This window comes from Hordeum vulgare, chromosome 1H (genome assembly GCF_904849725.1).
Source record: "Hordeum vulgare subsp. vulgare chromosome 1H, MorexV3_pseudomolecules_assembly, whole genome shotgun sequence".
NCBI lineage: Eukaryota > Viridiplantae > Streptophyta > Magnoliopsida > Poales > Poaceae > Hordeum > Hordeum vulgare.
The window spans coordinates 8,872,318-8,943,231 of record NC_058518.1 but is presented as its reverse complement, the minus strand read 5'-3'; the positions used below and the strand labels follow the sequence as shown (position 1 = coordinate 8,943,231).

At 43.4% G+C, this 70,914-nt stretch overlaps 5 protein-coding genes and 3 pseudogenes across 7 annotated transcripts; 4 read left to right on the top strand and 4 right to left on the bottom strand.

The window, feature by feature from the left end:
* Positions 1-4,385: 4,385 nt before the first annotated feature.
* Positions 4,386-5,770, bottom strand: LOC123439653 (cysteine protease XCP1-like). Its single transcript, XM_045116376.1, has 2 exons — positions 4,886-5,770; positions 4,386-4,779 (listed from the first exon to the last, which is right to left on the bottom strand). The coding sequence occupies exons 1-2, from the start codon at positions 5,717-5,719 to the stop codon at positions 4,558-4,560; spliced, it is 1,056 nt and encodes a 351-aa protein (XP_044972311.1). The 5' UTR covers positions 5,720-5,770; the 3' UTR covers positions 4,386-4,557.
* Positions 5,771-6,647: 877 nt separating this feature from the next.
* LOC123439544 (general transcription and DNA repair factor IIH subunit TFB5-like) lies at positions 6,648-8,638 on the bottom strand. The gene is made up of 3 exons (XM_045116275.1): positions 8,489-8,638; positions 7,185-7,251; positions 6,648-7,086 (listed from the first exon to the last, which is right to left on the bottom strand). The coding sequence occupies exons 2-3, from the start codon at positions 7,217-7,219 to the stop codon at positions 6,909-6,911; spliced, it is 213 nt and encodes a 70-aa protein (XP_044972210.1). The 5' UTR covers positions 7,220-7,251; positions 8,489-8,638; the 3' UTR covers positions 6,648-6,908.
* Positions 8,639-13,364: 4,726 nt separating this feature from the next.
* LOC123395170 lies at positions 13,365-18,255 on the top strand (annotated as a pseudogene).
* Positions 18,256-18,386: 131 nt separating this feature from the next.
* On the top strand, positions 18,387-18,630 carry LOC123404269 (annotated as a pseudogene).
* Positions 18,631-20,082: 1,452 nt separating this feature from the next.
* On the bottom strand, positions 20,083-21,609 carry LOC123395161 (E3 ubiquitin-protein ligase SRFP1-like). Its single transcript, XM_045090102.1, has 5 exons — positions 21,537-21,609; positions 20,953-21,127; positions 20,774-20,843; positions 20,619-20,648; positions 20,083-20,345 (listed from the first exon to the last, which is right to left on the bottom strand). Exons 1-5 carry the CDS (start codon positions 21,607-21,609, stop codon positions 20,217-20,219), a joined length of 477 nt encoding a protein of 158 aa, XP_044946037.1. The 3' UTR covers positions 20,083-20,216.
* A 969-nt stretch (positions 21,610-22,578) lies between these two features.
* On the top strand, positions 22,579-26,536 carry LOC123395152 (annotated as a pseudogene).
* A 23,035-nt stretch (positions 26,537-49,571) lies between these two features.
* On the bottom strand, positions 49,572-54,834 carry LOC123439439. Its single transcript, XM_045116185.1, has 8 exons — positions 54,520-54,834; positions 54,301-54,434; positions 53,716-53,920; positions 52,769-53,035; positions 51,949-52,083; positions 50,875-51,519; positions 50,284-50,463; positions 49,572-50,181 (listed from the first exon to the last, which is right to left on the bottom strand). The coding sequence occupies exons 1-8, from the start codon at positions 54,655-54,657 to the stop codon at positions 50,008-50,010; spliced, it is 1,878 nt and encodes a 625-aa protein (XP_044972120.1). The 5' UTR covers positions 54,658-54,834; the 3' UTR covers positions 49,572-50,007.
* An 8,327-nt stretch (positions 54,835-63,161) lies between these two features.
* LOC123439193 (probable serine/threonine-protein kinase WNK2) lies at positions 63,162-68,851 on the top strand. Of its 3 annotated transcripts, none has more exons than XM_045115969.1 (9): positions 63,162-63,471; positions 63,599-63,636; positions 65,169-65,396; positions 65,694-65,929; positions 66,003-66,160; positions 67,017-67,197; positions 67,293-67,364; positions 67,456-67,602; positions 67,694-68,851. In XM_045115969.1, exons 1-9 carry the CDS (start codon positions 63,394-63,396, stop codon positions 68,407-68,409), a joined length of 1,854 nt encoding a protein of 617 aa, XP_044971904.1. In that variant the 5' UTR covers positions 63,162-63,393; the 3' UTR covers positions 68,410-68,851. The 3 variants fall into 3 exon arrangements, with proteins under 3 accessions (XP_044971904.1, XP_044971971.1, XP_044972028.1); XM_045116036.1 differs by having other exon boundaries at positions 63,163-63,471; positions 65,694-65,917; XM_045116093.1 differs by lacking the exon at positions 67,293-67,364 and having other exon boundaries at positions 63,164-63,471; positions 65,694-65,917.
* Positions 68,852-70,914: the final 2,063 nt, after the last annotated feature.

The following is a 70,914-nucleotide window of genomic DNA, read 5'->3' as shown; positions in this document are numbered from 1 at the left end:
GTCAAATGGGAATCGAGGATGACGACATGCGTATAAGGCTCAGAGGAGTCTGGAGCGTGTCGTGTCGAGATCATGCATACATAGGGCATTAAGCAATGCACGGAGATGTGCGGGGTGGACATGACATAAGGTGGAGCATGGTTGTAGTCGGATAATTTCGGCAGGATCGGACTGGATAGTCTGATGGATCGATGGGGATGTCGGTCAAAGCACAAGAGGATGGTGATTTCAGCGACGACGACATATGAGCGTGATGCTGATGGTGGCCAACTTCTGGGGCGTGGAAACACGTGGTGCATGTCTGAGGGCTTGTGCGGCTTCGACATACTATGACACAGGGTTGATTCAAGGCAATGCACACATGAGAGCTTGAAGTCGACAGGGCGTGGGGTAGCACGGCCAGCTACATGGAGTCGTGTTGAAGGTGGAGCTGGAGTCTGGTGGAAGACTTCACTCTATGCTGATGGAGGGGCTACAACGTAAGAATTCGGAGAATCGTAGCCTATTTCAGCGGGATAGCGAGAAACCCGTGGATCGGACTAGGTATCGGTGGTCTGATAGAGACGTGATACTCAGCATTGGTCGGTAATGATTGATGGTTCTCTGCAGTAGGGGTTTGAGTGGTGTGGGTCTGCAGCCCTAGAGAGTCGACCAGGACAGCAGAGGCTCGACGCGGTGATAGTTGAGAATATTCTTTAGCTTCCCCTTGTGAGCGAATCAATAAATTTGGGTTGAATACTCTACCCTCGAAAACTATTGCGATCCCATACGCTTGTGGGACATCAGCCTACCTTGGTGAAGCGCCGCACAAGTTAAAGCGGAGGCGACTTTCAGGATTTCACCCGACAGACTGAAGGGTTTTCATACGTGGATATCGTTGTGTGTGTAAGTATCTCGCGCGCGGCCAACTTAGGATGTGTGTGTGTGTGTGCGCTGGCCCCGTCCTATACAATGTATCATGGGATGATGATGATCTGTCTGTCAACAACTGGATACCGTGTTGCTGTGAAGAATTAGGTGCTCTAAGATGGACAATGCATGAGCTTGCGATGGTAGGCTTCAGGCTTTTCCTCACAAGTAAGAATAAGTTGGATCTCTACTTTCTTAAAAAAAACTCAATGTTGACTAGATGCCAGTTCACCTCAAACAACAAAGTTATGCTGTATGCAGTAGTTTTTCAGGATGTGTTGTATGCAGTATTCTAGAAAGTAGGAAATGTTGACTAGAGGTTTTAATTGTCCTTGTACAGATAAATTCTGAGCCAGGCGACTCGCTGCCTGCTGACATGGGTGTGGAAATTTTGTACGGTTCTCTTCTTGGTCTGATTCCTAATAGAGAACTCGAGTAAAAAAGTCAATCTTGATTTCTTAGTTATGATCTGCACTAATAATACATATACATATTCTCTCAAATTTTGTACGGTTCTCTCCCTGGTCTGATTAGTAATATAAGACTTGTGCTTGATCTTGATTTCTTGGTTATGGCATGCACTATTTTTTGATACATATTCTTCCAGCAACTTCTAATTAAGATGGAAGGGATAATAGTTCCAGGATGAAGAAGAGGTACGAGCATGGACTTCTAATGGAGATGGAAGGGATAATAGTTCCAGGATGAAGAAGAGGTACGAGCATGGACTTCTAATGGAGATGGGAATGGGATGATAGTTCCAGGATGAACACGTAGTCTAGGAAAAATTATATTTTTCTTTTCCGTAAATATGGTCAGAGTTTTGCTTTATTTATAACTGAAATTTGATAGTCTTGTTGTGTTTGTTACGCCATTCTGTACATGGAATAGTCTACTTATTGTGATGGATAGGGGTGGGGTCAGCCATCGGAGTAGAGCGTGCTGCGTGGCCAATGGGGTGGAGAACGACAAGGTTACACGAACGGCTGTAGCAGCACATCAGAGTTAATTTCATATTTCTCGCTGAAAATTGTTTTGCTTTTGCTTAGTATCCCACATCTTGTTAGTGCTGCATCTATCTTATTTCTTTCCTGAAAATAGGAGTAGTAGCACATCACGGTTCTTGCTGAAAATACTCCTACGACAGGTGATATTCCCTGGTTTTGGCATAGAATGCAGCTTGCTTTCTGTTTTTCTTTGATAGCCATATTTGTGTCATGTAACAACAATTCTTTCAGGACTCTTGCAAGTAAATAGATGTAGGTTGTAGCAATGTAGGATAAACTAAGGTGGAATACTTTGTAAGCTCCACATCGCTGAACCTTTTGTACTATGATGTACTAAAATGTTGTAGTCAAGAGCTTTCTATACACACCTACCTAATAGTTAAGACTAGCTAAATATCTATATGTTACTCCATCTGTAAACTAATATAATATCTTTTAGATCACTAAAATTAAGATGATGCTGGATTTAGTACACGCCTTCTTGTTAATCCCATCATTAAGATGTTGCTCTCAAATTTATATAATACGTTAGTTCTGGAAAATTCTTAAGTGTATTTTAGAATGATCTTCATAAATGTAGTTGATCATAATAATTGTCTACGGAGTATTTTAAGGGTTTAAAAAAATATGTTGAATGCAATAAAACTAAGCATTTTTAGATTATCTTTGGTAAACCAATGCAGATTAGCCTATGCCTATTTGTAGCATTTTACGGTGAGATAGTACCACTTGCAAGTATCAGATGTGCCTTGTGATCAGCTAAGCTTTTCCCAATATGTAAAATACGTCACATGCCTTTCAAGCTTGGCTTATTTCCCATCAGATGAGTGCTTTCGATTGTTCCAGTGTAACTACATTGGAGATGAACACAATCCAGTAATGTATCTTGTTCCATTAGATCTCAGATGTTGAACGAACATCAAAATAGGTAAGATAAATTCAAGGAAATATGAAAGACCTGAACATGTACTAATCAGGTTGAATTTGTGTTTGAATTTTTTTTGGAAAGTGGAAACCATGATGTTCATATACCTGTGATTTACAGTTCATGCGGTGTTGCACATATATTCAGACATATGTATGCGCTTGTCATTCGCTACTACTTTCGGTTACTCTTCACTAAATGTTTTCCGGTTCTATTTTTCAGATCATAAACCACTTCTTTCGTTGGAAGGAATAAACTCCATTGCTGATTAGGACTTGGTGGTGACTTATTTATAAGGGCATGCATCCACTTTCATGTAACTGGTAGTCAATGCTCTAAGCAATTTTTTATTAGAATGGATATTCCTACAAAAATTCCATGTAAATATACAACAGTGGACATGGTATTTTTTATTGAATATCATATGTTTCTACTATCATTTTTCTTATTCATTATAACAAAAGGAAATTAATTAGCTTATGGTATATGCTATTGTTGATGTGATTAAACATGTTACGTGTTACATGTCATCTAATGAGACTTAATACCCAGGGATGGCAATGGATACCCATTACCCATGAATCATACCACATTATTTGCTTCTTATTTTTTTTAAAGGAGGATGGCCCTGTGTAAGCAAAGACATCTGTAAACTAATAGAAGATGTTTTAATCACTAGAGGGAGGACATATGTAGTATGCCATTCGACTAATGTCTTCATGAAATAGGATGACTATTATTCCATTTCCAAATCATGTGCTTGTGTCAAAACAAGTGGAAGGAGGTTAAGCCGACCATTGTCATTAATGTCACTAGGGTGAGGACGAGGGTGGATATCGGCATTGGTGGAGCTACATGCATTCCTGCACGTGCCATGACCCCCAACCTTGACAAAATGTCTGAAGATTTTTTTTTTTGGAAGTGCTTAATTAGAAAAAAAATATAGTCTTTGCCCCCCTCAAGATTTTTTTATTAGCCTTTCGCTCCTTCAGTATTTCTTCTCTAGCTCCGCCACTGGATATATGTCTACAAAAATAAGAGTGAAACATGTTTACCTCTTGCAAAATGGTGGTGAAACGACCTCTTAGTACATTTCTTTGTATAGTTATTCGATAGTTGCTGTATTAAAAAATGTATATTATTATTGTATAATTTATTTCGTGGCAACGCACGGGCAAGCAACTAGTATTCCATTAATCCATTTTTGGACTCCGAAGTACGAGAATTTTTTTGGTTGGTCTAGTAAACAAAAGTATTGGATTGAAGTGTCATGGATCTGGTGCAGGCTGCTAGCTAGGTTTTGCTGTTCAACTGCAACTATTTCTGTCTTTGCACTATTGCCCTTGGATGATGAATCGTTGGGCTAGATGTGGTGTTGGTTGGGAATGCATTTTTCTAGTTGAGGCGTTTCCAGTTGTTTCTTGGCACTGGGGTTATGTCTTGCTATGATTCCTTGGTGTAAAGATTATGGGGTTATGTCTTGTTATGAACTTTCAAGACATGTCACTCAACACAGTAACCAGACAAGCTCAGCAATCTCAAAGGAAACTTGAAAACATTCCTTTTTTTTCTTATTCCATCCATCGTCGTCGTGTTAATTAACCGAAAGAAACAACACAAGAGAAAAAAACATGACAAATGCAAAGACGAAGAGCAACGACTCTCAAGGATGGTTAAATGTATCCCCTGGATGCAGCATCTCAGCCTGGAACATCATCAGTTGTCCTTGGTAGGGTAGGAGGCCATCTTGTTGATGCCGCAGAGGCCCTCGCTCTTGCCGGTGCCCCTCTTCATCCTGATGTACCCCTTCTCGCCCCATTTGCCGCCCCACGAATTCTTCACGATGATGTAGTCGTGCCCCTTGCCCTTGTCCGACCCGTACCCGACCGCCGCCACGCCGTGATCCAGCTGCGCGCCGCACGGACCGTCGAAAACCCCCTATAGATAGAGGAACAAAAATTGTGTTTCGGAATATTGAAGCTGTTTCAAACATGGAGTACTTCAGAGCCAAATGTTGAGACAAGAAGAGTTAGTGCTTAGTTACCCCGCTGTAGAACTGGAAATGCCTGCCGGAGGCCTCGATGGCGACGGAGACGGGCTGGTGGGCGAGCGCCTTGATCAGCGCCTGCTCGTCCTTCGTCGGCACGTCCTCGTAGCCGCTGATCGACACCGCCTCGGACTCGCTCTTCTTGCCGTCGCCGCAGCTGCCTTCCTCCATGAGGTACGGGTAGGCCTCCTCGGTGTGGAGCCCGCCGCTGGAGGCGATGTAGGAGAAGGCGTAGTCCATCATGCCGCCGTTGCAGCCGCTGTTGCCATCCACGCTGCAGTCGATGAGCTCCTGCTCCGACAGCGCCGTCAGGTTGCCCGTCACGATGGCGTTGATCCCCTCCACCGCCGCCACCGTCGAGAAGGCCCAGCAGCTGCCGCACTGCCCCTGGTTCTTCACGTCCGTCACCGCGCCCTTCTTCCTCCAGTCCACCGCCTTGGGCAAGTCATGGGCGGCCACGTTCTCATACCTGAAGCTCCGGCTGCTGCTCCGGCGAGCCGGAGGAGGGCTGAGGCCGAGGTAGGTGGTCTTGAACTCGTCGTGGGTGAGGTCGGCGAACTCGTTGAGGCCGAGCCAGTAGCTGGTCACCTCCCGGTTGATCTCGTCGATGAGCTTCAGGTTGTCCTTGAACACCTCGAACCGGTGCAGCTTCTCCTCGAAGCTCGCGTACGCCTTCTGGTGCTTGGCCAGCCACTTCTCAAACAGCTCGACGAGCCTGTCGTGCGACGACAGGTCCTCCTCCGAGTACCCGACGATGGAGAAGTCGCTGTTGCGAGCCACACATGCTCCGACACAGAGGAGAAGAACAGCAACCGAGAGCTTGGAGGCCATGACTTATACCTGGAATGGAAGTGTTGGTTGCAGGATGGAACAACACAAGAGAGCATGCAATGTATTTGTAGCCTCAGTTTGGGCATGCGATGAATTGCTTCAAAGCAAAGGCAATGGAGAAAAAGAGAGATGCAGCGCCTGCCATTGCCATTGCCATTGCCATCGAGTGTTTAAATTAAATCATGCCAAGGCTTTAAGCGTTGATCTCTGACGGCGAGACTTGGCTTCCAAGCATGTAATGCTGGGTGCAGAGAGAGCATCCCTTTCTGTCTGTCTGCGGTGCCTGCAAAAAGTTCAGAGGAAACCTTAGTAGTGCCTGTGAACCTCACTCAAAGCAAAAATCTTAGTGCATATGTCTGAAGTCTAAACTGAAGAAGAAACTGTACATAATGAACCTGAAGGAAATTGTTTCTGTATCTGTTCACCACATCTGATTCAGAACAGTAATTTGATGTCTTCACTTTGAGAAAGCAAAAAGAAGCATACCTTTTCGAAAAAGATGTAAGGGAATGTTACCTCATGGTGACCACAGTTGCTACTTGGAGTGAAAGAGGGGCATCAAGCTCATCATACTGTGTCATGTGTTCAATTCTCTTTTGCAGACAATACAAAAGTCAAAACAAGTCAGATCCAAGCTAAATAGTAAAGGTAATTTCTTGTTGGCAGCTTTTAGCTCTATCTACAAGTCTACAGGAAAATATTTCTTGGTGCAAAATGGAGCACATATATTCAGAGAAATGCATGGCTGAATCAACTGGAGACTTGATTTTACGAATCGTAACACAAATATATCTTTCTTAGTTCATTTACTTGGTTTTTCATTACAGGGCTGGTAATTTCTGTAAGCGAATTTTTCAGCAAAGCTTCCACCTGGCTCTATCCAGAGCTCCAGTAATTATTAGCTTACCGAACATCTTGACAAGAGTAATACATAAGAAGTGGTACTTTATTCAGCGCACGGTATCACGATCAACATCACCAGAAATATATTATCAGCTAAAGGCTCACTCCCAAGATACATAAGACGCAAAACTCTGCGATGGTACAGAACAGTCATTCCAGAACATCACGAGCGAAACATAATGTTCAGTCTCAGCATATATATAACCAGTCTACATAGCCATGATCAACATAGGTTCCCTGGATGGAGTTTGTTGAGGCTAGCACCGCGGTAATGGATGGTGGCCCTTCACGTTGGCTTCTCGTAGCTGTTCTGGTCTCTGAACTCCGCCATCTTGCTTTTGATGTAATCTCCCATATTAGGCTGGATAAACATGTGCGTGGGGTCAAGGATGTGCACGATGAACTTGTCCGATGCGGGCATTGAGGCGTTCATATTAACAATGAACTGAGCCATTGGTATATCACTGGGAAAGAAAAAAGATAAGCAAGTGGATCAAGTAAAACTGCATAGTGATGGTCAAGTGAACAAAACGGTTGATCCTGTTGGGATTTACGAGCTTACCAGGAGATGAACAGCCCCTTGATTGCGTTAACCATCTTTCAATGTGCTCGGTACAGTAGAATGTTACCTGTTTGGCAAACAGCACAATTAAGTCATTTGGAGTAGCAATTAGCGTTACTGAAACATTTACCCAACAATCTGACACATATCATGCAAACAATGGTGTTCTACAGTGGCAATGGGCGATACCATTCATTCAGCAGAACAGAGAAAACATGGAAACAAGGGGGATTATGAGGCTTCAAGGTGCAAAGCAGGGTAAAAAAAAATGGAGTAAGAAGAGCAAAATGCCCAAATCACAATGGTCACTGTTCTGTCTTCTTCTCTTTATTTCTCTGAACACAAGTACCAACCATCTACACCTTCAGTTTGGATTGGGACCATCAAAATGGAAAAGAGAATCCAGCATGTGCGGGAGTTTAGGGGAACATACACCCAACGGATGGATAATGCAAATGTGTTACATCACATGGCAGATCTGAGCTAACAATCTTTCAGAATAAACATGCTGTTAATATTTCAGTGGTACTATTTGGATAAGGCATGAAAAGTTTGGGATAAAAATGTAAAGGAACCGCAGAGGCATCAAAAGTTAAATTGCCGCAAGCAATATCTGGTAGATCAGAGGGTACACACGTAAGCTACAAAATCAGGGCATCCAGAGTAGATTTGTTGAAACAGGATAAAAAATACCGTTGAAGGCAGCTTATAAGTATCAACCAAATTTACACCAGAAAAGACCAGTTAAAGAGTGAAGCGAACAAGATTCAGTCGAAGAGTGAAGTGAACAAGGTCGGTTGAAAGGTCACACAGCAGGGGCAGAGTTAACAATCTGTGCGAATGAACATGCTGTTAATATATCAGTAGTACTATTTGGGCAGGGCAGCAGATTAGAAACGTACACACAACTGATGTGGGCCGGATTAGATGACTGAAGGAATACTGTGGGCAACATGTAAATGAATTGCACAGACATCATGTTTGGTAATGTCAAGGACGTCTAAGTGAACATGAAAAAACAGAAGATTACATTGGCAATGCCAAGGACGTCTAAGTGAGTACATGAAAACGTAGTGCTGTCGGGCTACTGGGCAAGCCCTTCTCTTGGGGGCTTAGGGCAATTCGATGTGGCCGCTTGATTGCTTGCCGTGGGATGAATCCATGGCGTAAGCCGTCCCGAACCCGCGTGCCGCGAACGATTAGCTACCGAAATACTGAAGAGGAACAAGCCTAGGTGACAGGCTAGCATGGCGCCGGATCGAGGCATCGTTATTGAAAATTAAAAGCGTCGGTCAGGGTGGCACCTGGGGTGGGGAGGGGTCGGCGGCGGCTTCGTCGTCGGGATGGATGGATGGATGGATGGATGCAGGGGCCACCGTGAGGGGGAACCGGGATGCGCGCAGGGCCCAAGGCTCGGCGGCGGCGGCGACGGCGGCGGAGTTGGAATCCGGCGGCGCGATGGGTTGGGGATCCGGCGGCGGGCCGGTGAAAGGAGGTAGAAGAAGAGGAAGTGGCCGCTGCTGTGGATCGATGGTGATGGCCCAAACGTAGATGAAAGGTCTCGTTTGGGCCCTGAACGAAGCCCAGTGCTCAAATGAAACTTTACCGGAAAGCCCACCCATGAAAATGAACTTTGGGTGAATAAATAAAGTTAATTCATCGGTTCTTTTCTTGTGGTGAAGATTACATTGGCAATGCCTAAGAATGGTGGAACCCCTCTTGCGACATGGATCGGCGAATTCCGTATGGTTTTTATTTTACATTTTCCCCTCATTTGTGTTTCATTTTATCTTTGTTTATTTGAATGTTTCTTAAAAGATCGTGGGTTTGTTTTAGACCATTAATATTTTGATATTTTTTGAATGGTTTTGAAATTCGTGATTGTTTTTTGAACATCTATGTGCATTCCTTAAATTTTCAGAACATTTTCTAAGTCTGTCAAGATTTCTGTAAGTGCATGGACGTTTTTATATGAATTATGAATCTGTTTGAATTCATGACCATTTTATCTGTAAAAAAACATATTAGATGTTCTTTTTTAACCATACATTTGCTAAGCATCGCGCGGATGTCGTGTGCGAATCGACGGTGTGGTTATAGTAGATGGTTCTGGTAAATATGAATAAGATGAGTTTTCATAAGTTGCACGCGGTTGCTGCAAGAATAGTGATCGAACTTCAACTTCTTCTTTTCACTTTTGCATCCTCACTGTGCATCAACAATGACCCGACGAAGATCATCAGTGAGCACATCTGGTGCCTCTTGATCTTCAGCTTCCCCCGTTGCAGTATCACCGCATTCATGGAACATAGGATAGTTGTCATCATCCTCTTCTTCTTCATCTTCCATCATAACCCCTCTTTCTCCGTGTTTGGTCCAAACATTATAGCTGGGCATGAAACCAGGCGATAGAAGGTGGTGTGAAGGATTTCCCATCAAGAGTAATCCCTCGTATTCTCATAGACAACACCTGGACAACATATAAAACCATTTAGATGGTTTGCCTTAGCCACACCAATAAAATTATGCAGGCATGTAATATACTCGGAAGTGCGTCGGTCACCGTACATACATTGCCGGTTCATCTACATTATATAATTAAGTATATCAAAAACCATTACACAACATCATGAAAAGAGAAATGATCACATTAATACAAGTTCATCATATTAAAACCAAAGTACAATAGTGATCAAATGTTATTACTGCAAAAATAAATACATAAAGTTCATACATAGTCCTCATAAAACAGCATACAACTATCTAGAGCATCTAAAACATACATTAAAACTAACATACAACTATGTAAAACATTTAAATGCAACAACAAATGCGAGTAAAATCACAACTAAGGTAACAATTGATTGAACAGCATAATGATATCAAGCCTCTTTATCAATAACATATTTTCTAATCTTTCTAATCTTCAAGCGCATTCATCTATCTAGATCTTGTGTAGATCGACGACATCGGCAACATGCAACTCCAATTTTATCTTTTCTTCTTCAATTATTTTCAATTTTCTTTTTCAACTACATTTGTCAAGTTGGTCAGCATAATTTTCATAAACACTAAATGAAACAAATAGTTATAAAATATAATATACCACATTCAAATAATAGACCGGACGAGAGCCAACGGGGACGGATATAAAAAACATAACACTACATAATACCAAACAATAATACAAGTAAGAAAATTATACAAGTAACTATATCTAAATCATACAAGTAAGATTTTTTTAAGAGATAAGAACAAGAGGCTCACCACGGTGGTGCCGGCGACGAGATCGACGACGGAGATGAGAGCTTGGAGGAAGAACAGAGGAGAAGAAAGAGGAGAAAGCTTAAGTGTGGCTCAAGCACCTCGTATCAATGACATCATATGCTCTCGAACATTTCATCGAACACATCTTATGCATTGGAAAGGAAAACAAACTAGCACACACCTCTCACCTTCTATAAGGAAAAAATAAAAGGAGAGGGAGGCTGGGGCGAGGGGATATATATAGGAAGATTTTTAGTACTGGTTGGTGTCCAAAATCAGGACTGAAGAAAGGCCTTTAGTCCTAGTTGGAGACACAAACCGGAACTAAAGGGCGTGGGACCTGCCGCAACCCCTTTAGTCCCGGTTGGTGTCTCCAACCAGGACTAAATGTCTCATTCAAACCGGGACTGATGCATGTCGAGTCTCGTCCAGCGTCCCCACCGCTCGAACCGGGACTAATGCTCTCATTAGTCCCGGTTCGTAACGCTACCGGGACAATTGCTTCGATACGGCTAGAACCAAAGCCTTGTTTTCTTTTAGTATAGTTACCGAGAATCTTGAACTACTTACCATTACTTATGTTAACTTTTAAGTGCACCTAGCTTCATATTTTAATTTTAATAGGTTTGAATGAACGGACTTGCAACCATACGTTAAATATTTTTGAACTCGAATGTTTCACCCCGGGTAAGTTCAATACCCAGACCCGCCATTGTTCCTATCAGTTGTAGCATCCGTCTTGTTGGTTGTAACATGTTGTCCCTCATCGATTGTAGCACATCGTCTCACTAGTTGTAACATCCGTCATTAATGGTTGTAGCATTTTAGTCATATCGGTTGCAGCATCAATTGCCATTGCTTGCAAACCCGTTGCAACATTTTTCATCATCGGTTGTAGCATCTAGACGTCCTGCTTGCAGCAAAACAACTACGCTGACGCCACTCGAGCGATTGAGTTCTATAGACAGGGCCATTTTTTTTTTATGGCGCTCGTGGTTCCAGGAAAATGGAGAGAAGCAACGAAATGACCCCAGCCCTCAAGTCATTGCTTGACCGTACAAAGGAAAGATGAGCACTCGCTGGATCGTTGACGATTTGGAGCGTAGCATCACTCATGTGCTCTTCCACATCTCCATGTCACTCGGAGGATAGATTATATATACGTGCTCCATGGATCATCGCGTAATAAAAACAACAAGAGATCAGTAGCCAATTGGTAGCCACGTGTGCTCCGATTTAAGAGCCACCAGATCAGATCACCACCAAGAAACAAAGATAAGCGGAGGAGGCTTGTGATAACATTAACAACTAGACTTGGTCTTCTAACTAGGCTTGGCTCCATTTCTCATACAAGCGTAGAGTGCACAACTAGCCCCAAACATACCTTGAGCATCCAGCTACGTACTAGTTTGTAGAAGAGAGTGCAATGGAGGGGAGGGGGTTGACCCGATGTTGGTAATGGCGTCGAGCGCCGGCGTTGTAGCTGATAGCCTTTGGGATGCCCAGCAGCTGCAGGTGATGTCGCTCACAAATCCCATAAACCCGCTGCTGCTCGCATTGGCGTGTGCTGGCTCCTCGGCTGCGCTGGATTTCCTTTTCAGAAGGGAAGACAACCATGAGGCACCAATGGTGATGCCTACTAAAGAATTCCTTCACTTGCTAGCGAGATGCACCCCCGGCAGCACCAGCAGCGGAACAAGACAACAAGCTTCTGGCAGTGTGGAAGATGGCGTTGATCAGCCATCGTTCCCCAGGGCATCCCGGCTTCTCACGGGCGTTGCCGCCGATGGGGCCACAGCACTACATGTGGTTGCTGTTGGTATTCTCCACTAATAAAAGCAAGAGAAGGCAGATCCAACTCTGCATCTGAACTGTTTTCGGATCTGGATCGGGCAGGGGCGCAAGGAACGCAACCGCCGCCGTATGCAAGCGACCCCGCCGAGAACGCAAGAGGGCTGGCCGCCGGTAGTCCGATTGGATATCTTCCATGGAGGAGGGCGATGTCGCTTCCTGTGACATGTTGAAGCTCTACCTCTTGGCGCACCTTATGCCCTCGAAGCCAACGCGACGGGTCACTTAAATGATGAATCGCCTCCTCCTGGTCAGCTCACCCTTGATAATGATTCAGCCTTGTTGATGGCGTACATGTATCACTGATTAACTCTTGTTTATGTCTATAATTCATTTGTATTTTCTGTCAGAAGTTCATTCTTCTTGCTATGCATATTTCAGTATATGTCAATATGACTTGTCCCAGTTTCAGTATTTTGTTGTACAAAAATTCATCGTTGATGTTGTCCAATTTTCAGCACATAGTTTGTCTATGTCTTAGTTATTTGTGCAAATTTCAGTATACTTGCGCTGCTATTTTACTGCCAATTATCAAGTGTTTTGCTACATTTTATCAAGTTTACCCTAGTTGCCTTTAACCCTCTCTTCACTTCTGTTTTCCTGGCAAGTATGAGCTGGCCTTGTTGCTTCAAGGACGAATCTGCCAATGGGAATATAAGATATCTAGAATTTATTATTTCTACTGAAACACTACATACTATATACGGTTTGGAATTTAAAATTTTCTTGTGCTTTTCTTTAGATTATTCCACTCATTTTTTCTTTAAGCTCCGCCATTGAAAGATAGGCCTCATTTTAGATTTTGGCACAGGGCCCCAGATTTGATCGGCCCGGCCCTGCTCAACAGCACCTTGGGCCTTCACCCCATCCAGGTGGCGCTGCAGCTCGCGCTCCCGGGGCTCGACGGTGGCATGGAGCCCATCGTGTTCGCCTGCCGGGACCCGATATCAGGCAAGCCAGTCCTCCACCCCCTTGGCCTCTTGGTCTGATAAGTCTCTTGCACCAATGTACTTTGAGCTGAACTGGGAATGCTGTTTATTCTGTTTGATGTAGGGAGGTCGCATGCACTGCACAAGAGGGTGGAGCAGCTCTGCACCACAACAATCAGATGGGAAGAACTCAAGAGGAAAACTAAGGTATGCATCTCACTTCCACATGGTTGCTATATATTGGTAGTATCATCTCTTCTTGAGGTATAAATAGACAAACTCATCGACATATTAGGCTTTATTAGTTCAACTATTAGTTTCCTGTCATGCTGGAAACTGGGGCTGTTTATTCAATTTGTGCATCAAACCTTCCACAATGTTTACGAAAAAATAGTCCACTTACAAACAGACAAACTAATCAACATCTTAGCTCAACTAACCTCACTGTCATGCTGAAAACTGGAACTACTGGCTCAATCAATCGATTGACTTAACTGTATCTTTGTGCCCTTCACCCACTAAACAGTTTTTTTTAGATACCAACACCCCAAGCCTATTAATGCTGAAAGTCTAATGCACCCTGATAATGCATATCTGTCATCACGTCAAAGTTCAATGAAAAGTAGCAGTAACTCACAAGTTTAAGCTAACAAGTGCTAACTAACTGAACTTCTACTTGCTCCTTCAAATGAAACAGAAGATCATGTGAGGACAAAATTAAATACTTCACTGCAGAATCTCAAACTTCAATTATGCGATCATGTCAAATTAGTGGCTATTACTATTCTGAGGAAGTCAAATTCCTCATGGGTGAAAATACTCTACATGTTTCTCAGTTCTTGTATGCACAGGTTTGCAAAAACAAAGCCATAAAGTAATTACCTTTTTACTTGTTTGTTGCAGATGGACAAAAAACTAGCCATCACCGTGTTCAGCTTCCCACCAGACAAGGACAATGTCGGCACTACAACATACCAGACAGGTGGAGAAGCTGATGGGGGTGAGCCGATACGAGGACGAGGCGGCGTCCAAGATCATGGAGTTGTGCGCGGCCGTGGGCGACGGCAGTTGCAGCGCCAAGGTGACGCCCGAGAGGCCGCCTGGTATCTTGCGCAGCCCGCGGTTCATGGCCACGCCCGAGTGGGGCTCCGGCTGCGGAAGACGCCGCAGAGGTGGCCCATGCATCCCCGCACCAAGGAGGAGGTAACCATCATTACTACCTTCAAGACTTCAATCAAACAGTTAGGCACCCTCGGTAACATGTCATGTTATTACCACAGTACTAATGAATGAAATATTGAGATAGTATTCATTATTATTATTATTTTTTCATAATTAAACTTCAAAGTACTCCCTCCGTAAACTAATATAAGAGCATTTAGAACACTATTTTAGTAATCTAAACGCTCTTATATTAGTTTACAAAGGGAGTAATTTTGAGCCAATACCTTGTTGTTCCTCTTATGATCTCCTTATTTCCAACAGGTATAGTAACTTCAATTTCGTTCTCCCCTCAAAATGGGATGCTCGCAGTTGGCTCTTATAGCCACACAACAGCTGTTTATGCAGAGGGTAGCATGGAGCCATTATATGTTCTAATGGCCAGCTTGGGGGTGTTACACAGGTTTGTGAAGCAACACTACTTCCTTAGCTTTTGTTGTATAGATAGCATATAACAATGATGCAAATCTCAGGTGCTTTTTTTAAAATATGGAAATTATTTATATAATGGAGGGTGGAAGGTAACTAAAAATCTGTATTTTCAATAACTGATCTCAAGGTTCTTCATCACATATATCTTGGGACTATACAAACAACTGACCTCGTCATGATTTTTTGTTAGGATCTATACATATTATGTTGGGATATTCGGAACACCGTGGACATTGTTTACATGTAAGTATTTAAACACATTCTACTAAACTTCCAAAATTCAACATATTACTTCGAATAAGTACAATTAGTTTGTTCGATCTTGAAAGTGGAATTGATAGGTTAATCTGCCTTATTTTAAGTGGAATCATATTCTTCTGACTTTTGTATATATAGTAGCAGATTGCTATCATGACATATCTTTTGTAGAACTGAAGGGGCTCGAAAGACACACCAGAATTCGGATGTAGTTTATGAACTTTCTCTGTCCTTTAGAGGTCAGTGAATGGTTTGAAAATATGATGCTAATAATCATTAAGCAGTATGTAGTACGTGTGTGTCTCTACTAAAGGACTTTGTAATCAGCTACATGAAAGAGAGGAAATACAAGAGAAAATGCACTATATGTGTGTGTGTGCCAAAGTGCGTGTATCTTCTTCTATCTTGAGCATGTACTCTTCTTCTTCCTGGGGCTTCTCCAACAATGTTGTCGTGATGCTCTCGGGAAAATTAGCAAAATCTATTGATGCGGAGAGACTACAACGATGGTCCACAAACAAACCTTTTGTACTATTATTTGTTGGCATCTCATTAAGCGAATTTAAAGATCAAGTCCATAACAAGTTAGTTTCGTTCTCTTATTGCACTACAACCAGCAGTCTTTAGAACCAAAGTTAATATGGGCCAGTTTTTGGTTGGTGACTTCATGAGGTTGATTCAACTGCCATAAGTTTCGGCAAGCAGAACGGAAGTACTATTTTTGTTGTCAGCATGGCACTATAAGGTTCAATTTTACTACACTTTTAGAATCATGACTGTTTTCCTACGGGTTTTAGCATTTGGCATTCCTTCTAGGAAGTGTTTAGACAAATAGTACAACACAAATAGTGTGTACTGTAAACATTGCATAATACTTCACTCTCATCTTTTTCACATTACAACCCGTAGATCAAAATCAACGAGCACTACATCTTGATTTACTTCAGTTAAATGTTGATTTCCCAAGAGGTTGTTTGCATCTAAATGTTGATTTCCCAAGAGATTTTTAATATCTGCTATCTAGAGACACACCCTTACTCTGCTTCTAGGAATATCAAAGTTCTTGAACTCATCTCAACTAAAGCATACTGATTCTGCACTCTCCATGCTTGATGTGTTTTGTAAATTTTCATGTACCAGCATGTTCCAAAAGACCACAAAATGAATGGACAAAACATAGTGTAAATTGGAATCTCAATTTTGAAGACTATAAATACAGAAACTGCACTCGTTTATTATAACCTCCGGAGGGCTTCATTTTTCACAGATTTTTAATATCTGCTATCTAGAGACACACCCTTACTCTGCTTCTAGGAATATCAAAGTTCTTGAACTCATCTCCACTAAAGCATACTGATTCTGCACTCTCCAAGCTTGATGTGTTTTGTAAATTTTCATGTACCAGCATGTTCCAAAAGACCACAAAAAGAATGGACAAAACATAGTGTAAATTGGAATCTCAATTTTGAAGACTATAAATACAGAAACTGCACTCATTTATTATAACCTCCCGAGGGCTTCATTTTTCACAGATTTTTAATATCTGCTATCTAGACTCATGTTTGGTCATAATTTCCTTTTCGTCAGGCAATGTCAAAATTAGTCATACGCTCATTGTATTGTGTATGATTTTGTTCATTATTATCCATAATTTTTGCTCTTTATCTTGATGAAAATGCATGTCAAGCTATTTTATCACAAGATACCTGTACGAGTAACTAAGCTAACATATTGGGAACCTTTTCCTAGACTATCCCCATAATGGCTGTCAAATTCTTGCTTTCAGAGGCAGCTCCCGAACTCAAGAAATCCATTTCCCGTATATTACCAATGTATTTACTTGTATAATACTATCTATACATAATATACCTTTTAAACAGGCTGTTGATACCATATGGGTAGGAAGGAACAAACATTGGTAAGACACAAGATATTTTTGGCCTTCATATAAACTGTACATAGAGTACATATACTCTTCAAATTCTACAACACACCTCTCCAAGGTCGAATAATTCCGAGGATGATTGCAACGACCATACTTTGGCTCCATCCAACATTCTTATCTACATTACTTGTATTATGATGCATTCCTCTTTCGGAAGGGGATGTTTGTTTCGCTGGTGCTAAGTCGCTTTCGAATAGTTGGGTGCCATTGACCTGCAATATTTTCATTTGGTTAGCTTTGCAGCATCTAGTATGGACATTGGATCATCGGGTCATAAGAGGGGTGCAAGTTCATATTTCGATCTATTACCTCTAGGCATGACATAAAATACCGAACATATTTTGAACTTTTTTGAAAATACCGAACATATTCTTTAAATAACGAACATTTGTTTTTAGAAAACAACATTTTTAAAAGATTCTGAACATTTTTTGAAGTTATGAATGTTTCTGAAAAACGGCAACTATTGAAATTTAGAACATATTTATAGAAACCAGAACATTTTTTGAATTTGAAGAACATCTTTTGACAATCCAGTACATTTTTTGAATTTATGAACAATGTTAATTTTGTTTTTGTATTTTCAAAAAATGTTCTTCAAAAATCAAAAAATGTTTTGCTTTAAAAAAATATTCTCGATTTTCAAAAATGTCCTGAAAATTTGAAAAACTGTTCTGGATCTTCAAAAAAATTGAAAGCGCGAACACAATTATTCTAAAAATTATTTGATGATAATCAAAACGTGTGTTGCACGTGCAAGCTTACTATCTGTACTATTAAAAGCACGAGAGAGCAGATCCAACTACAGATCTGGACCGTCTAATTACACCATCAAAGGCCTAAAAACGTCGTTAACGAAACTAGACCGTTTTTGTTAACACTAATTGCCCACCCCACGTCGTCTCCCGGTCAATCGCCCCGCTCGCCCGCCTCGCCCAGGTCGCCCGCCCCCGCCCTCATCGCTCGCTCGCCCGCATCGCTCATCCGCGCTCCATCAAACCCAGTCAGCCAAACGGCGGCGGCCGGGCTCGCGCTCTCCCTGCGCCCGTTTCTCCCCGCCGCCGTGGGCGCGGGCGCAGGCGCGCGTGCCGATGACGACTCTCGCGCACCTGCTCTCCTCCACCCCTTCCATGGCCTCCCTCAGTTCCCGGGCCTCCCCGTTCCATGAGACCACCGCCTAGCACCGCCGTCCTTCCCAGTTCCCGGCCGCCCTCTCCGTCCTCTCCGTCCGTCCGTCCAGGCCATCAATCTTCGTCGAGCAGAGAGAGAGAGGAAGGATGCCAGAATCGAGCGAGATCCATGGGGAAGTACGTGGAGCTGCTGGACATGGGGGTGTGCATTGCGGCGCGGTTCCACTCCCACTGCCCGCAGACGGCCGGCTCTACTATCACCCTCCCGCCTCCTCGGCCGCCCCCGGTGCCGGCGACGGCGGCGGGATGGTGCCCGCGGGAGGCGCGGCCGCCGGCGCCGTGGCCATGATGAAGAGGCAGCAGCGCGCCGCCGTCGACGCCACGGAGATCATCCTCTACACCATCGTCTAGGCCGGCTGGATTGAAGAGTTTGCGAGTTAAATTTGTTTGATTTCTGACGCAGTTTTGTCATTCATGTTGAAATCGTTGCCTTAATCTCTTGCCCCCTTTTCGATTATTTTTTCCAGCGTGGTTGGGAGAGGCTGCTCACAACACAACAGGAGCCGAGCCTCTCTCTTTATTTTTTACTTTCTTGTTAGGAGCACTGCAGATTTTCCTTTAGAATAAGGCAACGATTTCAAGTCATGCCGGTTGCTGTTGCGCTCATCCCGGATGCCTCCTGCCATTGCCATGAAAGAAAGAGAGATGCTATCTTGTTTTATTCTACTTCTACTTTTTATTTATTTCCGACGAGAGGGAGATTGAATGGTTCTCGCAAAAATAAAAAGATTGAATGGATGGATCGAGGAATTTGTTTGATTTGTGGTTGCTTTTTTTTGCCTTTCATGTCGAAATCGTTGATTGAATTTCTTACCCCCGTTTGGATTATTTTGCCAGCGATTTAATTGGGAGAGGCTGCTCACAACAAGAGCCTTGAGCTGAACATGGTACCAATTCTCCTAATTGCATGCCACATCGCCATCCATTAGCTGTGTAATACAAGGGCTGCATGGGGTATACCAATGGATGACAACATCAGCTCTCATAAGGTTAGACATTAGACACTCATTATCTTTAGGGTGTTAAGAAGACTGTTTTTTATTTTGTACTCTGGATTCATGTATTGTTCCTTGCATGTTTTCTTCTTCTTAATCTTAAATATATTGATGTACATTGCGATTTCCTAATGATTTTTTTATGCTCCAACAACTGTATGTTCTAAATTAGGTTGGTTTTCTCCTGTTAGAAGCCTCTGGATGGTGATTGAAGGGAGGAAAATGTTCCAGACGATGGGGTTGTGAGCAGAGTATGCTGTCACTGTTCGAGACAATGAAATGGCATGAAATCAGGTGTGAGCAAGGCAGTCTGATATTCTCGTTGGTGATTCAGTTATGATTACCCGCTCGATCTTTTTGATATGACATCCCATGTTTCCATTTCAATTACTTGAGGTCAGATAATTGAAAAAAAAATGCAAGTTCTGGATTCTCTCAGCAGTGCACTATCTTCATATAAACAAAATCATGTAAAAGCTTACAGAGCATAGCTTAGTTTAGAGTCATCCATTTCTAATGCTAGAATATGTTGCACCGCTTGAAGGCGTGCAATACATACCATCAAGAGGAAAAAGATAGCAGGATAACTTCTTTTTTCAAGCATATGTGGATGTTGAACTTGAAATGGTTAATATGGTATGAACCTTTCAGATTAGCTACACAGCGCAGAAGGGAGCATTCAAATACTTACGAATCATGAGTTCTAGCAACAGCCTATTACTTCAGAGTGGGTATTTTCAACTTCGTGGTTGAGACAAACACTTTGATATATCAATTTCTTTCTGGCAAATTGGCACCGTAGGTACATATATATAAATTGACACCGTATATAATGCTTCTGCAGTCTGCACAGCTCATGTTGAACTGGAAATAATACATCAATGGCAGCTACGTACTAAATAACCATAGTCGTCACCGACGCGGGTATCATACTATCATGTCTACTAGGCCGGCAGCACCGATGGAGCGACCCTGCAGGTGTTGTAGGACTGGCAGTGGCAACACTTCCTCTGCCCCGCCATGCCCGGATACACTCTGGTCGTGTCCCAGCAGTCGTTGCAGACGATCCATCCCTGCACCGACCCACAAACACATGCCAGGAGTAATGGCATCAGAAAACCATCACATTTATATAACTGGCTACTCTACTTCCAAAATATTGGTAGACGAGTCTGGGTCATTTGGAGCCTTTTTCTTAAAAAAATCAAAACTATGTTTTTAAAGTTTCAAAAATCATGTACTCTTTTCCACAAGTGCACATGCACTCTTATTATGTTCCTATAAAATTTCGTACTGAAGTGCTATGTTTGTTTGAGGGCTACAAAGATATGTGAGCTGCCACTGACCTTTCCCATGTGTAAGAAGCTCGCCTCAATCTGAAAAATAAAATATACCAAAAAAAAAAACACTCATGCCAGGGCCAAGAACATGAAGGGAAAATTCACACGAAAAGGGGATCAGACCATGCTGATGCTGTGGATCTTACTGAGAAAATACCTACCTCGGCATCCAAGGCCCTCAAGAATTTCTCCATGTCAAAGATGGACACGGAACACATGGGGCAAGTGAACCTGCAAGTGCGTTCAAAAACAGCGTCGTCATCTATCTTATCCAAGCAAGAAGACCAAGATCACACGAAAGGGATGGGAGGCCGGTGGGTAGGCATGGGCAATTGGTTACTTGTCGTGCTTGAGCATCTCGTGGAAGCAGTGCAGGTGCATGGTGTGGCCGCACCGCAGCACCGACGCCTCCCTCAGGGAGTCGAACAGGTACTCGTAGCAGATCGGGCAGTTGTTCTTCATCGCGTCCTCGATGCATACATGCTTGTCCCTGAGGGTCATCGAGTAGCACGATCCTGCGGCAGGTAACGGATTGATGCTATTTTTTTCAAATTGTTCATATGCTCTTTTTCTCTACCGTATATTTACTTTGGCAAGTTAAACCTTTCAAGTTTAGTGCATCCGAGACAAATTCTGGATGCTAAAATGATTTCAGAATCATTCATGTGCAAAAACTAAATTTAATTTAAAGGTTCCAATTCTGTATGACATTTCTGGAAGAAGGCATGGTATTTAACATAATCTTAGTTGATGTAAACCTTCTTGTTTAATAGTATGACTGGAAATCTCAGTGGTTGTACAACTGGTAACTGAATATAGGTTATTCATTCTCTCTGCTGGTATGTGATAATAATAATGATGACTTAAAATCTTTATAAGGTGTAATGATGTAAGTTCAGCGAGCACAAGTGTCTTTGAACAAACCTTTTGGTATGAACACTTGCACGGCTGTATTTTTTCCTTGAATACGCAGAAGAAGAACGCCAAGAAGGCGCATATGCACAGTTATAGTTGTGTTAATGCCAGCTAATTCTCTAAAGTTCTCCCTTTGTGATTAAAGTTTGGTTCTCATCTACCAATAGCATTTGAATATGTGGCTTATGCTTTTATAATCTGGTTGATGTTGGGTTCTGCTGCTTATCCCTGTTCTCACATAATTCTGATCTATTATGTTATGCAGGTTTAATTATAGACATATGGCCAACACGTCTTTGTACAGGTAGTATAGTTATGCAGTTATGCTGATATATGCAAATGTTAATCTGTGTCCTATGTAAAGGCTGTTCCTTATTAGTAAATATCCCATTCTTTTCCAGGACTGTTAAGAGATTAGGAATACCTGACGAGAGGATAATACTTATGTTGGCGGATGATATGGCTTGTAATCCTCGGAATAATTATCCTGCCCAAGTGTTCAACAATGAGAACCACCAGCTTAATCTTTATGGTGACAATGTTGAGGTAAATCTCTTTACTCTGAAAATATTGCTGCTGAATCATAACATTGTAGTTTGATAACCCCTCGAGTCTGCAATATTTTCCCTAGCCCATGATGTGCATGTATCATTGATATCAAGGAGGTACCAAAAGCTACGAAATAGTTAATGATATTGAAGCATGCATACCCATAATAAATGACACACTATGATTCTTAACCTCTTTGTCAACAAGTAGAGGCCCATAGCCATGTGATTGTTATATTGCTATACCTACAATCCTGATTTTCTCACTGAAAATAATATTACGAAACAACGCGTCCTAAAAGATGGTCAAATTTTGCAAAGTGACGGATACTTAAGGCACTTTACACAGTTCAATATGGTCAGTTAGGTGATTTATGGAAGGTGGCAGCTAGCAATCCTTTAAGTTGTCCACTCATAATGCTATGCAGTCTTTTTTTCTCGAGAAAACGCAAAAGACTCTTTGTGTTTCATTTCATTGAAAAGATGGAAAGTACAATCCTCCTATGAGGCTGGTTATACATGGGTCGTGCGCCCGGTTAGTGTACATCCCAGGATGTGGGCAGGACAACCCGTAGTCCTTGTGCCCCAGCGAGTGCCCAACACTTGGCCTCATCTCTGATCTTATCCACTAATGTGTCTACTGAGGGTCGCGCATTGTCGAAGGCGCATTCGTTCCGGTGTTTTCAAATCATCCAGGGGATGAGCATCGCGATTGATTGCAGGCCTTTGCGCGGCGCTAGCAATTAGGTGGCATCAGAATACTTTGATGAAACTGAAATGTCAATTACTTCTCTCTTAAGGGTAATAAGCTTGATGCCTCCTGTGCAATTAACAGAAGTGACAAGGTATTTTATTTTAGTTATATAAGATAGAGTTTTCATGACAACCAGATATTGTATATTACAAGATTATTTTACTAAACCGAACTGGAATAAAGAAATAGAATAAGGTGGTATGCATAAATCTCTAGGTTGCTCATTACGTGCACTGATGAAGTTTGTAGTACTAATACAAGGTGCTCGAGCGCGATGACACTCCCACTTATTTCCTAGCACTGGCCAACACCGGAGTTGGACATGCCCGCGCCTGCATTTTTAGCTTCGAGGACGGCATCGTGAATGTACGCACTCGGGTGCTCCTCCGCAAGAGGTAATTTACGTGGGGTTCTACTTGAGTCCCATTGTCCCCTGGCAGCAGGTCCGTCCCGTCTCCTTCTCCAGCATGTTGATATTAGTAGCACTGGATGACCTGTCTGAAGCTGATTTTGTCCCATATTCTGATCTTGTGTGACAAGATATTTTGTTTCGTATTGTGGTCTTGTGTGACAAGGACGTGCTTATTTTTCAATATATTTCTCATAAGAAAAGCATTCTCTGCCAGCATACCGTTCTAGACTGCTCTAACGAAGCATAGTAAAGCCTGTTGGTCTGGGTCGATCTCCCCCTCATGCTCACAAGCTTCAAGCTTGACACTGAAAGTGACCGTGAATGCTCCCTCAAGAAAAGAAAAAAGAAAAGTGATGGCGAACGCCTAAAATCACGCTGAAAAACGTGTTCTGTTTTGTGCAGGCTGCTGGACGTGCCGTCATGCATACTCGTTGGCCTCCTGGGGTTGATCGTGGACATACCGCTCTACACGGTGATCGCGCTGATCAAGAGCCCCTACATGCTCTTCAAGGGCTGGCAGAGGCTGCTGCACGACCTCATCAAGCTGCGTGCCCATCGCCGGCCTGGCCATCCTTTTCTGGCCCCTGGTGGTGGTTGGGAGCGTCCTGCTGGCCGTCGTCTCCAGCATTTTCGTGGGTCTCTACGGAGCGGTCATCGTCTACCAGGTCTCTTTCTTGCCGCTGCCACCGTGCATCAATGCCATTTCTTGCCCGTCCCCCACGCGTCCGATTTCATATTACGCGCGAAAGAGATTGCCTGATGTGCTCAAGATTGTTTGACGTCGCAGGAGAAGTCGTTCCAGAGGGGGGCTTCGTACGTGGTGACCATGGTCGCCAAGTTTGACGAGTACACCAAGTCACCAACGACTGGCTTTACCTTCGCGAAGGCACTGTTCTTCCAAAGTAAAGTGTTCTCCTATGTTGTTTTTGAAAACTTTGGGTTGTACTGTAGTAGCTTACTGTACTTTGTTATGTGCTGCTTTATTCATCCCTCACGGTGCAAGTGTTTTCCACCAGGCCATCCTATCGGAAGAGGAAATCGTCCGATTCCGCCGAGTTCTCGGTCCGGCCAAATGTTTTTGTTAGGGGAGGTGAGCACCCTGGTTCATCCAGTGAAGCACCAGCAATGTTGGTTCCGACTTTGGTTCCGGCGAGATCCGTCAGGGAGGCCATACAAGAGGTCAAAATGGTCCAGGCCCGTTTGTCACCTATGTTTACTTCTTACCAAACCCCCGTCTCATACCAAGAAACGTCACTATATGTATGCAGCTCGAGCTCCCTCTTTGAGGAAAATTTGTGAAAAATACTCAGACTTGGTAACAAGTGCATTCATTGTTTCAGTACCATCAATGTTCTTCACATGTCTGGGAAGAAAAGGCAATGGATACGCTTTGCGATCCATGCTTCCTCTTTGGTGCATATCTATACATTTTTATTCTCGCATCCATGATCTATAGATTAGGTGTGAGCTAGCCCCAAGTGAGGTAGTAATGCCATAAATGAGATGGTACCATCAGAAATGAAATTGTGTTAGCTGTTGGGGTCCATGATCTCTTAGATTAGGCGAGCTAGCTCTCTAACTGAGGAAGTGTTGTATATGCAAGGATGAAATAACAACAGAAGGAATAGTTGAACAGTATAGCTGTTGAATCTATTGTTCCTTAGGTTTGGGGGGCTCGATTTAAATGAGGTAATGTCGTGATGTGCCGATCAAAAGAGGCACATAAAAGAAGGAATGCTGGCCTTCTAAACTTACAATATTGTATGGTAGCTACTGACTTGGCCAGTGGCCACAATTAGGATACAGACTTTAATTCAAAGATATGAGAAGTTGGCAGCACCTTCTGCCTAGAAAAGGTGTTGGACAACTGTATGCTCCCTAATATCTATCCATATAATCTGTACCAAACCCAAATAAGTAGTATCATTCCTTCATCTTCCTCTCTGATCAATGTTGGAATCTCTATCCTCTCAGAGCAAAGTGGAAGCTTCTTTTAACTTTGCTGTCAAATATATAATGGATAGATCATAGACGAGCCTGAACAAATAGTGTACTTGAATGTCATGAGATGTATATGTGAAGCAGAAACATATAATTAGATGTACTAGGTTTAACTTTGGTGTACGTGCGAGGCAGTGGATTGAAATATTTTTCAGCACCGCAGTGTACATGGTGTTTCATCTTGAGTGTCAACTGTCAAGTCCTGCCTGAATTCCTAATCATTCTCTCTGATCTGCAGATATGGGAAAACGTTATGAAGTCATGTGAGCAAAGGGGCAGGGACCTACTGAATTTGAATGTCATAACCAGTGTTGACCTGACAGAGTGGCTAAGAACAAAAGACAGTGGCAACGAGACGATAAACCTGGGACTGCCTTCTTATGATATGTTGTGCACCGTCCTCCACTCGATCAAGGCTGGTTCCACGGGGCTACTTCTCGGCAACGGCGTGGAGGTCGATCAGCAGAACCGGCCGCAGGACCTGCTGCTGGACTGGTTCTTCCACCCCGTGCTGGTGCTCAAGGATCAGATGTAGGTGTTGAAGATGACTGAGCAGGAAGTGAGGTTCCTAGAGAGGTCGACTCTTTTCGTCGGCAGTAGTTCTGCTACTGCTGGTGCAGACGTGTGGGATAACGGCGCCGAGACACCCCGTGATCCCGTGAGGATGGCACAAATCCAGGCGATCAGTAGAAGCTGTGTTGTCTCCTGCAACTGCTTATTTGTGTTTTAGTGTTTCATTTGAGATGTCAGTGGTTGTTTCTGTTGGTAATGTCTGTCAGATTGTTGCTGTTTTTCTTCTTGATGATGATGTTGTTGCTTGCAGGATGGTGGGGATAGTGAGGAGCATGTCCAAGTTCCCGGCGTACCGGAGGCGGTACCGGCATGTGGTGAAGCTGCTGGTGGCCTACTCGGTGGAGCGGGAAGGGTCGTTCGGATCGTCGACGTCGGGTCCATCCGCCTCCTTCGAAATCACACGGCGTTGGGTCCATCCGCGTCCTTCGAAATCACACGCCTCGAAGTGTAGATAGTTGTCGTCTTGAGGTTTTTTCAGTTTGTTTAGATGCCTTGCCTGCATCGAATCTTAGCCCGTGCGATTTGAAGTATCTCCTAGTCACTCGCTGGGAGCAGCCAAATCGGTTATTTAAAGAGTTTGTTAACTAATTTCGTTGTAAAAGACGTTGGGAGAGAGTAATAAAGTAGCACATGATCTAGCTACATTGGCAAGAAAATTAGGTATTCATGAACCTTGGTGAGATGAATACCTTGGTGCTTTTAGGAAGCTACTTGGAAGTGACAATGTAAACCCTTTTCATGATGATTAATAGATTGCTCGGTATTGTCGGTCAATTTTTAGTTCACTACGGTGGTTCATACAACTAAACAATATTCATTTTAGTACTTTCAATATCTCTTTTCGTTTATCTACCATGTTTGCACTCTAACTTTTCTAATTGCCGTTGAGCACGAGGACGGACCCGACGGGGAGCGGGATGGAGGCGGCGGCGGAGAACTCCCCTGGCGCGAGGACCTTCATGTCCTTCCCGACGGCAGGGAGTACTACGGCTCCGCAGCCGGCCACACCCGCGAGCAGCGCGGTGAGCGCCGACGCGGCTCGCGCTGAAGCTGTTCGATGAAATGCGCGGGGCCATGCTGGCACCTGACATGTGGGCCAGCCTTGTCAGAAAAACGATTAAAAAAGCTAAATCAAGCAGTTAAGAAGTTTGGTAGTTTTTTGCCACAGATTAGGAAAACTTTGATAGTTTTCCGTACAAAATCGTAAAGTGGTAGCTATTGGACACGGTTGCGCGAAATGTGGTAGTTTTTGGTAATTTACTCTGTCTAGTTCAGTCACATGCTTGTCTGCTGCTTTTGCACTGGGTGTGTATATGATGCTAGCTCCGGTTGCTCATGCTACTGGCATTGTGATCTATGTGCTTAGTCCTCTCGTAGTGCTATATGGAAGTCTTGATTTTTTACTGGAGTTAGGTATCCTTGCACGACCGTTATACCTTCGGATGGGAGCAATGCGTGTACTAAAATGGTTAGCAAGGCGCGTCAATGTCAAATTTATAGAACTTTGGCCCTTCGTACTTATCTTCGGTTGGGCTGCAATTGCACAGAAGCTCCAGAACGACTCATGACAAGAAGCACCAAATATGGGATGAGCTGAAACGAAATGAAGCAGCTTTGTCACTACTTCAGCATATGTTTGTTCAGAACCATGGCATGCAAGTTTCGGTGTGTTTTGTTCTTGGCATGTAACTTTATTTCTTCAGAGTACTTGTGCTTGTAATAATAAGTAAACAAATATTTTCTCTATGTGCCTGGATTCCAATAGTTGTGTACTTAACACCCGTGTGCAAAGCATGGACGGTTGAATTTCCACAGTGGGGTATCATATCATTAGTACACATAATCTGAAACATGCAGATGACTTATCAGTGTAACTGTTACTCAAAAGTCATAAATCAACCAGAAGAAGTGTATCTAACATGCACAACTGCACGTTGATGAAACGTTGGGTGAGTGAGGCGGATCCCTACAGGATTGATAAGGATCACACACTGGCATAGTCGGGGGGGCTTTGGGGCGATGAGGAACTACACAGAAGGGGATAGGTTTAAAGGCTCGCTATATTCGTAAATTTGTGGGTTCAAGTACATGGTCCTGTTTCTTACGGAGCTAGGAATTACAGGTCATTTAACGAGTTGGTGATTTTTTTTCGAAAAGGAGGCGTTGCCCCGGCCTCTGCATCGAGTGATGCATACAGCCATTTTATTGCGAAACGAAATAGTCTGGAAAAATACAAAGTAGCGTGATAATTGAAGAAACAAAAAAGAGTTACATGGCGCTTAGACCGCCCAAAAACCGACTATATCCCACGGATAGGCTAGACTAAAGTCCAATCCTATTAGCATGCCGCCATTCATATCGGTTGAAGATAACCTGAGCTGCCATCTCCCATCGGACACACCCAGTAACCAAAGGCTCCCTGGTTTCCACAGGAGTGAGTAAGGACCACGTGCGGATCAAGGCGGTAGCCCTGAAGATGACCTGCAAAAAGTTAATGTGATGCAATCTGTTAAAAACTTGGTGATATGCGCTTACTATTAGATCCGAGGCTCCCAACAATGTTTCCAGGTCTTAGATCAGAAGAAATGTATCTAACATGCACAACTGCACAATTGAGTACTTCTGAGAATTTGGGGCCAGGTTATAGATTTGCTACGACCACTTCTTCAGATCTCCAGCTACGCTAGCGAACAAGAAGCTTACATCAGAAGAAGTTCTAAACTGCACATAGCTACTGAGGACTGCATTAAATGTCCTTTTCAGGATCGGTAATTTTCTTGATTTGTACCACCTTTTTAGTGTATATTTCTCATACAGATTTGCTTGAATTCATCTCGGGCAACAGCCCCTTGAAAAATGAATTCACCTGGCTGGAATTCATCCGGCCGAGTCTATGCTTACTTCTAGCCGTAAACTGAATTTTAAATACACCAAATGATCTGGGAACAGTTTCAGACAAACCAGAAGAATGGACAAGAACATACAATAACAGAGCAGAAGCAGAGCGTACCTCTCAAAATTGCTTCTCCATATGAGACCAAGAAGCTTAATCTCGTGAATAAATGTACGAAATCAAACATAATCTTTAAGTTTTCATCAGGGGTAAACTGATCATATCGTATCCGTCAGAAGAAGTGGTTGCAGCAGACCAGATTAAATGAAGAGACATGGTATCATGATAAAGAAGATTGAACTAGACCGGAAAAGAGTAAGAAACTAAACAAGATAAGGTTTCAAGACTGAGCTAAATAATCTTTTGCCCATAACATGTACAACAAAGACAAGCGCTACTGTATCATTACTTTTTTGACATAAAAGGAGCATGGATCCCACATTTCATTTTGACAGAAAACCGATATGGTGATACATCCAACAACCCCGTCGGCTGCCTCACGCACATATAGGACTGCACAAAAGTTTGCAAGCACCGAACACACTATGAGGTACATAAAACTTTTCTGAATCACACAGCGGTGCAAAAGGAGAGCAAAAGGCCACCTTACAGTTCTCAAGGACATGGAAATTCCACCCGACAACGCACTGAAAAATTGAGCGATGAAACGCCAGCTATATATATATACCAGTGACTGGTGCGGCAGCGCTTAGGCATGGATGGGCGGGAGAATGGCTTCCACCCATAAGATGTAGGAAGATAAGCGCTATTGCGCCCTCTTTTTTTTCTCTCGGTAAAAGGAGCATGGCTCCTGGCTGGCTTCCATTTAACTGAAAACCTATATGGTGATACAACCAACTTCCCCTGGATGGCTTTCACTCTGTCTCACACAGATGCAAAATTTGTTATCCGTTGACCGCTGGCTGATGATCGACGAAACCAAATCAGTATATTCGCCTTCCATCCACACAATAACACGCTGAAAAATTGAGTGATGAAACATCATCATCTACTATATTAGTCGGTGGTGCCATAGATGTGTGGAAACCCTGTTCTCCAACGGTTTTTACCACCGGCTGGCGGTCCACAGACCCAAATCAGTGTGCAAGACTGCAACGACGGCCACGACATACAGTAGTATATGGGAGGAGTTCATGGAGCCTCTGTCAAGACCCGAAGGCCAAATAGGTGGTGTTCTTGCGAGAAAAGAAGGGGAAAGTTTAGCTCCGATCGGAGATGTATTGATCTATAGGGAATATTCCTTGCTTAAAGCAAATCACATGGAAAATCAATGCCTCGCTCAGCCACAGCCCCGCCAGCTTTATAGGACAAAGTTTAACTGCAGTAACTAACAGGGAAACAACGGCAAAGGTAACAGTAAATACGGCAATGGACCGTGAACAGGACATATCCAACGGCTAGCACGCGTCTTCGTATGAGCTACGCTCACAGCCGTTGGATAACTGTCGAAGGACGAAGTGTTAACTGACGAATGCAGTGTTCTTCTGAAGATGGTCCTGACATTGCTCCCTCCTTAGACACGACGTGTCCTCACAGCGTGTTCGCGTCTTGACGCCATTGTGATGTCGTCGCTTTGAAGAATTCCGGAAAGGTGTACTTGATGAAATCTGCATCTTCCCAAGTAGCTTCTTCTGATGACATGTTTTCCCACTGCACTTGCCACTGAACTACAGGCATGTTCTGTCTCGGAATCTGTCGAACCTGAAGAACTGCAGCAGGACCCATCTTGATTGAGCCATCAGCATGTACCATTGGTAGATTAGGACTAGGGATAGAGTGAGATCCCACATGTTTCTTGAGCTGGCTCACATGAAAAACTGGGATAGAGTGCATACTTAGTGAATCTGTCTACCACTACCATGATCACATCATATCCTTTTGATACTGGTAATCCTTCAATAAAATCCATGGATATATGTTGCCAAGCTAAATTTGCTACAGGTAGGGGATCTAATAATCCAGGTTGGAGGCAGTTCTCATGTTTAGCTCTCTCACATATAGGACAAGAAGCAATAAATTCCTCCACTGATTTCTTTAAACCAGGCCAATAGAATATATGTTTAACTCTTTGATAAGTGTCTCTATTGCCAGAATGTCCCCCTACTGGTGAACTGTGTAAAGCTGGTAGTTTCTGTCTCAGTGTAGGTATGTTACCCACCAAAAATTTTCCCTTGAATCTGATGATGCCTGAATGCAGAGTATAATCAGAATCAGTTTGATCTTTTTGTAACAACAACCTTTCCAACAATACTTTACTATCTTTATCCTGTTGATAGCTGTCAACCAGATCTTGTGCCCAAGTGGGAGTGGCTACTGATATTTCCATACAGCCAGGAAGTACTCTAGACAGAGCATCTGCCACTTTGTTAAAAACTCCCTTTTTGTACTGAATTGTGAAGTTAAATTCAAGCAGTTTCATCATCAATTTGTGTTGTATGCCCTCAGTAAGCTTTTGATCAGTGATAAATTTTAGAGATTGTTGATCAGTCTTGATTGTCAGGTCATTGCCCAACAGGTAGTGTCTCCATCTCTTCAGAGCTTCTAAAATAGCCAGAGCTTCTTTCTCATATGTTGATAGAGCAGCATTCCTAGGACAGAGAGCGGAACTATAGTAAGGTATTGGCCTGCCCTCTTGCATCAAAACAGCTCCTATTCCTTTTCCTGAAGCATCAGTTTCTAACACAAATGGCTTGCTGAAATTAGGCAGTGCTAGTACTGGAGCAGATATGAGTGCTTCTTGCAATTGTTTGAAAGCTGCATCTTGAGCTGCCTGCCAGGAAAATTTTCCTTTCTTTAACACATCATGAAGTGGTCTGCAAATTACTCCATATCCTTTAATGAACCTCCTGTAGTAACCAGCCAGTCCTAAGAAACTCCTGAGTTTAGTTACTGTATCAGGAGTAGGCCATTCAACAATTGCAAATATTTTCTTAGGGTCTGTTGCTACTCCTTCTACAGAAATCACATGTCCCAAGTATTCCACTTGTTGAGCAGCAAATACACACTTGGACAACTTAGCAAAAAGGTTGTGAGTTTTTAATGTTTCCAATACTATTTTGATATGCTCCAAATGTTCTTTGAAATTCTTACTGAAGATCAGTATATCATCAAAGAAAACTAGCACAAATTTTCTCAGATGAGGTGCAAAAACAGTGTTCATTAATTCCTGAAATGTGCCAGGTGCATTGGACAGACCAAAGGGCATGACTAAGTATTCAAAATGCCCTAGAAAAGTTCTGAAAGCAGTTTTGGGAATATCCTCAGGTTTCATTCTTATTTGGTGGTAGCCAGACCTTAAATCCAACTTGGAAAAATATGTAGATCCATGTAATTCATCCAATAGATCTTCAATGACAGGAATTGGAAATTTGTTTTTAACTGTTAGAGCATTCAATCTTCTGAAATCAGTACAAAGTCTCATTGAACCATCCTTTTTCTTCACTAGTATGACTGGAGCTGCATAAGGACTTTGACTGTGTCTGATAAAATGAGCAGCTAAGAGCTTCTTGATTTGATCTTCCATTTCCTGTTTCTGATGATGTGGTACTCTATAAGGTCTGACCTGAGGAGGAGTAGCCCCTGGCATTAATGGAATTGTATGATCCAAAGCCCTGTGGGGAGGAAGGCTTTTTGGTTCTTCAAAAAGATCAGCATATTCAAGCAGTAGTTTCTGTACTTGTGGAGGAGTTTTGCAACCCTCTGGTGCATTCATCATAATGTTGTTGATTTGTACTAAAAATACTTCCACTCCCTTATCCAGCAGTTTTTCCATTTTCTCTTCTTTCACTTCCTTCAGGCTTTCAGCATTAGTAAACATGGCAGTGGTCACTGTCTGTTGTCCTTCCATTGTAAAGCTGAATAGTTGTTTTGGTATATCAAAGGCTACTGGACTTACAGCTGTAAACCAATCATATTCTAGAATAGCATCATGATTGGGTAGATTAATAGATCTGAAACTGTGTTGTAGCTTCAACTTGCCCAACTGAAATGTGCATTGTGGTATCACTGCTTCAGACACTAGTGTTCCTCCTCCTGCTACAGCTATCAGTCTGGGTTTAACTGGGATTAATTGGCAGTTTGCTTTTACTGCAAAGTCCTGATTTAAAAAGGATGATGTACTCCTAGAGTCAAGTAAGGCCACAACTCTTTTCCCATTGATGTGTATGATGATTGTGGGTGTAGGCACAGTGAGTTGTTGTCCCATAGCAAAAGCAGATATGAACATGGCTTGTTCTTCTTCAGAAATAACTTCAGGTTGTTCTTGATTGGAATTTTCTTCCAGCTCCTGTGCTAATTGTTCATCTGCCTCTTGTTGCATCATGTGTAGATTAGGAACTAACTTGCACTTGTGTCCATGAACCCATTTATCTCCACATCTCCAGCATTCTCCAAGCTTCCTAACTCTTTGGTAGCTCTCATTAGACTTTGGTGGATTTGTTGTCACAGTAGCCACTGAAGTAGTAGCTACTTGTTTGCCCACAGTGCTGCTTGTATTAGGCCTGTTGTAAAAGTTGGAGTAAGGAACATTGTTCTTCTTGGCCCAAGTTGACACATGAGGATGACAAGGTTCAACATCCCTAGCTAACCAATAGGCATCAGTGAGTGTTTGTGGTCTTAAAGGCGTGACTTGAAATTTAATTCCATTCCTTAACCCATTCACAAAACATCTCACAAACCAGAGTTCATTTAACTCATGGTTTTCTTCCTGGATATCAACCATCAGATCTTCAAACAGCTTATTATATTCAGCCACAGTGTTACTGCCTTGCTTGGCAGAATTAAATTTCTCTGTGAGATCATAAGATCCTTGTTCATAAAATCTTTTGACTAGTTCAGCTCCAAACTGTTTCCAGCTCAACTGTTTCTTCAGGATACAAGACCTTCTGAGCCAAGTATCAGCATCACCCACAATGTATAGCTGAGCAAGAGAAACCTTATATTCTTCTGGAGCTGCAGACATCTGAAAGTATTTGTTGCATTGTTTGATGCATCCAACAGGATCAGTTCCATCAAACTTAGGAAATTCCATTTTAGGGCCTTTGGTTAATGACTTCATGAACTGAGCTTGCATGTCTTGCTCATAGGTTCTATAATAACCCTGCCACATTTGACTATCTCTATTACCTTGGTAAAATGTATTGAAAACAGGGGTTTCACCTCCATCTCTTGCACTACCAGGAGTACCAATAGGACTAGCATTCTCATTACTCTACTGATTATCATAACCAGGAGGAAAAGACTGTCTCTGAACTTTCAATGGAGGTAAGTTTTGTCCCTGAATTTCTTCACACTGTTTGGTTTTTTGTTTCTCTAACTCCAACTGCTTCCTCAACAACTCATTTCTGGTTTGTTGCTCTTGCAGATTCTCCTGATGCAAGGTAGGGGATCTCACTGTCTGACTAGAACTAGCTGTTGGGTAACGTAGCATAAATTCAAAAAAATTCCTACGCATGTTCAGATCTTCCTATGGAGAGACCAGCAACGAGAGAGGGGTAAGAGCATCTTCATACCTTTGAAGATCGCTAAGCGGAAGCGTTTGCTAGAACGCGGTTGATGGAGTCGTACTCGCGGTGATTCTGATCTAGTGCCGAACAACGGCACCTCCGCGTTCAACACACGTGCAGCCCGGTGACGTCTCCCGCACCTTGATCCAGCAAGGAGGAGGGAGAGGTTGGGGAAGAAGTCCAGCAACACGACGGCGTGGTGTCGGTGGAGAGACGAGGTCTCCCGGCAGGGCTTCGCCAAGCGCCGGCAGAGAGGAGGAGGGAGAAGTGCAGGCTGCGCCGAGGGAGAGGGAAAACTGTGTCCTCCAAAGGCCAAAAGTGCCCACTATATATAGGGGAAGGGGAGAGGGGGTGCCACCCCTAGGGTTCCCACCCTAGGGGGTGCGGCAGCCCTCCCAGATGGGGTTTTTGGCGGCCAGATGGGGAGGAGGGGGTGGCGCACCCCTCTGGTGGGCCTAAGGCCCACCTAAGTTAGGGTTCCCCCCCTCTTTTTCTTTCCCCTGCGCCATGGGCTGAGTGGGGAGGCGCACCAGCCCAACTAGGGGCTGGTTCCCACCCCCACTTAGCCCATCTTACCTCTTGGGGTCGCAGCCCCCCTTCGGTGGTCCCCCGGGACCACCTCCGGTGGTCCCGGTGGTCCCGGTACGTTACCGGTGATGCCCGAAACACTTCCGGTGTCCGAAACCATCCGTCCTATATATCAATCTTTACCTCCGGACCATTCCGGAGCTCCTCGTGACGTCCGGGATCTCATCCGGGACTCCGAACAACTTTCGGTAATCTCATATAACAATTCCCTATAACCCTAGCGTCATCGAACCTTAAGTGTGTAGACCCTACGGGTTCGGGAGACAGGCAGACATGACCGAGACACCTCTCTAGCCAATAACCATCAGCGGGGTCTGGATACCCATGGTGGCTCCCACTAGCTCCACGATGATCTCATCGGATGAACCACGACGTCAAGGATTCAATCAATCCCGTATACGATTCCCTTTGTCTGTCGGTATAGAACTTGCCCGAGATTCGATCGTCGGTATACCTATACCTTGTTCAATCTCGTCACCGGTAAGTCTCTTTACTCGTTCCGTAGCACGTCATCGTGTGACTAACTCCTTAGTCACATTGAGCTCATGATGATGTTCTACCGAGTGGGCCCAGAGATACCTCTCCGTCACACGGAGTGACAAATCCCGATCTCGATTCGTGCCAACCCAACAGACACTTTCGGAGGTACCCGTAGTGCACCTTTATAGTCACCCAGTTACGTTGTGACGTTTGATACACCCAAAGCACTCCTACGGTATCCGGGAGTTGCACAATCTCACGGTCGAAGGAAAAGATACTTGACATTAGAAAAGCATTACCATACGAACAATACGATCTAGTGCTAGGCTTAGGATTGGGTCTTGTCCACCATATCATTCTCCCAATGATGTGATCCCGTTATCAATGACATCCAATGTCCATGATCAGGAAACCATGATCATCTATTGACTAACGAGCTAGCTAACTAGAGGCTTGCTAGGGACACATTGTGATCTATTCATTCACACATGTATTACTGTTTCCTGTTAATACAATTATAGCATGAACGATAGACGATTATCATGAACAAGGAAATGTGATAATAACCATTTTATTATTGCCTCTAGGGCATATTTCCAACAGTCTCCCACTTGCACTAGAGACAATAATCTAGTTACATTGTGATGTATCGAACACCCATAGCATTATGGTGCTGATCATGTTTTGCTCGTGGAAGAGGTTTAGTCAACGGGTCTGCAATATTCAGATCCGTGTGTACTTCACAAATATCTATCACTCCAGTTTGGACATGGTCCTGGATGGAGTTGTAGCGGCGCTTGATGTGCTTCGTCTTCCGGTGAAACCTGGGCTCCTTGGCTATGGCAATGGCTCCAGTGTTATCACAGAAGAGTGTCATAGGACCCGACGCGCTTGGAACCACTCCAAGGTCGGTGATGAGCTCCTTCATCCAAATTCCTTCATGAGCCGCTTCTGAAGCAGCTATGTACTCCGCTTCACATGTAGATGCTGCCACGACTTCTTGCTTGCTGCTGCACCAGCTCACTGCCCCACCATTCAACACATATACGTATCCGGTTTGTGACTTAGAGTCATCCGGATCTGTGTCGAAGCTAGCGTCGACGTAACCCTTTACGACGAGCTCTTCGTCACCTCCATAAACGAGAAACATTTCCTTAGTCCTTTTCAGGTACTTAAGGATATTCTTGACCGCTGTCCAGTGTTCTGCACCGGGATTACTTTGGTACCTCCCTACCAAGCTTATGGCAAGGTTTATATCAGGTCTGGTACACAGCATGGCATACATTAGAGAGCCCACGGCTGAAGCGTAGGGGACAGAACTCATCTTCTCTCTATCTGCTGTCGTGGTCGGCGACTGAGTCTTACTCAATCTCATACCTTGCAAAACTGGCAAGAACCCTTTCTTTGAGTTTTCCATATTGAATTTCTTCAATATCTTGTCAAGGTATGTACTTTGCGAAAGACCTATGAGGCGTCTCGATCTATCTCTATAGATCTTGATGCCTAATATGTATGCAGCTTCTCCAAGGTCCTTCATTGAAAAGCTCTTATTCAAATAGGCCTTTATGCTCTCCAACATCTCTATATCATTCCCCATCAATAATATGTCATCCACATATAGTACGAGGAAAGCTACAGAGCTCCCACTCACTTTCTTGTACAGACAGGCTTCTCCGTAAACCTGTATGAACCCAAACGCTTTAATCACCTCATTAAAGCGAATGTTCCAACTCCGAGATGCTTGCACCAGCCCATAGATGGAGCGCTGGAGCTTGCATACTTTGTTAGCACCTTTAGGATCGACAAAACCTTCTGGTTGCATCATATACAACTCTTCCTTAAGATTCCCGTTAAGGAATGCTGTTTTGACGTCCATTTGCCAAATTTCATAATCATAAAAGGCGGCAATTGCTAACATGATTCGGACTGATTTCAGCTTCGCTACGGGAGAGAAAGTCTCTTCGTAGTCAACTCCTTGAATTTGTCGAAAACCCTTTGCGACAAGTCGAGCTTTGTAAACGGTTACATTACCGTTTGCATCAGTCTTCTTCTTGAAGATCCATTTATTTTCTATGGCTCGCCGTTCATCGGGCAAGTCCACCAAAGTCCATACTTTGTTCTCATACATGGATCCTATCTCGGATTTCATGGCCTCAAGCCATTTGTTGGAATCCGGGCCCGCCATCGCTTCTTCATAGTTCGAAGGTTCACCGTTGTCTAACAACATGATTTCCATCACAGGGTTGCCGTACCACTCTGGTGTGGAGCGTACCCTTGTGGACCTTCGCGGTTCAGTAGTAACTTGATCCGAAGCTTCATGATCATCATCATTAACTTCCTCTTCAGTCGGTGTAGGCACCACAGGAACAACTTCTTGCGCTGCGCTACTTTCCGGTTCGAGAGGGGGTGTAATTACCTCATCAAGTTCTACCTTCCTCCCACTTACTTCTTTCGAGAGAAACTCTTTCTCTAGAAAGGATCCGTTCTTGGCAGCAAAGGTTTTACCTTCGGATCTAAGATAGAAGGTATACCCAATAGTTTCCTTAGGGTATCCTATGAATACGCATTTCTCCGCTTTGGGTTCGAGCTTTTCTGGTTGAAGTTTCTTCACATAAGCATCGCAGCCCCAAACTTTAAGAAACGACAACTTAGGTTTCTTGCCAAACCATAGTTCATACGGTGTCGTCTCAACGGATTTAGACGGTGCCCTATTTAAAGTGAATGCTGCAGTTTCTAATGCGTATCCCCAAAATGATAGCGGTAAGTCGGTGAGAGACATCATAGATCATACCATATCTAATAAAGTGCGATTACGACGTTCAGACACTCCGTTGCGCTGCGGTGTGCCAGGCGGCGTTAGTTGTGAAACAATTCCACACTTCCTTAGGTGTGTGCCAAACTCGTGACTCAAATATTCTCCTCCACGATCAGATCGTAGATATTTAATTTTTCTGTCACGTTGATTCTCAACCTCACTCTGAAATTCCTTGAACTTTTCAAACGTCTCAGATTTGTGTTTCATCAAGTAGATATACCCATACCTACTCAAATCATCGGTGAGAGTGAGAACATAACGATAACCACCGCGAGCTTCAACGTTCATTGGACCACACACATCAGTATGTATTATTTCCAATAAGTCGGTGGCTCTCTCCATTATTCCTGAGAATGGAGTCTTAGTCATCTTGCCCATGAGGCACGGTTCGCATGTGTCAAATGATTCAAAGTCAAGAGACTCTAGCAGTCCATCAGTATGGAGCTTCTTCATGCGCTTAACGCTGATATGACCAAGGCGGCAGTGCCACAAGTATGTGGGACTATCATTATCAACTTTGCATCTTTTGGTACTCACACTATGAATATGTGTAACATCACGATCGAGATTCATCAAGAATAAACCATTCACCAGCGGAGCATGACCATAAAACATATCACTCATATAAATAGAACAACCATTATTCTCTGACTTAAATGAGTAGCCGTCTCGCATTAAGCAAGACCCTGATACAATGTTCATGCTTAAAGCTGGTACTAAATAACAATTATTAAGGTTTAAAACTAATCCCGGCGGTAGATGTAGAGGTAGCGTGCCGACGGCGATCACATCGACCTTTGAACCATTCCCGACGCGCATCGTCACCTCGTCCTTGGCCAGTCTCCGCTTATTCCACAGTTCCTGCTTTGAGTTGCAAATGTGAGCAACAGCACGGGTATCAAATACCCAGGAGCTACTACGAGCACTGGTAAGGTACACATCAATAACAATGTATATCACATATACCTTTAACGTTGCTGGCCTTCTTGTCCGCTAAGTATTTGGGGCAGTTCCGTTTCCAGTGACCTTTTCCCTTGCAGTAGAAGCACTCAGTCTCAGGCTTGGGTCCGTTCTTTTTCTTCTTCCCGGCATCTGGCTTACCGGGCGCGGCAACAGCTTTGTCGTCTTTCTTGAAGTTCTTCTTACCCTTGCCTTTCTTGAAACTAGTGGTCTTGTTGACCATCAACACTTGATGCTCCTTCTTGATTTCTACTTCTGCAGACTTGAGCATTGAGTACAACTCGGGAATGGTTTTCTCCATCCCTTGCATGTTGTAGTTAAGCACAAAGCCTTTGTAGCTTGGTGGGAGAGACTGGAGGATTCTGTCAATGATGGCATCATCCGGAAGTTCGACTCCAAGTGAAGTCAGACGACCGTGTAACCCAGACATTTTGAGTATGTGCTCACTGACAGAACTGTTCTCCTCCATCTTACAGCTGAAGAACTTGTCGGAGACTTCATACCTCTCGACACGGGCATGAGCTTGAAAAACTAGCTTCAGCTCTTGGAACATCTCATATGCCCCGTGTTGCTCAAAACGTCTTTGGAGCCCCGTTTCTAGACTGTATAACATGCCACACCTGACCAGAGAGTAGTCATCACTTCGCGCTTGCCAGACGTTTAGAACGTCCTGGGCTGCTGCGGGAGTGGGAGGGTCACCTAGCGGCGCATTAAGGACATAAGCCTTTTTAGCTGCTTCAAGGATGAGCTTCAGGTTGCGAACCCAGTCCGCATAGTTGCTACCATCATCTTTCAGTTTGTTTTTCTCTAGGAATGCGTTGAAGTTGAGGTTGACGTTGGACATCTACAATATTTATAAAGACAACTTTTAGACTAAGTTCATGACAATTAAGTTCATTTAATCAAATTAAGTATGAACTCCCACTTAAATCAACATCCCTCTAGTCATCTAAGTGATACATGATCCATGTTGACTAACCCGTGTCCGATCATCACGTGAGACGGACCAGTCACCATGGTGAGCAACTTCATGCTGATCGTATTCAACCATACGACTCATGTTCGACCTTTCGGTCTCTTGTATTCGAGGTCATGTCTGTGCATGCTAAGCTCGTCGAGTCAACCTAAGTGTTTCGCGTGTGTAAATCTGGCTTACACCCGTTGTATGCGAACGTTAGAATCTATTACACCCGATCATCACGTGGTGCTTCGAGACAACGAACCTTCGCAACGGTGCACACTTAGGGGAATACGTTCTCGAAATTTTAGGAGGGATCATCTTATTATGCTACCGTCGTTTTAAGCAATAAGATGTAAAACATGATAAACATCACAATGCAATCATATAGTGACATGATATGGCCATTATCATCTTTTCTCATTCGATCTCCATCTTCAGGCATCGCATGATCATCATCGTCACCGGCGTGACACCATGATCTCCATCATCATGATCTCCATCATCGTGTCTCCGTGAAGTCGTCACGCCAACTACTACTATCACTACTACTATGGCTAACCGTTAGCAATGAAGTAAAAAGTAGCAAGCACATGGCGTTGCATCTCATACAATAAATTAAGACAACTCCTATGGCTCCTGCCGGTTGTCATACTCATCGACATGCAATTCGTGAAACCTATTACAATAACATGATCATCTCATACATCATACATGCAACATCACAACTTTGGCCATATCACATCACATGTCAAACCCTGCAAAAACAAGCTAGACGTCCTCTAATTGTTGTTGCAAGTTTTACGTGGCTGATTTGGGTTTCTAGCAAGAACGCCTTCTTACCTACGTGACAGCCACAACGATGATATGCCAAAGCTATTTACCCTTCATAAGGACCCTTTTCATCAAATCCAATCCGACTAGAGTAGGAGAGACAGACACCCGCTAGCCACCTTTATGCACGATGTGCATGTCTGTCGGTGGAACCAGTCTCACGTAAGCGTACGTGTAAGGTCGGTCCGGGCCGCTTCATCCCACAATACCGCCGGAAAAGAATAAGACTAGTAACGGCAAGCAAATTGACAAACCATCGCCCACAACTTTTGTGTTCTACTCGTGCATAGAATCTACGCATAGAAAACCTGGCTCTGATACCACTGTTGGGTAACGTAGCATAAATTCAAAAAATTTCCTACGCATGTTCAGATCTTCCTATGGAGAGACCAGCAACGAGAGAGGGGTAAGAGCATCTTCATACCTTTGAAGATCGCTAAGCGGAAGCGTTTGCTAGAACGCGGTTGATGGAGTCGTACTCGCGGCGATTCCGATCTAGTGCCAAACAACGGCACCTCCGCGTTCAACACACGTGCAGCCCGGTGACGTCTCCCGCACCTTGATCCAGCAAGGAGGAGGGAGAGGTTGGGGAAGAAGTCCAGCAACACGACGGCGTGGTGTCGGTGGAGAGACGAGGTCTCCCGGCAGGGCTTCGCCAAGCGCCGGCAGAGAGGAGGAGGGAGAAGTGCAGGCTGCGCCGAGGGAGAGGGAAAACTGTGTCCTCCAAAGGCCAAAAGTGCCCACTATATATAGGGGAAGGGGAGAGGGGGTGCCACCCCTAGGGTTCCCACCCTAGGGGGTGCGGCAGCCCTCCCAGATGGGGTTTGTGGCGGCCAGATGGGGAGGAGGGGGTGGCGCACCCCTCTGGTGGGCCTAAGGCCCACCTAAGTTAGGGTTCCCCCCCTCTTTTTCTTTCCCCTGCGCCATGGGCTGAGTGGGGAGGCGCACCAGCCCAACTAGGGGCTGGTTCCCACCCCCACTTAGCCCATCTTACCTCTTGGGGTCGCAGCCCCCCTTCGGTGGTCCCGGTACGTTACCGGTGATGCCCGAAACACTTCCGGTGTCCGAAACCATCCGTCCTATATATCAATCTTTACCTCCGGACCATTCCGGAGCTCCTCGTGACGTCCGGGATCTCATCCGGGACTCCAAACAACTTTCGGTAATCTCATATAACAATTCCCTATAACCCTAGCGTCATCGAACCTTAAGTGTGTAGACCCTACGGGTTCGGGAGACAGGCAGACATGACCGAGACACCTCTCTGGCCAATAACCATCAGCGGGGTCTGGATACCCATGGTGGCTCCCACTAGCTCCACGATGATCTCATCGGATGAACCACGACGTCAAGGATTCAATCAATCCCGTATACGATTCCCTTTGTCTGTCGGTATAGAACTTGCCCGAGATTCGATCGTCGGTATACCTATACCTTGTTCAATCTCGTCACCGGTAAGTCTCTTTACTCGTTCCGTAGCACGTCATCGTGTGACTAACTCCTTAGTCACATTGAGCTCATGATGATGTTCTACCGAGTGGGCCCAGAGATACCTCTCCGTCACACGGAGTGACAAATCCCGATCTCGATTCGTGCCAACCCAACAGACACTTTCGGAGGTACCCGTAGTGCACCTTTATAGTCACCCAGTTACGTTGTGACGTTTGATACACCCAAAGCACTCTTACGGTATCCGGGAGTTGCACAATCTCACGGTCGAAGGAAAAGATACTTGACATTAGAAAAGCATTACCATACGAACAATACGATCTAGTGCTAGGCTTAGGATTGGGTCTTGTCCACCATATCATTCTCCCAATGATGTGATCCCGTTATCAATGACATCCAATGTCCATGATCAGGAAACCATGATCATCTATTGACTAACGAGCTAGCTAACTAGAGGCTTGCTAGGGACACATTGTGATCTATTCATTCACACATGTATTACTGTTTCCTGTTAATACAATTATAGCATGAACGATAGACGATTATCATGAACAAGGAAATGTGATAATAACCATTTTATTATTGCCTCTAGGGCATATTTCCAACACTAGCTTGTTGCATATTACCCACAGTTGTTCCTCCAGATGGAACTATGTTTTGCAACACTACACTGATGCTAGATAATTGCTTACTCAGATCTAACACTGCTTTTTCTAGGCTGCCGACATGCAAAGAGATATCACCTTGCTTAGCATCTATGGAGTGCATATCAGCCTGCAGTTTTGACACATCTGCTCTCAGCACCGAATTGTCTTTTTGGAGGTTGCTGAATTCGTCTTTCATAGCCAACAGATCTTGCACATCAGCTTCGTCCATAGTGCCCTTACGATCCATCTCCTTGATCTCAGTCCTGGTTAGGAATTTACCACGGTTCAAACCGCAACCCTTCCAGAGAACTAAGATCCTGCTGCCGCCTAGATCCACGCCTCCAAAAGCATACAGATCAGCGCGAGGACCTGGGATTTTACTGATCAAACAATTTGTGCGATCAACCACTCCCGCTCGACTGATCTATGACCGAATGAAAACACCGCCACCAGCGCCACCAGAAATAACAGAGCTCGAACACCGCCGCCAACACAGCCAACTCTGCCGATCGTCCACTATAGGGTGGGAAAAGGGTGGGAATCTTGGATCGGGGAGAAGGATTTGTCACTCCCTCACTTTGTAGCCGAGGATCGGTTGCTCATGATACCAATTTGTCAAGACCCGAAGGCAAAATAGGTGGTGTTCTTGCGAAAAAAGAAGGGGAAAGTTTAGCTCCGATCGGAGATGTATTGATCTATAGGGAATATTCCTTGCTTAAAGCAAATCACATGGAAAATCAATGCCTCGCTCAGCCACAGCCCGGCCAGCTTTATAGGACAAAGTTTAACTGCAGTAACTAACAGGGAAACAACGGAAAAGGTAACAGTAAATACGGCAATGGACCGTGAACAGGACATATCCAACTGCTAGCACGCGTCTTTGTATGAGCTACGCTCACAGCCGTTGGATAACTGTCGAAGGACGAAGTGTTAACTGACGAAAGCAGTGTTCTTCTGAAGGTGGTCATGACAGCCTCTTTTCTTTTTCAAGATTGGAGGCGCGCGACCGCCGGCGGCACCCTTTCCTTCTTGCCGAATTCCATCCCGCGTCTAACGCGGTTTCTGCTACTTGTTGTTTTTCTGTTTTTTTAATAAATACTCCAACTGTTTCTAAATACTATTCGCTCCCTTTCTAAATATAATTTTTTTTAAAGTCACTAGAGATCTAGTACGTACAAAAGAAAATGAGTGAATCTACGCTCTAAGGTATGTCAACATACATCCGTATGTAGCTCAATAACGAGACCTCTAAAAAAGACTTATATTTAAGAACGGAAGGAGTATAAGTTTTTTAAGATTTCATTAATGAACTATACATCTATATGTAGCCTCCTAATAAAATCTTTAGAAAAGATTTATATTAAGGAACAAAACGGGTACAGTGACGGAGCCATAGGATGGTCAGGGTGGGTCGCGGCCCATCCTGAATTTAAGAATCAGGCTTTATACTATATAGTAAAATAGATAGAATAAATCGATAAAAATGTTTTTTATGAGTGTATAAACTGTTGGTCTACCCTGACCCAGTGTGCTGGATCCGCCACTGAGGGAGTATATTTATGAATACCGATTGCATGGGTTGAGCATAGACTATACCAAAGGGCGGTGCAGTTGGGTCGGAGCAAAGCTGGCCAAACGGGCCGGCCCGGCACGGCACGGCCCGGCCCACCACAATCATGCCAGGCACGGCACGGCACGCCTGGGCCCGATTATTAGTTGAGTCGTGCCGTGCCGGCCCATCGGCGCAGCCTCCCGGTCCACGCACGGCACGGAGGCTATATGGGTCGGTCTGTAGGCACAGGCCTGCTAGCCTGTTAGTTTTTTTTTATTTTAGGCTGCTACTTGGGCTGATTTTGGCCTATTATGCTGTTTTTTGGACCGACTTTAATATATTGGGTTGTGTTTTCGGTCGATTTTGGCCTGAATTTAAGAATCAGGCTTTAATACTACTATAGTAAAATAGATAGAATAAATCGATAAAAATGATTTTTTTTATAAGTGTATGAACTGTTGGTCTACCCTGACACTACAAGAAATATGCTCATATGTGATGTTTTTTTAAATGTCGTTGATGAATTCGTCATAAATCTATGACGATTTCATCCGAAATCGTCGTAAACCGTTTGAGGGGATCAAATCTACATATAAATTACGACGATGTGAGTCAAAAACGTCGTAACCACATAAGATGAGATCGTCATAACTTTTACGACGATTTAAAAATGTCGTAACATGTTCTAACTATGTTGACATGTCACTCGTGGGTCCATTATATCCCACCTCATCCTAGTTTGTGAAGCAACCTACTATTCTATCATTCCAAAAATTCTCGAAAAATTCTCATAAATACTTTGGATCATATATTTCTCATATATGTGAAAACCCTTCCTTCCATAGTTCAAAAATAATTCAGCAATATTCATTTTTCTATTCTGTTCAGAATAGCAATTCGTGAAGGAAGTGCTATTTCTATTTCTTTGATTACCCTCATATTTTTTGGGCACTCTTTCCTATCCAAATCATTGCCTCATGAGAACTTTTGTAACGATTTGCCTAGTAAATCTTTCTCAGCAAATATCCAAAGTTTGTGTTCAGCTAATAGCTTTGTGAAGGAAGTACTAGATAGGAATATCCTGATGAGTTGAATTTTTTCCACATCATCAATGTGCCCAAAACATAGCTCTCCATAAAATTGTAGCCACATCTACAATCCATGTGAGCTCATGATCCAATCTTTGTTTCTGGTAATATTTTAATTTTGTGAAGCAACTACATTTTATATTGCTTTATAGTTGATGAAAATTTACCACGGGATGACACCGACCATATAACCTTACTCCACCAAACTTTAGCACATTTAATTCAGCCAGTTTCTCTCAATATTTTTCCCAATATTCTGTTCAGTAGAGAGCATTGTGAAGGAAGTACAATTTTTATTTATCCAAATTTTATGAAATTTTTACAGTACCTTAATGTGCCCAAATTATCATCCTCCTCCAAATTTCAGCTCAATCCAATCATCTGTGTGAGCCCAGTTTCAATTACCATTTTCTGTCCAGATTGGCACATTGTGAAGGAAGTGTCACTTTGGCATGTCCAAATGGTATAATTTTTATATAGTGCCTTCATATGCCCAAATTAACATCATACACCAAATTTCAGCTCAATCCATTCATTAATTTGATCCCAGCTTCAACATTCATATTTCTGCACAGTGTGTTACTTTGCAAAGCAAGTGCCACCTAGGTTCATCCATTTGAGCTAAAAATTTGCCAATAGAGTGTCCTTAGTAGATGATCATCCTAAGCCAAAATTTAGGCCCATTGTCTATGTGAATTACCCGCACCGCTAATCAAACACTTGGGTGTTAGTTCATGTTTGAGCTTAGTTCAGTCTCCTCGTGAGATTCTTCTATTGTATTCTTCTTGCTAACACCTACCGAGGGATTTTCCAACCCACTAGACATGCATATTCCACCTAGAACGTGTGGCAACGCAACGGTCAGGCGGTGACCATGCGGCTGGCATGCAAGTTCATGCGCTCTGGAGTTGGGCCCTCGACCACCATCCAAACCTCAACGTCAAGGCACCACACCATGTATTTCTGATTAAATAGATACTTATATACCTATAAATGATTTTTGGGAAAAATAAAGAGCAAACTATAATGCAGTTGCAGTTCAAATTTAACCCGCTTCCATCTGAATCGACATAAATTTGTCTTTTTCACGAGAGGTGGATAAAAGTTTTTAACATCCAACCATTTTGTCAATTGTACATTAAATATGGAGTAGTATTTTATAAAAATGATTTGGTCCAATTTTGAAACAAATATATGGTACGTCCTTCATAAAAAACTCATTTTGGTCATTTGAAAAATGAAAAATGAATTTTTCATAGAAGGAAAATGAAAAATTCCTTAATCAACATTGTTTGCCATTCCAATATGCACCCTTGTGCATAATATTATATCATTTCAACAAAATATGTCATTAATGTGACCATAAGATTGATCATTTGGCTTGAAAGCCATGAATCTTCACATATGATAGCCCATTTCTAAGAACACTTATTTAAAATAATTGTCGTATTGTCATTTTCGTCCCCAGTCCTCTGGTGCCATGCCTCCAGAATGTTTTGCAGGTAGTCCGTTGTTGCCAAATGCAGATGTTCAGCATATAGGCACTATTAATCCCATAGGAGGTACTTATCTTCTGGTCACATCTTTGAACTAGTTAGGAACCTGCGGTAGGGAATGAACTACCGTGCATACCATATTTGCTTAATAATTCTTAAATCTTTGATTTGTTACATCTTTTTCCTGATTCTCATAAATCTGGCAATATTTGTTTTGAAGTGAACGGTGTTAAATTGCATTTCTTGGAATCTTGTTAAAACATTTCTTTGCTTGCCTGCTCGCAAGCGTGTTTATGGCTATCCTTTTTCCACAACCTAGGAGGGCACACTCAGTAATCAGCCTAAATTGTTATGTTTGCGTATCAAGCTAGTTTCTTGTCATTTTCAAACTTACACTATGGGCACACAGTAATCAACCTAGGAGGGCACACTCAGTAATCAAACTTCATAATATTGTCCAGGAGACAAAAGGTGCTTATTGCCCCCTTTGTATTCACATGCTTACACTCATTTCTAGAATTTGGTTGGGATAATGAATCTGCCTATCTCTTTCAACTTCATAATGTTTTTTCTTTTGTCTCTTTTTCTGTTGCTAGGAAAGTGGTGAGAAGATGTCGATGATGCCTACTTGGGACATTCAAATCAACACAATATAAAAATTTCTGAACCTATGTCTCATAGGAGAGTGGAATGAATTCCATTGTTAGTAGATGTTCCATTGTTCTATTGTGCAATTCTGTCTGTTCTTGCTATATTCCTGTGTAAAGAAATGTATTCATGAGATGAGTTATTGTGTTACGTAAACCTGGGAGATGTACTATGTGATGTTATATGATGGATGATTTTAATTTGACTTAGAGTTTTTTTTGATTTGAATATAAAATAGTGTTGGATTGAATATTGGATAAATAATTGGGTTGATAAGGCCCAACAAATAGAAATGAAACCAAGTTTTGAAACAAAAAGTTGCTGAATTCAAAAATGAAAAAAGGCCAAAACTGAAACTGAACCAAATGTATTTGGGCACTAAAAGGCCAGGACCCAAATTATAATGATAAAAAAATTTCTAAAAAAACATACTAAAGTGGTTGTAAATAGGCTAAGGCCCAAAAGAAGTCCAATAAGAAAAAACCCAAAAAAATAAAACCAGCCCATGTGATCAATTGAAATGGGTTGGGCTGATTTCAACTATGATGCTTTGATTTCGTCGTAACTTTGCCACATAGGACTGGGTTATATTGTCAACGATGATTTAGGATCGTCGTAAAGGTTACGACGATCCAGGAATCGTCGTAGAAGTTACGACGATTTCGATCAAAACGTCGGTGTTGTTCATTTCTGACGCTCCGTTTTCAACGCTTGGTTTTTCGTCGTGAGATCGTCGTAAACTAAAAACCGTGACGATGTAGCGACGAAAATATAGCGTCGTGTATTAGCATATTCCTTGTAGTGTGACCCAGTGTGCTGGATCCGCCACTGAGGGAGTATTATAAATACCCAATTGCATGGGTTGAGCATAGACTATACCAAAGGGCGGTGCAGTTGGGTCGGAGACACCCCGCCGATCTAGTCAAGGCGTCTTGCATATCTTTCTTTTTTTTTCCTTTTATAGTATTATATTCGATCAGAAATACTTGTGAATATATTCATCTTTTCGACAAGTATTTTTGGACGGGTAAAGTGTAAATTCCACACACTACCAGGCACTCCCACCATGTATATATACACATGGTTAAAAAAGGTGTGCCAAAGCGAAGGCTTAAGCGCGCCTAGACGATAGCAAAATGCCTAGCGCTTAATCTACGCATAATTGCGTATAAGCGTACACTTTCGGCAAAAAAGCGCAAGACGATGGAAAAACGTACAATTAACACTTCAACTTTTTTAAACTATGTATATACACATATACATATTAAATTTTAGCCTTCATGGCCTTCAATGGAGTCAATTGTAATGGTAAAAGCGGTGGTCTAGCGCTATTTTGGAATGACCACTTATCAGTTGAGTTTGCCATTATCATTAATGAGAATTTTATAAAACTGTGAATAATTACAAAACAAGCATAGCTCGGATGGTTAGGTTTTTTGTGGTGGAACCAATCCACCAAGGTTTAAGTCCAAGACTTGGCATTGGTGGTCCCATTTTCCTGGATTTATTTAGAACCTTCTGGACGTTCCCGTCGACTGTGAAGACATATGTAACAACTTCATCAATTTCAAGATAGTGTGTTGGCAAGAAGACACAGATGCATGTCTACCAGTTTTGTAGTACTACATCTACAAAAAAAAGTTTTGTAGTACTGAATGTCCTTCAGGTTCAGCCGCTTGGAGATTGGTAACATAGGCTTTGTTCAAGCAACATGAACGACGGTCTACTGATAGAATGCGTCATATACCAACCATTGTTAAAGGCCGGGGGATAATACCCTTCTGTCCTGGAAAACTACACTACTGTAGTATTTAAAATGGATAAAAGTCTAATACCCCCTCTTGTACTCTAATATAAGAAGTTTTTGCAGTTCAATTATCGAGGAAAATGACCGGTAAAATTAATTTGAAGACAACTGGACGCACGCGGTACTACCAGTACAAAACTTCTTCTGTTCATTGCCTGAATTAGAAAAGAAAGCGCCATATGCATTTGCACCATGTCCAGATCAACAAGATGTTGACCCTCGAGAACCCATGTATACGCAAAAAAGATAAACGTAAGATGCGGCAAACTCAAAGAGCGTCGCAGCCTGACGCCGCCCCTTTTCCTGTCTCTCTGCTTCTTGCTCTGTCCTTCAATCTTGAGGAATTAACTAATCATCAGCTGTCAACATGCCTTGCATTGTATCTGCCCTGAGAATCTCCAAGACGCCAAGAATCAAGAGTCCAAGACGCCAATGAACTTCCGGGATTCGGACTAGCGGTAGCGCTGATACATCCTTCGCAGATCTCGGCAGTGTATGCACGTCCATGGGGTCAGTGGAGGATCGAGGCAGTACGAGTGCACCCACTGCGATCGGCAGACGTGGCAGCTCAGAATAAGCTCCTCGGGCTCACGGCTGTGGCACATGTAGCAGGCCCCTTGGGCGGACTGCACGTTGGGTTCGGTAGACAGGTGAGCATCGAAAAATACAAGTACATCAAGTCAAGCAGTAGCGGTGCACACTGCACAGTAGAACCAGATTTCACTCACCGATGGTCCAGGAAGGTCGTGGCCTTCATCCGTGAACATGAAGATGTCGGTTGAAGCTCCACAAGGAACGGGGGTCTGCGAGTATATCTTCTGATCTGAAGTGCCGGCCTCATCCACCTTGCTGATCCAGGAGAAACTGGCTTTGCAAAGCGGGCACGTCGAGACCTTTCCCCTAGAAGACTGGAACACACAGCATGCAAGTTTGTGAGCACCAGTTTCTACGACACATAATTTCTGATAGAAAATTAGTCCAGGAACAAACAAAAATTGCTAACTAAAAGCATCTGTTCTTCGCCGACATCGAGTAATTTGTTCTGCTCAGGGCATCCTGAGAGTTAACTAGGAACGGTGACTGTATGTTCAATTTCTAATCTTATGTAAACTGGTGACATGCATTTCAATCAGGATAAGTGCTATCCTGCTGTACTGAATCCATGCTACCGTACAAGCATTAAGTGCACATTTCATGTGTCGTATAGTAGAGCAATGTACATATCTCAGAAATATTGATGTGCAAAAAAAAAAACAGTATAAGCAGATCTTGAGGAATAAACTTCACTAAAGAATTTTATTTATGTTGACGCGACGTACCAGACAATCCGCCCATCCTTGAATGCATGAAAAACAGAACCTATGTCCACATGGTAAGATGCCCCTTGAGGAAGAAAAATCAGTCCAGCAAATGACACATGAAAGTTCTGCTTGTCTTTGCATGCTGGATGGTTCTTCCATGGCGGGCTTATCATCATCTCCCTTGTCATCACCAGCTGTGATGCGAAGATCACTTTGATCTATTTTCTCTTGAGTACAGAAAGATGGTTCATGCCCCAACAAATCACATGGTTGCAAGCTTCTTGACCTTTCACCAAATTCAATATTTTCATGCTCTTCCCACTTCTCCAATTCGTAATCATGCATACTAGTTTCACAATAATCGTATGCACTTTCCAATGTAGATTGCCGAAATGATGGTGCATTTGTGCTCCTTTTTTCTCTCCGAGCTTCTGTAGTCAGAGTATCAAACATTTGTAGTTCCTCAAAACTATCTGACAAACCATCATCGGATAATTCCAAAAGAGAGCGTGCATGCTTGCTTCGTGATCCCTTTCTCATAGGATCATTTCTTTCGCCCATCTGACCAACAACCTCGTTACGCAGGAGACCTGACAAGTTTCCCTTCTGCTTCGATGTGCTCCGGGATGAAGTAGAACTTGACTTGTGAAGGCCTTCTCTTATCTGTATTTTCATTAGACATATGTGTAAGTTTACAACTGAGAATAGAACAGTTAACGGAAGGGACAACGAAACAAGCTGAAACACAAAGTCAACTGCTCATCTTATCTATTCATCAAAGACCACATCAGAACTTTCTCATCTTGGGAATGTAAACATAACTAATACAATATTCAAGGACATGCATAGCAATAAGCCAATAACACTTCAGATAGGTGCCCTTTCCACTTCAGAGCATTAACAGATCCTTTCGTACTCAGGACTTAGGAATTAGGATTAAGGACTTCACTGTGTAATAAAATATTGGCAGGTTTCATAAACAGAGTGAAGACCTTATGACAGCACATAACTAAATCAAAAGTTTGTCAGGCTAAAGCTAGACAAACGAATTGATTTCAAAATGGTTTCAATGGAGTATGATTTGCAAATTACCATCAAACTTGAAGCATTGTCTCGCAGATGTAGGATATCTTTATCAGTTGACTTTTGTTCACGTTTTAAACGTTTTTTTCCTCCTTTAACATCTCCTGAATGAATCTTCTTCGAACTCCCGGCAACGACTAAATTCTGAAAGCGACAGTGCAACCAAGCTCCATCAGGTAATTTACAGCATAACATGTCAGGAATAATGACACTTCTGAAAAATAACGCATTCTTCTAAGACCTTCAACTATTTAGGGCAGCAAAGAGAAACCACAATGGGATGAATAACAGCACAGTACTTACAAAATACATAACAGAGAGAAATACACATACAAAAATTAGGCCGCTTGTGAGAAATGTCTACTTTAGCAATTCAAATTAACAGCTTCAATGAAAACAATACAGAAAAGAAAAGGGTAATTTGGGCACTACACATGCAGTTAAAATATCATATTCTAGGACGAAAAAATCCACATCAGGTTCAAGCCTCAACTTACTTGCAGAACATACATGGTGTATTTTACTAAAAACTCAGAACTATCACCGAATTAATAATTTATTTTGTCAATCCTACAGTTACGGAAAGCAAGGAGCCAAGGACACTGCCTAACTATATAGAGCATGCCTGTCGCATGATCTGTCATCACACAGCAAATCTCTTACAGAAAAGAGTAGCTTTTAATTAAGGAAATGGGTCTAAACAGTGTTTTATTTGCTATCTGGAATGAATGGAAAAAATTGAACGGGTGAAATGTAAAACCTGAAGACAAAATGGAGAATCAAAGGATTGGATTCACAAACTAAATGAATTGGAAATAATTGCTCTTACTTCTTTTAATAGGTATGAATCCAACCAGCCCTGATACTCAAAATCAGAATCTGAATCATCAATCTTGAGCACATCCCTGGCATTTGAAGTACTACATAAATTAGAAGGTAACTCTTTCAAGCAAGGATCCTCCCTGAACCTTGAAGCATTGTCTCGCAGACGTAGGAAATCTTTATCAGTTGACTTCCGCTCACGCTTCAAATGTTTTTTTCCTCCTTTAACATCGCCTGAACAAATATTCTTCGAATTCCCGGCAACGGCTAAATTCTGAAGGTGGTAGGGAAGCTCCATCAGAAAATTTACAGTGTAACATGTCAGGAATAATGACACTTCAGAAAAAATAGCGTATTTTTCTAAGACCATCAACCATTTGGGCCAACGGAGGGAAACCACAAATGCGATGAATAACAGCACAGTACTTACACAATAGTATATAATAGAGTGAGATAAACCAAAAAAAAAAAATAGGCCAACTGAGAAACATCAACTTTAGCAACTCAAATTAACAGCTTAAATGAAAACAATACAGAAAAGAAAAAGGTACAGAAATTTGAGTGCAACACATGCAGAAATATCAGATTCTAATACAAAAAATCCACATCACATTCAGGTCTCAACTTACTTACAGGATACATGGTGTATTTTACTAAAAAGTCAGAACCAATCACTTAATTAGTAATTTATTTACTTAGTCATTTATACAGTTATGAAAAGCAAGGACACTGCCTTACTATACAGAGCATGCCTGCCGCGTGATCTGTCATCACACAGCAAACCTCTTACAAAAGAGTGGCTTTTACTTAAGAAAAATGGATCTAAACAGTGTTGTTTTTCTTATATGAAACAAATAGAGAAAAAATAACAGGTGAAATGTAAAGCCTGAAGACTAAATGGAGAATCAAATGATTGGACCCCAAACTAAATCAATTGGAAATAATGGCTCCTACCTCTTTTAATAGGGATGACTCCAACCATCCCCGATGCTCAGAATCAGAATCTGAATCATCAATCTTGACCACATCGCTGGCATATGAAGTATTGCATAAATCCGAAGGTAACTCTTTCACGCATGGATCCTCCCTGGATGCATTTCTCTTGGACCGCCTGCCTGGCAAATCAGACAGCTGTGGGACTGGCCCGGCTTCTTCACCACTGGACATCAAGCACAGCAAGATTTTCTGAGGATTACATAGTAGAACGGTTTGACAGTAAGAAAAAGGCAGCATGCTACTTTGGCTAGTTTATTACAAGGCATCAACTAAGCAACGCGTAAAGAATGCGCAATCGCTCTGTCGGGATCAAAGGTGTTCACAACAATGCGCATCGCAATCGCTCTGTCACAGCAAATTAAACTGCTGCTGCAAACATGTGCATGGAAATCAGAAACAAGTTGCGGAAACAATTCCTGGTCCCGATTTTCTTTCGCATTCGCTCGTAGAATCATCCCTTACAACTAATCCATCCAATTACACAGCAGAAGCAATTCACCATGTACTGCTACATGCATAACTGCACGGCGATAAAACAGCTACCTTTCCATGGCGTAGGGGGCCTCGGGGAGGCGCGTCCCCTGCTGGAGGCAGTGGAGGAACCAGCGGTGGCTGACGATGCGGACCCGGAGCCGCCTCGCGATGTCGTACTTCTTCCCCTCGAGCCTCCAGCAAACCTAACCGCGGTTCAAACAAGGGCAACGCAGATCAGCGGGCCGCGTGTGCAGCGGAGACCGGGGTCGACGAGCGCCAAGAGGTTACCAGGTGGGTTATGGATCTGCTCATGGCGCCGACGTAGCTGGCGCCGGCCTCCGAGATGAGCTTCACCAGCCTGTGCCGCTCGTCGCCGTGGTAGCCGCTCACCGTCGCTACCACCTTGTCCATCCCCGCCGCCGGCATGGCTCGGGACTCCGGCGAGGCGGGGCGGTCGGCCCACGCGGCGGAGACGGCGGGCGGGAGGCTGGAGCCGGGGCGGCGGCGGAGACGGCGGGCGGGAGGCTGGAGGCGGGGCGGCGGCGGAGATTGGGGGTGGGGAATTAATGGGGGAAGGAATGCTCCGATTTCGATCCGCCGGTGGCATTCCTGGCGTAATTTCTGCCAACTCCGCGATTTCGAATTCGCGCCGGGTTTTTTTTTTCCTTAGGCGCGTGCTGCATGGCGCGGCGACGGCCGTCCGATCCGCCCATCGTCCCGCTATAGCTGATCTAGATGCCCACTGCTATTTTTCATAACCCGCTATTTAAAACATTGATAAAAACACGCATCATTTGATATGATACGGTATCATGCTGTCATACTCAATCTTTTTTTTTACGTCATTTAATTCTATGTCATCTCATTACAATTGCCTAGTTGACATGCATCATACTACCTACGATACTATCATTATGAACGGCCTTATGGCTAATTTCGCATTTTATATGGTACTCGTTGATGCTTACTCTAAATGGTTAAGTGTTTGCATGATGCCAACACGAGATTATGCATTTGCAAAATTGATCCCTCGGAACATACAAATGAGGAATAGATTCCTTGATTATCATATTAAGTCCATGGGAATCTCTCGGAACATACAAATGAGGAATAGATTCCTTGATTATCATATTAAGTCCATGGGAATTTACCCCGGATGGATTATTGCGTTGCAATGTGAACTGAAATTGAGCAGTCAGTATTGCATGTCCATATGCAAGATATACTTGCAGAGCCATTGACTAAAAGGGTTTAATTCATTGCCAGACCGCTCCTTCGAGGTTTTATTTTACAACCTACATGTTGGGAGCCCATTGTTTTACAACCACTAAACTCGTCAACTTTAAATTGTTGAACAGCAACCTCCATTCTCCCATGCAGTTTGTGCATGTGTTTCCCACCTTTTCACGTTCGGTTGACAGGTGTATGTATCGTGCCACCACCCCAACAATCAGCAATGGGCCCGATCCGTAAGTTAGGATATACGTTGGTTAAAAGGTCGTGTCCATGATATGTCTCCAACATTGGTATCTACTATGCGACTATATGTTTACCTATTAATAAAGCAATTAGTGTTTCTGTCGTCCGTCATTAACATTGCCCATAAAGTTGTTGAAAATTACCCACAATTGCCATTTATAAGTCATAAAAAACGTTTCAAACAGTAAAATCTTCGGACTGGGCCGGCCTATCTAGGCACCTCCTATATTATGCTACGGGCATTGAAAAAAGATGCAGCACACCTATTTGAGCCGGCCCATGCGTGGCCGCCTATTCTTTTAGTTTATTGTTTTATTTTACTTTTCAGTTCCATTTTTTCTACTTTAAATAATTTATAACTTTAAATAACTATTCTTCGATTTAAGAAACTGATAATTTTGAAATAAATTATTAAAAAACATATTTTTTAATAATTCAAAAACTACTTAGGAGTTTAGAAAATGTCTGTAAAATGTAAAAAGTCAATAATTTTAAACAACAGTCCGTGTAAAAATCTTAAAAACAGTTTGTGCCTCTGTTTTTAGTCTCATTTTTTATTTTCATTTTCTGCTCCATTTTTTTAAATTTAAATAATAACGACTTTTGAAAAACTTTTGCAACTTATAAAACTGAGAATTTTGAAATAGAATTTTGAAGAAAACATAAAATGTTTGTGAATTCAAAAAATGCTTGGGATATTTGTAAAAGTATTACCATATTCAAAAAAATGTTCATAATTTTGAGAACAATGTTGGTGAAAACAATAAAAGTCCATGATTTTGAGAAAAAAGTTTGTGTATTATTTTTTGAGTGCAATTGAAAAAAATGTTTGCTAATTCAAAAAATGTTCATGCATTTCAAGAAATGTCCTAAAATTTGAAGGACGTAATATGATCAGCATCCTTGAAGATTATAATTATTTTTCTCCCGTTGCAACGCACGGGCCCTGAAAATTTTGTTGGGTCTCCAAGCATAGAGTTTTGTAGAACAATAACAAAATTTTCTTAAGTGGATGACCTAAGATTTATTAATACGCGGGAGGTGTAGGATGAAGATGGTCTCTCTCAAACAACCTTGTAATTAAATATAAGAAATCTCTTGTGTCCCCAACATACATAATACAATGACAGATTATATAAATGCACTAGTTCGGCGAAGTGGTGGTGATAGGAATGTAGTATGAATAGTAAATATGGGTTTTTGTAATTTAAAAATATAAAATCAACAAGGTAACAAATGACAAAAGTGAGCACAAAAGGTTATGTTTCATATTTTCACTAGTGCAACTCTCAGCGGTGCTAACATAACTAAATCTGTTGGAAATATTTCCAAGAGGCAATAATAAAATAGTTATTATTATATTTCTTGTTTCAAGATAATCGTTTATTATCCATGCTAGAATTTTATTGAATGAGAACACAAATACATGTGTGGATACATAGACAAAACAATGTCCCTAGTAAGCCTCTAGTTGACTAGCTCGTTAATCGAAGATGGTTAAGTTTTCCAAGCCATAGACAAGTGTTGTCACTTGATAATTGGATCACGTCATTAGAAGAATGATGTGGTGGACAAGACCCAAACTATGAACGTAGCATGTGATCGTGTTATTTTATTGCTACTGTTTTCTGCATGTCAAGTATACATTCCTATGACCATGAGATCATGTAACTGTTGGAGAACGTTGCATGGAAAACAAAAAATTACTACGCGCACGAAGACCTATCATGGTGATGACCATCTACGAGAGGGAGATCGGATCCACATACCCTTGTAGATCGCTAAGCGGAGAGCGTTAAGAAACGCGGTTGATGTAGTGGAACGTCTTCGTGATCCAAATCGTCGCCGTCCCACGGTCCGTCCCTATCTAGCGCTGAACGGACGGCACCTCCGTGTTCAGCACACGTACAGCTCGACGATGATCTCCGCCTTCTTGATCCAGCAAGAGGGGGCAGAGAGGTAGGTGAGTTCTCCGGCAGCGCGACGGCGTGACGGTGATGGTGGTGGAACTAGTCCAGTAGGTCTTCGCCTAAGCACCGCTGAAAACTAGATTAGAGGAGAAACGGATCTAGAGAGAGGGCAACACGTGGCTGATTATTGTTGTGTCAAAACCCTCAAAAACTCTAGTATATATAGAAGGAGAGGAGGGAGATCGCCGGCCCTAGGGCTTCCCCTTTGGGTCGGACAAAGTGGGAGGAGAGGATTCCTCCTCCTCCAATCCTACTCCTAGTAGGATCCCCCTTCCACTTGGAAACCTTTTCCACCTTTTGTATGTTTCCCTTATTTTCCACTCCAGCCGCATGGGCCCTTAGAGGTGGCTTAGACCAGCCCACCAGGGGCTGGTTTGACTCCTCTCTTGGCCCATGAAGCCCTAGGGTCGTCACACCCCTCCCGGTGGTCCCCCGACACCCTCCCGGCACTCTCGGTACACTACCGATGAGTCTGAAACCTTTTCTGATGACCAAAATAGGACTTCTATATATCAATCTTTACCTTCAGACCATTCCGGAGCTCCTCATGACGTCTAGGATCTCATCCGGGACTCCGGACAACCTTCGATCACCAACACCTATAACTCAACTATACCGAAACGTCATCGAACCTTAAGTGTCCAGACCCTGCGGGTTCGAGAACTATGCAAACATGACCGAGACACTCTCCGGTCAATATCCAATAGCGGGACCTGGACGTCCATATTGGATCCTACATATTCTACGAAGATCTTTATCGGTTGAACCTCTATGTCAAGGATTCAGTTAATCCCGTATGCAGTTCCCTTTGTCCTTCGGTATGTTACTTGCCCGAGATTCGATCGTCGGTATCTCTATACCTAGTTCAATCTTGTTACCGGCATGTCTGCTTACTCGTTCCATAATACAAGATCCCGAGACTAACTCCTTAGTCATATTGCTTGCAAGGCTTATTGTGATGTTGTATTTGAATGACAAATCCCAGTCTTAATCCATGCCAACCCAATAGACACCTTCGGAGATACTTGTAGAGCACCTTTATAGTTAGAATAATATTTCCTAGACCATGAAAATGATATGCACTTGCATGAAAGAAATGAAATAGATAAGATGTTCTTTGATCAACAACCTATCCTTAAACACAATTTGCCTGTTGAAATTATAGGAGGCCCTGCTCCACCTAAAGGTGATCTTGTGTTTGAATTAAAACAATTACCCAATATTTGAAATATGCTTATCTTGACGAGAAGAAGATATATCGTGTTATTATTAGTGCTAAGCTTACGGAGCATGAAGAAAATAGATTATTAAAAACTCCGAGGAAGCATCGTGCTGCTATTGTATATACTCTTGATGATATTAAGGGCATCAGTCCCACTCTCTGTCAACACAAGATTAATATGAAAGCAGATGTTAAACCAGTTGTTGATCATCAATGATGATTAAATCCTAAGATGAAGGAAGTGGTAAGCACTGAAATATTAAAGATTCTAGAAGCAGGTATAATTTATCCTATAGCTAATAGTAGATGGGTAAGTCTTCTTTATTGTGTCCCTAATACAGGAGGTATTATAGTTGTTCGTAATGATAAAAATGAACTTATCCCACAAAGGATTGTGACTGATTATGGAATGATAATTGATTCGAGAAAGTTAAATAAAGCCACTAGAATGGCTCATGTAGTGCTCTAAGCATTCGAGGCATCTGAAGTCCCATGTATTACTGACATAGACTTTCAACTGGATTGGGTAACTACTGTCGACCCATATACGAAACCCGCGTGCAAAGCTCATTTTTATACTAGTGATGCAACAAGCCCATAGTGTTGGAATTATGCCCTAGAGGCAATAATAAATATAGTTATTATTATAATTCCTGTATCAAGATAATAGTTTATTATCCATGCTATAATTGTATTGAATGAAGACTCATTTACATGTGTGGATACATAGACAAAACACCGTCCCTAGCATGCCTCTAGTTGGCTAGCCAGTTGATCGATGATAGTCAGTGTCTTCTGATTATGAACAAGGTGTTGTTGCTTGATAACTGGATCACGTCATTGGGAGAATCACGTGATGGACTAGACCCAAACTAATAGACGTAGCATGTTGATCGTGTCATTTTGTTGCTACTGTTTTCTGCGTGTCAAGTATTTATTCCTATGACCATGAGATCATATAACTCTCTGACACCGGAGGAATGCTTTGTGTGTATCAAACGTCGCAACGTAACTGGGTGACTATAAAGATGCTCTACAGGTATCTCCGAAGGTGTTAGTTGAGTTAGTATGGATCAAGACTGGGATTTGTCACTCCGTGTGACGGAGAGGTATCTCGGGGCCCACTCGGTAATACAACATCACACACAAGCCTTGCAAGCAATGTAACTTAGTGTAAGTTGCGGGATCTTGTATTACAGAACGAGTAAAGAGACTTGCCGGTAAACGAGATTGAAATAGGTATGCGGATACTGACGATCGAATCTCGGGCAAGTAACATACCGAAGGACAAAGGGAATGACATACGGGATTATACGAATCCTTGGCACTGAGGTTCAAACGATAAGATCTTCGTAGAATATGTAGGATCCAATATGGGCATCCAGGTCCCGCTATTGGATATTGACCGAGGAGTCTCTCGGGTCATGTCTACATAGTTCTCGAACCCGCAGGGTCTGCACACTTAAGGTTCGACGTTGTTTTATGCGTATTTGAGTTATATGGTTGGTTACCGAATGTTGTTCGGAGTCCCGGATGAGATCACGGACGTCACGAGGGTTTCCGGAATGGTCCGGAAACGAAGATTGATATATAGGATGACCTCATTTGATTACCGGAAGGTTTTCGGAGTTACCGGGAATGTACCGGGAATGACGAATGGGTTCCAGGAGTTCACCGGGGGGGGACCCACCCCGGGGAAGCCCATAGGCCTTGGGGGAGACACACCAGCCCTTAGTGGGCTGGTGGGACAGCCCACAAGTGCCCTATGCGCCAAGGAGAAGAAAATCAAGAGAGAAAGAAAAAAAAAGGAGGTGGGAAGGAAGGGGGACTCCCTCCCACCAAACCTAGTCCAACTCGGTTTGGGGGGGGGGGGGGAGAGTCCTCCCCCTTGGACTCGGCCGACCCCCTTGAGCCCCAAGGCAAGGCCCCCTCCCTCCCACCTATATATACGGAGGTTTTAGGGCTGATTTGAGACGACTTTTCCACGGCAGCCCGACCACATACCTCCACGGTTTTTCCTCTAGATCGCGTTTCTGCGGAGCTCGGGCGGAGCCCTGCTGAGACAAGGTCATCACCAACCTCCGGAGCGCCGTCATGCTGCCGGAGAACTCTCCTACCTCTCCGTCTCTCTTGCTGGATTAAGAAGGCCGAGATCATCGTCGAGTTGTACGTGTGCTGAACGCGGAGGTGCCGTCCGTTCGGTACTAGATCGTGGGACTGATCGCAGGATTGTTCGCGGGGCGGATCGAGGGACGTGAGGACGTTCCACTACATCAACCGCGTTCTCTAACGCTTCTGCTGTACGGTCTACGAGGGTACGTAGATCACTCATCCCCTCTCGTAGATGGACATCACCATGATAGGTCTTCGTGCGCGTAGGAAATTTTTTGTTTCCCATGCGACGTTCCCCAACACATAGTCCTTGATATTCTTCTTCGAAGGAGGTCGTTCGCTCGACCTTGCTTCTTGGAACCGCCGTGGAGGTGGGCAAATGGCATGGGACCCGCACAGAGATAAAAATTGTAGGTTGGGTTGGAGCTCATCATTGATATGGTGGCCGTGGAGAGACTTTGGCGCATGCTATGGAGGTTGTTTGTTAGTCTTCATCACCGGTCCATCAATATTTTTGGGGAAACGACGAACTCTCTTCTTCCTCCCAGCCCAAGAGCCAAAGGGGAGGCAATGAAGCTTCTATTTAGAGTCCGTCACCAACCTGATAGAACTATTATGATAACAGAATCTTAGCTTTTGCACAAAGGACCCACAACCAAGAAGTAAAATTACAATTGAGACCGAAGAATCAACTCAGCTTGAAACCAACGTCTGTCACCTGCCCCCGCTGTCACCACAACAAGCGTTGAATGAAAATGACACATATCACATTTTCACCCGAAGTCCACGTGGTTCCATCACTAACCACAAACTTTTCGTATCTCCAGGGTAGCTCACAAAAGGAAAATCCATTGTTCCAGAAAGAATTTAATCAGGCAACACCCCCGGACATGCCATTGAGCTCTAAATGTGGCATCCTTGCGTGATGACATCGAAGAGGAAACCAGATCCGCCAGCCACCAACCATGAACCCAATACATGATCCATCGTCTTCCAGCTGTCGCCGGACATAGATCACCGTCCTCATCCTCTTTTGAACTAACTCCCGAGCTCGGCACAAGTGACAGAGCAAAACCCGTTCAGCAGGGTAGCTCGACGACGCAAGTCCACCACAGGGATGTTGCCACCACAACATCCCCTTTTCAACAAACCACCATCAAGACCCCATCACCGACCAGAGAAACAGAACGCCACGCTGAAGGATGGTTTGGACTACTTTTATTCACGGCTACCGTCACCGTAGCCGGAGCCAAGACGTGTCGAGTGACCGACCGAAAACCAACACTATAGGTACACGGGTCCGCATGACCCCCTCACCCTCGACGACTGGAAGGTTATCAATGCAGGAAAGCCGTCGGAAGGCTGGTAGCACCACACGAGATCTAGATTGCCTTTCTTTTCTTCCGGAGAAAGAAAGAAAAGAATCTTTTTATCTGACTGGAAAGTTTACAAAGTAATTTGAGGGGAATTATTATAATTTTTTTGAGGGGTAAGACCAATTTTATTCATCAAAAGCCACATTTAGTGGGATACAAAGCGGATCATGGGGTTGTCCCAGCCAAATGTGTCGCCCCGGACCCAAAGCAAGCGGATACTTGGCTAGTTTATGTGCTTCAGTATTAGCAGCACGACCTTCAAAAGAAAAATTACAATGAAAAAGAGTAGCGCTAAGGGAAATTTCATGGACTATGGAGCCGTTCCGCCCTTTTGCACCCTTCTTTATATCTGCAACCGTTTGCTTGGAGTCAGAAGCTATGATGACTGATACGTCTTCGTCGTATGTACTTTTTTAAACTCTTTTGCCCTTGTTTTGGACTCTAATTTGCATGATTTGAATGGAACTAACCCGGACTGACGCCGTTTTCAGCAGAATTACCATGATGTTGTTTTTTGCATAAATAAAAGATTTTTTCTGGATTTAAGGTTTCATTAGGGACATTGAGCAGACCCTTGATTTCCCCTTGAACATTTCCCGGCACCCCCTATCTGAAAAAGATGGGTGATTTGGCAACGTTAATATGGAGTGAACGGTAAAATCATACTCCCTCCGTCTCAAAATAAGAAACCGGTTTTCCCGGACTCGGTACGGCCCGTAAATGGGCTAAAAGCGAGCAGGCTTTTGCAGCCTCGGACGGAGGAACAAAAAAATCTCCACTTGCGGCCTCGCCCACGCCCACGGCCACGGCCAGAGTTCCCCATCACTCCGACGGACCACCATTTCTGCCAGCTCTCCCCTCTCCATTCAGATCGCCGTGACCGTGACTCAGCCGCCATGGGCGCCACAAAGCCTGCTCCCGCCGCGAGACTCCTGTGACCCCAACCACCCACCGCCCCGCCCCGCCCCACCCCTCCCTCAACCGCGGATCGCCGGGCGGGGACATGCCTCCCACGCCGCCGCCGGAGACGGACGCCGAGCCGGAGTTCGCCGAGGTCGACCCCACCGCCCGCTACGGACGGGTAACGATCCGACCTCCTCCACCGCCCATTCATTCCCTCTCCCCACCCCCCTCCACGCGACCCCGTCCTCAACACCTGCTGATCCGGCGGACGGCGCCCCCTGTTTCGTTTCTTTGATTTGATGCAGTACACGGAGGTCCTCGGCAAGGGCGCGTTCAAGACGGTGTATCCTTTCCGCGCCGCTCGATTCGTTTCCCGGGGGCCGTTTGACTCCTCCTGGTTGGCCAAGATTCGGTTTTTTACCCGGTCCACGGGGCCCTTTCGCTGTTCGAAACAGTCGCGCGTGCACTGTGATGCGTTGATAATCTGCTCAACTTTTGGTATCTATATGTGCCTAGTATGTCAGGGGTTTCAATGATATCTATCTCCTCTGTGCGAAAACCCGTGATTTCTTCCTCGTTTAGATGGGAGTTTAGCTGGCATTGACCTGCTGTGATTGCTCGAGTTTTTTTTGTATATAATGGAAGAATAATCGCAAGACCTCTGCGGTCGACACGACCCAGCTCTGATTCCATTTGTCACCTGAAAGTTTCCATTTCCTGCTGCGCATTGGCTGGCATACAGTAGTTGCTGTCCTTCTATGAATGATATGACTTTCCCATATGCCTTCTGATGCATTGAATTCTGCTTAAGTTTGGTATTATTGCCTGCTATCTACGGTGGGTGGGTGAATGCTATCTACCCTCTGCAGAAACCTGCCATTTCTTCTTCTTCGCCTGAATGTGAATTTAGCTTGCATTAACCTGCTGTGATTACTTGTCATTTTTTTTCTTCGTATTTCTGATTTTTTTTTTCTGTCTGGGGTTGTTTGCCTTGTCCTGCTTGGTTAAGATTCAATTTTCACAAAGTCCGCGCAAGCTTTTGCAATCTGCAACGGTCTCATATGCCCAGTGATGTGTTGATTTCGGCTGTAGTTTTGGTATTTACGTCTGCTATTTCTTCTTCGTTTGAATGGGATTTTAGCTGCCATTGACCTGCTGTGATTCCTGGATATTTTTTTTTATAATGGAAGAATAATCTCCCATCCTCTGCACCCTACAGTGTGCACACAAGACACGCCCCAGCTGCAACTTCTGGATGCATTTGTTGTTTCAAAGTTTCCATTTCCTGCTGTGCATTTGGTTGGCATACACTCGTTGATGTCCTTCTGAGAATGATGATATGGCAATTATATATGCCTAATTTTGACTGAATTCGAGTTTTCATTACTTGGCTGTGTTGTCACTTGTGTGGAAGGTTTGCTGACTGTATGTGCATAACTGTCGCCACTCTTTGACAAATTGAGATGCTCAACACTAAATCGTGCCGTTTTAGTGCAAGTTTCGAGCTGTACTTTCTGTTTTCGATGTTAATTGTTGACAAAGCTTGTATAACCACACATTTTTATTGCATGTTTCTGATGTTGTCAAGGTTATGTAGTTTTCATGTGAGCAATTCATTTGGTTGTGCTTGTGCAATCCTGATGCAACAGCGTGACAAGTAGTTTAGATGTTCCAACTTGCAGTCTTGCATGCTATGTCCAGAGCTAGAACATACAAGCCCCATTATAATGTTCTTCTACTCCCTCCGTAAAGAAATATAAGACTGTAGTGATCTAAACGCTCTTATATTTCTTTACAGAGGGAGTACTTTCTAATTTTATTTGCACAAATCTTTCTATGGACTTGGAATCCTTAATTCAGATGTTGTCGATATAGTTACAAGGCTTTTGATCAACTGGAAGGGCTAGAAGTTGCTTGGAACCAGATCAAAGTGGGCGATATATTACGGAACAATGATGATTTAGAGAGGCTGAGATCAGAAGTGCGGTTGCTTAAGACACTCAAGCATAAGAACATAATCAAGTTCTACAATTCATGGCTTGACAAGAAAAACAACAACATAAACTTCATCACAGAAGTCTTCACATCGGGAACATTGCGCCAGTCCGTTCTCTCATGCCCCCTCCTGACTACAGTTTTTTAATAAATTTGAACACTTGTAATTAGCTGCTACGTCACCTTCTTTAACACTATATTGCCATCATTAGGACATAGATTAAAAATTAGCGTGTTGCGTTTTCCCAAACACATAATTCTGATCCTAGCAGGTCGCGCCAATAAGCAGAGGAAGCACTATTAGCAGAAACTAAATCAACGTGCTGGATATATATCATATATCTTATGTCTTTTCAGATGCCTAAGCTGTCACTGAATATTTTCCTCATTGCCCTGTCTTCTTAGGTACCGTATTAAGCACAAGAAGGTAGACATTAGAGCTTTGAAGAAATGGTCAAGGCAAATCTTGAGTGGTCTAGTGTACCTCCATGGCCATGATCCACCCATAATCCATAGAGACTTGAAGTGCGATAACATATTTGTGAATGGAAACCAGGGTGAAGTAAAGATTGGAGACTTGGGATTAGCAACCATCCTAGACAATGCACGTTCAGCTCATAGCATCATTGGTAACCGATTCAGTTACGTAAATCTATGTTTGTTCTTCTGAATTTGTAGTTGGGTCTTTCTCATGTTGTCTCTGTCCTTTTATAGGCACACCTGAATTCATGGCGCCGGAACTCTATGATGAAGAATACAACGAGCTTGTAGACATTTATGCATTTGGGATGTGTTTACTGGAGCTTGTTACATTTGAGTACCCATATTGTGAATGCTCCAATGCAGCACAGATATACAAGAAAGTTTCCGATGTTAGTCTGCTTATGCTCTGTGTTATATTTCATTGTTCTTTTCCTGATAATTTTAGACAATAAAGTGACATAAAAAATACAGTTGCTACATGATTATTACTGCTCTCACTGACCCATTTATCTTGATAGTTGCGAGTTCATCATCTGGGCAATGCTAACATTCTTTCTATTACAGTATACACATACCATCAAATGGCATACAACAATCATAATTTCCTAAGTGTTACAGTTATGTTTTTCTCTTATATTTTTCAGGTTGATTCTATTTTTCAGAAGCATAAAAATAAAATGATTTTAGGGTTGACAGCGTTTTAAAATGTTATTTGGCAGAATATCATTTGTCTTCCAGATTATTGGTATAGTCGCAAGAATTGTCTTGCATAGTATAAAAACGGCAGATACTTTTAAGAACAAGTATCATTTAATATGGGACGTCTGGTTCTTCAGTTGTGTAGTATTTGACAGTAAATGTGTTTGCAAGCGTAGGCCTCTTATCTGTTTTTCCATTCATCGCCTTTTGCATAGGATTGTAATCTATACTGTTGAGCTACCAATAGAGTTAAGCTTTTATACAATCTGTCAGATTAGATCCAACAAATCTTACTACTAAAAATATCCAACTTCTAAGAGTAAGAGTACATAATAATTTGTGTTAAAGGCTTAAAGCACACTGGCAAGATGTAGATGCAGGTGTTTTGGAATGATAATTCCTCTGCTCTACCATAACTTATAAGTGTCTGTTTCATTATTTATGGTACGCACATACTAGGCACTTCCGGGCTGATTGTTACTGTGGAATGTCTTATCAAATAGGCCAGTGTCTGACTGTCTTAATCTCTTGATTCTTGTATTACAGGGTGAAAAGCCTGGTTCACTGGCTAAGATTGAGGATCCTGAAGTAAAATTCTTTATAGAGAAATGCATAGCCCAAGCTTCCCAAAGGCTCTCAGCAGAAGAACTATTGGTGGATCCTTTTCTCCTAGATGTTGACGAGGAAAGAATCTTCTATCCGGTACAGTCAAATACTAATACATCAGGTAATTGACTGAACTGGAGATATATCTCAAACCACAGATGCATAATTTAGTAAAGTTGTTGTCTACCCCATGTAACGTTACAATAAACATACTAGATGCTGCTGGCAGTTCGAACCCAAGTGCGAATTACAGAGCAGCATCCTCTGTTGGCTCCCGGGGACGAACGGGTAGAAGCTCAATGACCTCACAGCAATCCGAACACAAGCTCACTGATGAGGTTTCCTCCTTTTCATATTTCAATTTTATGGTGGAATGCAGGTAGCACGGGGGAATCACATCCAAGTGAAAGCTACATACATGGCAATAGGAATCGACATGCTGCGACTAGTCGAATAATTACCGTTGAGAGTCAGCGGAAGGACCTGAATACAATATTTCTGAAACTACGGATTGCGGATTCAACAGGTATTTATCGTGGTAATCGATTTTTATTATTGTTATTATATAGCTAATTAGGTGCTTGCATTTTATACAAATTTTCAATCGCAATATGCAGGTCATGCCCAGAACATCCATTTTCCCTTCGACATTGAAGCAGACACTTCAATCAGTGTTGCTACTGAGATGGTTGTGCAACTAGATCTCACGGACCAAGATGTCACTGCGATTGCAGAAATGATAGATGCTGAAATACAGGCGCATATTCCTGAATGGGCGTTTGATGAATCAGTCGACAACCAAGTGGATGAAGGAGCTCATTCTGAGACTGATAATTCGGAATCTGATAACGACGAGACTTCCGAGCTTCGTAATGAGGTTGATGCAACAAATAATGGTTTTACACAGGAGCAGCTTCCTTCTGGCCGAAAATACTGGTCAGACTCACCCAGAAGAGATATTGAAATGCCTCACTTGGCGGAGGACCAGCGGACCGATGATAACATGCCAAATGGGACATTGAAAAACAACAATGTAGAAGGTATCTGTGAGCGAATATCATCGTCGGTGGGCTTGTCAAACCCAGACGTGGCCAACAGGAACTCGGGAGGGGCTTCTGTTGGCACTAGCTCTCATCTTTCAGACGGCAGTCATCTCACAGCAGATCTTAACGAAAAGCTGGCAGATCTGTTGGCCAATCAGAAGGAGGAGCTCATTGCGCTGCGAAGAAAACACAAGGCTGACATAGAGGTGATCTTAAACGGGGTGCCCGCACAACATCGTGAGGAAACCTTAACCAGGTGCCGCTTGAAGGCGGATCAGAAGAAGCTATGACTCCTCCATGTACATCTTCGCCGCGTCTTATTTTAGGTACCGGCACCGCCAGGGAGTTCGTTCCTTCTTTGGAAATCATTGCTGTGCAAGATTGGCCTCGCCGTTTCCTCTTCCTTTTTTTTCAATGGAGAAGCTGCTGCAGGTGCCTGTGGATTAGTCAGCCAGCCAAGCCCTACATATGGTACGATACGATGCTCCCGGTGCGACCTGTCTGGAGGTTTTTGAAGTCAACGGAAGGTTTCCGCGCCCAGCGAGTCAAATCATTCGGATACCATCATAATGCCAAAGAAATTGATTCATAAGAAGTGCATATTTTTCCTTTCGATCCCCCCCCCCCCCTTTTTTTTTGTATTGTCAACTTTCTTGGCCGCATGACGGTGTTTGAGCTGTTGCTCACCTGCATTCATCACAAAACGTAATGCTCAATTATTCCTTCACATCATGCCTGGCTCACATGCTCTTCCAGAGCCTCAGAGCTGTACTCTCTCTCTCTCTCTCTCTCTCTGTGCACATTTCATTCATCTCTATGGCCATGATCATGCACACACACACACTAACACATTTTTATCCATTTGTTAAGTGCAAGTGTGGCATGGAGCATGGAAGTCTCCACTGGCTCACTCAGTCCCATCAGCAGATCTGGAGTGCCCAATGATGATTGATGATGAACAGTATCTCTATGTACCTGCAGCAGCAACACATGCCTCCAGTAGCTTCCATCACATGCCCCCAGATTTCTGTGTCCCCCTCCAAAACTTTTCTCTCCTGCATCTGAATCTGTGTACTGGTGCTGGAAAACCTGAGCTGGTTGGTTGATCAGTCAGTCTGCTGCACACAGAATTCGGATCTGTGTTACAGTGGGCAGCGACATTGCCCACCCTCCAATGCCACCATGTTCAGGGGATGCATGCACCCATGCAGCAGGTGCAGCCATGATCACACCAGCAAGATAGATGGTGTTTTTGCTGGTCACTTTCAGAGGAGATGCAGCGCTTGAGATCTTGACCCCCTTTTTTTTCTTCTTCGGGTTTTCACAGAGTAGAAACCGGTCCCAAACCAGCTAAGGTGGCGCCAGCGAGAAGATACAAAAGAACAGTGACACCACATCAGATTTGTCCCAAAGTACACTGATATTGATTGCAACTTTGGAAGATACTGTACTGGTAGTACGTAATGGTCCATGGATGTATGCAGCATGCATGCATCCTACTCCCCTCCGTTCCTAAATAATTGTTAGTTGGGGAGAACTAGCGTTTCTAAATAATTATATTTGAAAAGATTTTCCCCTAGCGTAGGCTAGGGTTCCCAACTCCTTACGACGAAAACCCGCCGTAAGTCCACCTGTGCCGGCGCCCCGGCGAGAATCCGCTGCTGCCCCCGCCATCCATCGCCTTCCACCTCGCGCCACCCACCCTCCACCCTCGCGCCACCCCGCTTCCCCTTCGGCTGAGCAGCGTTCTCTCCGGTGCCCCCAGTCGATCACGTTTTGGATCTTACATGCGATAACGATGGCAACTACACTGGCCGTCGCTTTCACCGGTAATCCCAGGGAAAGGAGGACGACCTTGGTGATTTTTTCGAGAAGCTTGATCTCCACGAGGATGAGTTCGACGACGTCGTTGTGGAGGTGGAAGCTCCTGAACTTCTGGAGGAAATCCGCTTGATTGCTCTCGCTAGGGTTCACACCTCCAAACTGTTTAGCCAAACCGCGTTTTACAAAGATATGCAAGCAGCTTGGAACTGCTCACAGCAAGTTCGATTCCGTCCCATCGGCCCCAATCTGTTTGTGGTGCAGGTCTACTGTCTGGGAGACAACAGGGGCCTTGGCTCTTTCGCAACATGGTTGTTTTGCTTGCTCCGTATGATGGATTCACACGGGCGGAGGACGTGCCGATGATCAAGATGCCTATCTGGTTACAAATTCACAAGCTGCCGGATGGCTATTGCAGGCATGATCTGATTGTCAAACTTCTGCGTTCTGCAGGGGAGGTTCTTGAGACTCGGATCAATAGGAACTCTAGAGGAGACTATGTTTGTGTCAGAATTAACCATGACATTCGAAAGCCATTAACCAAATTTGTGACCATTGTCAAGGAAAAAGTCCGCCACATCTTTGTTGTTCGATATGAAAAACTAGCCAGGTTCTGCAGCGCATGTGGTGTAATAGGTCATGACCATAAAGAATGTGGTGATGGGGTGTTCGCGGAGAAGGATCTAAAGTTTGGTGCCTATCTGTACGCGGATCAGCTGGTCCGTGCCCGATCGGAGCGGGTATACCCACAAGATAACAGAACTCCCTTAAACTCGGCTGCGGCGACACAAGAAACTACTCCTCAGGGGATAGTTCATGAACAGCAAAACCCCAACCCTCTCATGATGGACCAGCTAAGCGACATGGAGCTTGACAAGCTTTCACGGAAGACATTGATGATTACTAAGGCTGATGCTATACCAGATGCTGAGGAGGTTATCACCCCCGGGGACGGGATCATGCTGTTGACTGAT

Coding starts and splice junctions, on each gene's coding strand:
- LOC123439653 (XM_045116376.1), bottom strand. CDS start 5,719: ATGGCCTCCAAGCTCTCGGTTGCTGTTCTTCTCCTCTGTGTCGGAGCA. Junction 4,780..4,885: donor ATTTCCAGTTCTACAGCGGG/GTAACTAAGCAC, acceptor CTCTATCTATAG/GGGGTTTTCGACGGTCCGTG.
- LOC123439439 (XM_045116185.1), bottom strand. CDS start 54,657: ATGCCGGCGGCGGGGATGGACAAGGTGGTAGCGACGGTGAGCGGCTAC. Junction 54,435..54,519: donor GCAGATCCATAACCCACCTG/GTAACCTCTTGG, acceptor AACCGCGGTTAG/GTTTGCTGGAGGCTCGAGGG. Junction 53,036..53,715: donor AGTCATCCCTATTAAAAGAG/GTAGGAGCCATT, acceptor TACCACCTTCAG/AATTTAGCCGTTGCCGGGAA.
- LOC123439544 (XM_045116275.1), bottom strand. CDS start 7,219: ATGGTTAACGCAATCAAGGGGCTGTTCATCTCCTG. Junction 7,087..7,184: donor AAGGGGCTGTTCATCTCCTG/GTAAGCTCGTAA, acceptor TTTCTTTCCCAG/TGATATACCAATGGCTCAGT.
- LOC123395161 (XM_045090102.1), bottom strand. CDS start 21,609: ATGCGCCTTCTTGGCGTTCTTCTTCTGCGTATTCAAGGAAAAAATACA. Junction 20,649..20,773: donor TGAGGGCCTTGGATGCCGAG/GTAGGTATTTTC, acceptor TTTATTTTTCAG/ATTGAGGCGAGCTTCTTACA. Junction 20,346..20,618: donor GCTTCTTACACATGGGAAAG/GTCAGTGGCAGC, acceptor GGGTCGGTGCAG/GGATGGATCGTCTGCAACGA.
- LOC123439193 (XM_045115969.1), top strand. CDS start 63,394: ATGCCTCCCACGCCGCCGCCGGAGACGGACGCCGAGCCGGAGTTCGCC. Junction 65,397..65,693: donor ACATCGGGAACATTGCGCCA/GTCCGTTCTCTC, acceptor CTGTCTTCTTAG/GTACCGTATTAAGCACAAGA. Junction 67,198..67,292: donor GTCAAATACTAATACATCAG/GTAATTGACTGA, acceptor TAAACATACTAG/ATGCTGCTGGCAGTTCGAAC.